The sequence below is a fragment of the Hylobates moloch genome, unplaced genomic scaffold, assembly GCF_009828535.3.
Source record: "Hylobates moloch isolate HMO894 unplaced genomic scaffold, HMol_V3 SCAFFOLD_14, whole genome shotgun sequence".
In the NCBI taxonomy this organism is placed as follows: Eukaryota; Metazoa; Chordata; class Mammalia; order Primates; family Hylobatidae; genus Hylobates; species Hylobates moloch.
The window spans coordinates 11,361,270-11,433,358 of NW_026652289.1; the positions used below are offsets into that span (position 1 = coordinate 11,361,270).

The 72,089-nt window shown below is 44.9% G+C and overlaps 1 protein-coding gene across 3 annotated transcripts; it reads right to left on the minus strand.

The window, feature by feature from the left end:
- Window positions 1-2,854: 2,854 nt before the first annotated feature.
- On the minus strand, window positions 2,855-50,970 carry CLIC6 (chloride intracellular channel 6). Of its 3 annotated transcripts, XM_032175479.2 has the most exons (7): window positions 49,710-50,970; window positions 15,164-15,207; window positions 13,818-13,927; window positions 13,152-13,277; window positions 12,417-12,523; window positions 11,681-11,862; window positions 2,855-5,000 (listed from the first exon to the last, which is right to left on the minus strand). In XM_032175479.2, exons 1-7 carry the CDS (start codon window positions 50,968-50,970, stop codon window positions 4,839-4,841), a joined length of 1,992 nt encoding a protein of 663 aa, XP_032031370.1. In that variant the 3' UTR covers window positions 2,855-4,838. The 3 variants fall into 3 exon arrangements, with proteins under 3 accessions (XP_032031370.1, XP_032031371.1, XP_058283508.1); XM_032175480.2 differs by lacking the exon at window positions 15,164-15,207 and having other exon boundaries at window positions 49,720-50,970; XM_058427525.1 differs by lacking the exons at window positions 15,164-15,207; window positions 49,710-50,970 and adding an exon at window positions 49,583-49,645.
- Window positions 50,971-72,089: the final 21,119 nt, after the last annotated feature.

Consider the following 72,089-nt stretch of genomic DNA (forward strand, 5'->3'; position numbering starts at 1 on the left):
AGCTTACACAGCCAGGGGCCATGGGAGCCAGAACAATAGGGTAGGACTGAACAATAGGGTAGGCAGTCCCACGAAAGGGTAAAATGAATGCAGGTTGGATAAGATCCCATTGGTGGTCCGATCCCAGGCCTTATAACCTAAGTAAATGGCTTCCTCCTCCCAAACACGCAGCTCCATGCTGCTGAACACAATTCCCTCTGGACCACGACTTGACCCGCCACTTCCCCAGGCAGCTTTTGACTCTGCCTGCCTAAATGGCCTCCTTCAAGGCAAGGCTCATAGAGGACTCCACCAGAACCTTCTGCAATGGGAGCAATGACCGTGTCAATCCACCAGCTGCAATGGCAGGTGCCACCCCTGCTGGGTCCCTGAGATCACAGAAGCAGAAAGGGCTTCCTGACGCCCAAGACCTGCAAAGGCTCTGAGGAACAGTGTAGTCAGTCCCTCTGTGACCAGGGGCCACACACATCCCTTACAAAGTCGCCATGCCCTGAAATGTATGTAATTTATTAAACCAAAATACCAATGTGTGAAGGGAAATTGGCCACAGGATAAATTTAGACTTACACCCGTATATGGAAAGAGAAGTTGTTTTGTCATGTGAATATGACATGTGAATGCATCCATTTCATGTGTGTAGGGTTTTGTTATTTATGTGTGCTTAGAATGAAGGACATCTTGGTTCTCTTAACTATAAAATAAAAGAAGGGTTGAGATTTTCTTGTAAAAAATGTTTTTTAAAAAAGCCTGTTGGACATGGTGGCTCATGCCTGTAATCCCAGCACTTTGGGAGGCCACGGTGCACGGATTGCTTGAGCTCAGGAGTTTGAGACCAGCCTGGGCAACATGGTGAACCCCCCCCCACAAAAAAAATACAAAAAAAAAAAAAAAAAAAAAAAATAGCTAGCGTGGTGGTGTGTGTCTGTAGTCCCAGTTACTCGGGAGTCTGAGGTGGGAGGATTGCTTGAGCCTGCGGTGGGGGGTACTGGGGACGGGTTGCAGAGATGCAGTGATGCAGTGAGCCGAAATCACGCCACTGCACTCCAGTCTGGGTGACAGAGTGAGACCCTGTCTCAAAAAAAAAAAAAAAATTAAAAAAAAGCCATTAATCTAAAATTCTTCCAAAGCCTAATTATGAACCACTGGAAGGGGAACTTGAGGGCTGGGTGGGTTGTGCTAAGAGTGAGTTATTGCTTACGACTGGGGGAGGGTGAGAGGGGATGGAGCTCATCCTGCATGCGGGGTGGGGGTGGAGAGTGTGTGTGAATGTCTGTCTGTGGGAGTGTGCTTGTGAGTATGTGAGAGTGTGTGACAATGGTGTCACAAATTGGTATATACACGTATGTGTGTCTAGTGTGTGTGTGTGTCTGTCTGTCTGCCTATCTTGGGGGTGAAGGGCTTGAACGTATATTCAGTTCCTAGAGATAGACTTATAGAATGGAAATGATTGAGACCTCTGGTCTCTGAAAGTCCTCTTCTGGGCGGATTCTGTCATTGCATTTCCGTGTGCTGCAGTATCCACAAAGTAGAACCTTGTGATGCTCTTATGTTCCCTTCCAGCCTGCTTTAGGACATTCTGTGTTCATAAGGAAAGTTTGGAGGCTAGGCGTGGTGGCTCACGCCTGTAATCCCAGCACTTTGGGAGGCGAGGCAAGTACATCGCCTGAGCTCAGGAGTTTGAGACCAGCCTTGGCAGCACGGTGAAACCCCATCTCTACTAAAAACAAAAAAATTAGCACGATGTGTTGGCACACCCCTGTAATCCCAGCTACTTGGGAGGCTGAGGCAGGAAAATCGCTTGAACCCTGGAGGCAGAGGTTGCAGTGAGCCAAGATCGAGTCACTGCACTCCAGCTTGGGCGACAAAGCGAGACTCTGCCTCAATTAAAAAAAAAAAAGGTAAAGTTTGGGTTTTCATGAACTAATTTTCAGGCCTCTCGGACAACTAGAATTGAGAATGGAATCCTCTCCATCCAGAAAAACTTCCACACAGCCTGAAAAGAAGAATTTGTTCACTATTTGTCCATGTTTACATTTTGTATGGTATGTCTTGAAGAACAAATGCATTTTGTTTTTTAAAACACACTGTAATGAAGATTTTGGTCCAGCAGAACAGCCCTGGAATATTTCTCACCTCCTTACACACAAGTAGGTTTTTAGGGGAATCAAGAGGTATGGGCTGGGGGCGGAGCTGAAGGCAGAGTTGGGACAGGGCTGGGGAAGACCACCCAGAACCAGCTCCTTTCCTACAACTCCACATAAAAGTAGAACACCAGCAGAGTGTCTATGCCAGTCACCTGGACAAGGACGGTTCATGGGTGTCTTTGCAGGCCTCTTTAAGGCTCCTTTAAAATGTCTTTGTGATTCACAACTGAAGTACTGATTATCTCTCATTCAAATGCCCATAATCTCAGGTTCAAACTTGCTCTCACCATTTTATTTTATTATTTTATTTTATTTTGAGACAGGGTGTCACTCTGTTGCCCAGGCTAGAGTGCAGTGGCATGATCTCAGCTCACTGCAACCTCCACCTCCCAGGCTCGAGTGATCCTCCTACCTCAGCCTCCCTAGTAGCTAGGACTACAGGCGCCCACCACCATGCCCAGCTAATTTTTGTATTTTTAGTAGAGATGGGGTTTTACCAGGTTGGCCAGGCTGGTCTTGAACTCCTGATCTCAAGTGATCTGCCTGTCTCAGCCTCCCAAAGTGCTGGGATTACAGACATGAGCCACTATGCCTGTATGCCAGGCCTGTCCTCACCATTTTAAAAGAAGCCCATACCATTCATTTTATTTCTTGAAACCTAAATGGAGAATGGGAAATGCAAAAAAAAAAAAAAAAAAAAAAAAAAGAAATTGGTTCCATTTAAACATTTTTATAATTTGTTTCATTTTCAAGGCACAAAGAGTTTATGTCAATCATTTTAATGTCTAAGAATACAAAGTTAGCACTAGTAACATCTGGTAGTCTAATCATTTATCATGTTTAAATGTAACGTTACAAAACTACATTTTAAAATCTGCTCCCTAACCAGACATGAAACAACGTGGACAAGGGTGACACGTGCTAGACACAACCTCCAAAAACGTATGGTTGACAAAGACAGCCGACTGCTGGGGTAAAACTGCAGCAGTCATAATCGAGGAGAGAAAGAGGCCACTCTATTAAAGACTGTGTTTCTTTTGCTAGACATTTTCACCTAATCCCAGGATAGTTTCTGTTAATGCATCTTACTCTCTTTCAAACGAATTGCCCCTAGAGCAGGTGTACACATTAAAAATGAGCTTTATAGCATCAAACACATACCACAATCAACTCTACAAGGAGGGTTTTCTGTAAGATGTGTGCGACTGTCCCAGGAACACATTCTGGCTGATAAGGCTCAGCTCCTGTGAGGTCTTGATGAATATCTAAACAACCTCACATTTTCTCTTCCATGCCTGGGGTTAAGGCCAGCACTCAGCCCACACACAAAGCTGTGATGAGAGGTTGGTTAGGGATGGTGGAGGCAAAGCCACAGATCAGCCAGAAACTCTTTTGAGTCAATAGTTTCTACTTCCTCCCTAGCTGGACCATTTACCAGAACTGCCCAGGACTTGTCACCATGAATTTAATCTCCCTGGATTTTCCCTGCTTAATGTCTAGATGAGACAACGAAGGGCAGAGAAGCATCAGTGACCGTGCTAGCCCCACACGATACCACCAGCACTGAGGGACTACAGAGTTGGGTCTCAGAGAGAGCCACCAGGAGAAGGAACCAAGGTGTGCTTGGTTCACGTTTCAGGGCAGGGAGGTTCTCCAAGTTGCAGCAGATATTAAGAGTCCTGCTGAAGGCACAGTCTCCAAGAGAGGGGAGGGAGCAAGGACAGGAAGCCGGAACCAGAGGCACTGATAAGCACCCTCCTCCTTGCCTTTCCTGGAAGCAGAGGCAGTGGCATCCTGGAGGCAGAAATGAGGCAGAGTGGGGTGACCCAGGGCTTCCGGTTCCTGCTGGTCCTTGCGTGCACATCTGTGGGCTCCACAATTCCCCACTCCTTAAAATCTAACCTCAAGCATCTTCTCTGGCGCTGCAGTGCCCAATCTTTTTGTATAGTGTAAGTCCTCTGTGTACGATCATCCAGGCATTACCAAGAGGTCCCCTCACCAGTGCTTTAAAATAAAATAACGCAATACCATATATGAATGAAATTGTGTCTGTGTGTGTGTGTGTGTGTGTGTGAGAGAGAGAGAGAGAGAGAGAGAGAGACAGAGAGAGAGAGAGCAAGCAAGACACTGAAGACTTGGAAGATGTTCTCCAGTAAGTTTTCAGTAATTAAGTGGAGTAAAATTTTAGGTGATTTTTTAAATGTCCTTCTTTACACCCTCTGATATTGCTTTAAAATATCAAGACTGGTGTGTCTCACTTTGTAATTACAAAGCAATATTTTCATTTTGAAGAAAATTAAACTAATGTTTTAGAGAAGAAAAACAGGCTCTCAATGATTTAAAAAACTCTCAAAGACCAGTTCTTAAAAATTGAAGGAACTGAACACAAACCTAATTTGTTTTCAAACTTAAAGGAAAAACACATGCCCTAAATATCATAGATTCCAATGTCAGTGAATGTCACAGATATAAATTAACATAAACTGGACAATTCGTGTGTCTAGCAACAGATACTGGTATATTCAGATACACAAGGGAGTTGACAATTTACAAGGCCATGTATCATTTGGGGTTGAGTGGATCCCACTACGGGTGTTATTTTGTGAAGGACTTATTTGGGGGAAATGCATAGAACACACTCTTTTCGTATCCTCGCTCACTCAACTGAGAAATAAGACAGAAAACAGCCCAGCTTCATTTCATTCTTTTTGCAACATCTGAATATGCGTGTTCAATCTCTTGATCAGCTGGACACGTATTTGTGAACTCATCTCTAGCATAAGCATTATTCAAGTATCTCCAGATGCCAGTCATTTCAGAAGGAAATTCAAAATCTCTGTACTTCTTGGCCACAATCTGAAAATGAAGAGAAAAATGATCAGTAAAGGGAAAACTTGCTAAGGTAGGCTCCCAAGTCAGACAGTCCGTTCTTTTGAGGCATGTAATACATTTTTTCCCAGCTCCCCATGTCATCCTATAGTCATCCGGGCTACCCACCATGGCGTCTTGACTTGCATAGGGCCATCTTGGGTGTGTGGAGGGCTATAAAGGTCCTGGACCCACTACAGTGGCTGCACATAGTTCTGCCCACCAATTTGTCACAGACTGGCCTTGGGATCCGCTGGCACGAGTATGCTCTGGATTCTGGTGGACTTCTCCTTGTGTTGCCTGTTATTTCTTTCTATATGTTGTGCCACTGTGTCATTTGGTGCTATGTGAATAAAGACGCATGGTGGATCTGCCGTTTAAATGATACCCTCTCTTCTTCCTACTTGCTGAACCTCACTTCCTCCAGTCCCAAACATCTGTGCCTGTTATTCCTCCTGAATGCCATCATGCTGCCACTAAGAGCATCATCTGATCCTGGGGCCTGCCTGTGTGGAGGAGAGATTCACGAACAAAGCAGATGCAAATACCTACCCTGGTGGGGACAGTGGGTGTAAGGAAAAAGCAGTTGAGAGACAGCACCATGAGGAACACAGTGGTGTGAGATGCTTCCTCTAGCAAGAGGAGTACAGTTGGGGAATTAGTCACAAAGATGTGCAGAACACTGGGGACTGTACCAGTTTGCTAGGGTTGCCATAATAAAGTAACACATGCTGGGAGGCTTAGAACAGGAGAAGGTTACTGATTCCTAGTTCTGGGGGCCAGAAGTCCAAGATCAGGGTATCAGCAGGGTCATGCATCCTCTGAAGGCATTAGGGAAGGCTCTCTCTCCACTTCTGGCAGTGCCTTGGCTGTGCAAGCATAACTCCATCTTCACACAGCCTTCTCCCTGTGTCTCTGTTTCCAAATTTCCCCAGTTTGCAAGGATACTGGCCGTCCTGGATTAGGTCCATCTCACTCCAATATGACTTTATTTTAACTAATTACATCTGCAAAGACCCTATTTTTAAATAAGGTCACATTCTGAGCTACTGGGGGTTAGGATCTCAACACAGGAATTGGGAGGAGGGCACAATTCAACCTGAAATGGAGACCCAGAGCCACAAAGGCCAGTTGGGCTTCACTGCCTCCCATCCCACTGGTTCCCAGGATGTCTGCATGATGCAGGCATGGGGTTAATGAGAAGATCTTTGGGACTTACTGCGCAGACTTCGGAGGCCAGCAGTCATTGATGGAATGTGACAGCGAAGAAGGACCATATAATTTTCAAAGAGCCTCCTAAATTGTTTGACACTTCTTCCTTGAATGCCAACTTCTTGATGCTCACGTTAAGAAGTCCGTTTTTCTTTTGTTTGTATGTACCTGGTTTTTCTTTGCCCATCTTTTTATTTTAACTTTCCTGAGTACATTGTTTACGGCCATGTCTATGAACGTGACACTGAACTTGGTTTTCTGTCTTTCTTCTGTATGCATGTGTGTCCCCCCCTTTCTGGTCATTTAAAAGGTGTATGGTCATGTTAACTCTCCAGTGGTTTCCTATATAACTTTAAATATATAGGAATTCTGTATTTTTTGATTTATCGAGTTTTGTTTTTTTTTTTTTTGAGACAGTCTCACTCTATCACCCAGGCTGGAGTACAGTGGAGGATCTTGGCTCACTGCAACCTCCACCTCCCAGGTTCAAGCGATTCTCCTGCCTCAGCCTCCCGAGTAGCTGGGATTACAGGCTTGCACCACCATACCTAGCTAATTTTTGTCTTTTTAGTAGAGACAGGGTTTCACCATTTTGCCCAGGCTGATCTCGAACTCCTGGCCTCAAGTGATCCACCCGCCTCAGCCACCCAAAGTGCTGGAATTACAGGTGTGAGCCACTGTGCCTGGCCTTGATTTACTAATTTTAGATGCTGTCTGTTAACTCCTGATGATGACTAATGAGGGAATTTACGTATCTATGCTTCTTTCCATTTCTTCTCTCTTATCCTCCTTCCAATGGTGGTAACGACATAGTTTATTATCTTCTGACTCTATTCTGTCCGTATTAATTCCCACTGCTGTTTGGTCTTAGGACTAGTTTCAGATTTAAAGGGGTTCTCTGTTTAGGCCTGTTGTTTTATTTCACACACCTTCTCTGTTTCTGGATTCTTACTTTGATTATGATTTTATTATTTCATCATAGAACAATTTTATGTTTTTTAAAAAAGAGACCAGAGATCTAGGTGAAAACGGTAATTGCCTAGATATAAAATTCTTACCTCACACATCATTTTCTTTAATTCTCTGTAGATGTTAAACCACAATTTTCTGATTTTTAATGGGTTCATGAAGACATCTGGGGCCAGTCTGAATTTCTCCCGTTTCAGTGGCTTTACTCTATTTCATTATTTTTATTATTATTACTGTTGTTGTTATTACAGTATTATTATTGTCTAGGTGCCAAAAAGGGTTGTTTTTTATTCTCAAAGCTCAGTAATGTATCAAGTATGTCTCAGTGTATTGATCTTTCTGGGGGCAATGTTTAACATGGCATGTCATTTAAACTAAAGATTCAGGTCATCCTTTAGTTGAAAGTAATTTCCCCATTGAACATTCTCTCTCTCTCTCTTTTTTCCTTTCCTTTTCCTTTTCTGTTCTCTTGTTCCTGGTCATGTATATCTGGGATCTCTCTAATCACCTTTTTTGCTCTTCCCCATTTGATTTTAGATGATTTTCTCAGGCTTGTCTTCCAAATCACTGACAGCAAGGCTACAAACACATTCCACATACCACAACCAACTCTACAAGATGTGTGTGAATGTCAGAGGAAATCAATTTCAGCAATGTCTTCGTCTGTGTCTTACTACTTCTAACAGGACTTTTATTTCTTTACTTTTCTTCTTGAGCTCTTCCAGCCTGATTTCCATCCCCTTTGTGATAATATATTTTTGAGTATCTTGTGTCTTGTCTTTGAGATTTTTCTCAAAAAACCCATATTCTCTTTCATTTCTTTGAGGCTGTAGAAAAATGTCTGTATGAAACATTCTTTAATGTGCTGGAGGAGCAGTTCTTGATCATATATGTATTTCCCATCTGCCTTTTTTCTGTTTTTGTTTCTTGTCTTTATCATTCCTCCCCCTACCCCCTCCTTTTCAATCAACTCTGCCTACACCAAGGTCTCACTGGCATTCTCTCTGGTATTGGCCATCTTTGAATGAGGCAGACCTACTGGACCTATCATTTGCTTAAAAGCAGTGGGGAGGGCAAAGGGAGGGAGACAGGGCAGGTGGCCAACCAACTGGAATATGTGCTCCCAAGCACCTTGTCACCAACCACTGCTCTGCCCCAGAGAGACACATTAGAGTTGGGGTTAGGGTTAGGGTTAGGGTTAGGGTTAGGGTTAGGGTTAGGGCATCCTCCACTCTGAGGCTCACAGATTAGGCAGAAAGCCACTATGGCTAAAAACGAAGTTTGGGCAATTCATAGTCTCTCTCTTGACTGGTTGGGGCCTAGATTCTTTTCTCTGCTCAGCAGTCACAGTGCAAAATGCCACTTCCCTCCTTTCCTCCCTCTTTACTTCCCCTCCAGACTGTTCCTCTGGATTAGGTGCTGGGTCACAGCCTAGAAAGATGGCATCTCTGTGTGGCTCCTCCTTCAATTCTGCCTCCTTAGAGATCTCAGCTCAACAACGGTCTCTATAGGGAAGTTCCCCGATTCCCTCCTGGCCCACCTCATGCTCTAGGCCTCAAGCAAAGAAGTTTGAGTTGGGCATTTCAGGACTGTGTTCTTTACCTTTTGAGAAATCTGAACTTTGCTAAAGATACGGAGAAACATGTAATGGTTCTGTGGCTCCTCCCACTGAAAGAAGCTTCCTACTCTTTCAGTCGGTGATCTGTCATCCCTTTGTAGTTTTACAAAAGATGAAGCTAATACCCTGTTTTTATATTGTTTTTGCTGGGTTTCTGGCAGGGGAATAAATTATAAATCCCTTCACACTCTCATCTTTTACCATAATTCCCTTAGATTGATTCTCATTTCCTTTCAGAAGTACTCCATCCTGGAAGATCATTAAGCTATTGGGTATTGTGAGTGCTAAATGGCTTTGTAGATTTTGCTGCTGGGTCTTATAGTGGAGCCATGAACTGCAATCTCACTCTAAAGCTTACCCTTTCTACTGAAATTTAAAATCGTCTTTTCTCATGGGAGCTAAACAAGGGGCCACGAATGCTCTGTGGCTGGGATATTTCTCCCCCTCTTCCTCAACTTTCATGTATTTCTGCAATGTTACGCTGGTCACAGTAGGGACTAAAAAGCATTTACCCAAAGGGACTCAATCAAAACACAACTACATAAATATCCTGTTAGAAGGCAGCTCCCAAATTTAGCAGGTTTTGAGAGGTGGAGACGCTTTCATTAAATTTTGTATGTCCGTGGACTGGCAAAGCTATTGAAAAGACATCTGCCTAAGGGATCAGCAACCTCCTGAAGGCCTGCATTTCAAGTCAGTATCCTCAAGCACAAAAAGGAAGGGAGAAGAAGGGAGCAACAGGGCCAGCACTGAGAGCGGAAGAGGATAGAAAGAAGAAATGCAGGAAGACAAAGGCAAAAGAATGAAGCAGAGTCACCAGGGGTGGCCGGGAGCCCACAGGAGCCTCAGCACCATAGACTGTGTGAAGCTAACATGCAATTTATTTATTATTTATAATTTTCTTGACAGAATCTTGCTCTGTTGCCCAGGCTGGAGTGAGTGCTCACTGCAACCTCTGCCTCCTGGGTTCAAGTAATTCTCGTGCCTCAGCCTCCCGAATGCATGGGACTTCAGGCGCACACCACCACACCTGGCTAATTTTTTTATTTTTTGTAGAGATGGAGTTTTGCCATGTTGGCCAGGCTGGTCTCAAACTCCTGGCCTCAAGTGATCTGCCCATCTTGGCCTCCCAAAGTGCTGGGATTACAGGCATGAGCCACTGCGCCTGGCCACTAACTTGTAATTTCTAAATGCTAACTAAATGTGTTATTAGAACAAACAGTCCATGACTTATTTTTCCCGGTGTTTCTCCCATCTCCCCTACACTTATACCAACCACCTGGCTCTGGCCCTGGCAGGATTTTAATCATAAAAATGCCCCAGAGCCAGGCATGGGCTTCTTCCTGAGGTATCTGGAGCTGCTAAGGGCCAAGGACGTAGCAATCTCATCACAGCAATCACATTCAACTCCTGTAAGTGATAGTGCAGCTGGGAGCGCTGCTGTGCTGAGAAACAGCAACAGCTACGGAGTCCGAGTGTGGGGATATCCGCTTGCAGCTCCAGGGGTCACTCTTGGAAGCTCTGATTTACTAGCTCAGGCAGTGGATTGGGGACTTACATTTCTTTTTTGGGGGGGGTTTGTTTGTTTGTTTGTTTGAGACGGAGTCTTGCTCTGTCACCCAGGCTGGAGTTCAGTGGCGCCATCTTGGCTCACCGCAATGTCTGCCTCCCAGATTCAAGTGATTCTCCTGCCTCAGCCCCCCAGGTAGCTAGGAGTACAGGTACCCGCCACCACCCCTGGCTAATTTTTTGTATTTTTAGTAGAGATGGAATTTCACTATGTTAGCCAGGATGGTCTCGATCTCCTGACCTTGTCATCCACCCACCTCAGCCTCCCAAAGTGCTGGGATTACAGGCATGAGCCGCCACGCCGGGCCTGGGGACTCGCATTTCTAAAAAGCTCCCCAGACAGTTTGTATGCCTACTAACGTTGGAGAACCACTGGTCTGGGAAGTCTTTAAGCCCTAATAATACATGACTCATGGCTCTTAAATCATGGTCAGCTACTATATGGGAAGCCAGGGCACCAAATATTGCAGAGACTCAGCTGAAAGCTGCCAGCTGTTCCCTGGATGTTGAGGGTCCATTTTTAAAAAATAAATAAATAATTAATAACCTAATTGTTTTTTAGAGATGGGGTCCTGCTCTGTCACCCAGGCCGGAGTGCAGTGCCACCTCCTTAACTCGCTGCAGCCTTAAGTTCCTGGGCTCAAGTGATCCTCCGTTCTCAGCCTCCCATGTAGCTGGGACTACAGGCACACACCACCATGCCTGGCTAATTTTTGTTTTATTTTTTGTATAGATGGGGTCTCGCTATGTTGCCCAGGCTAGTCTTGAATTCCTGGCCTCAAGCAATCCTCCCACCTCAGCCTCCCAAATCATTGGGATTACAGGCATGAGCCACTGCACCTGGCCAAGGGTGACTGTTAAGAGCTAACAGGACACTCCTCTGTCATCTCTAGAAAGGGCCATGTGGGGAGCCCTACAATCACCAACAGTTGACTGAGTTCACATTTGAATAGCCCCAGATTCCACACGCCTCATCTCCAATTCTCAATTGCTAATGCCAGGTATAATCTATGAAATTCCTCAGGCTCTTTTCACATAACCTCTCTTTAGGCTGTGTGAGTCAGGCTGAGAGAGAAGCAGAAGGTGGGGCCAGGTTCCCAGGCACTTCCCAAGAACACCCGAAGCCCATCTTCTGTGTGTGTGAAAGCTGGGGCTTGGCTGCCCGGAACAGAACTAGTGTTTTTAATCCCAGTGTCCACATTTCAGACTGTTTAAGTGTCTGGCCCAAACACAAGTAAAAACAAAACAAAACAAAGCCCCGTTCATGTACTCAGCACACATGTCAGGAGGGAAGATGAACCTTAATAATATGGAGCTTGGGTAAGAGGTTGCAGTCAGCCAGCGTCAGCTCGTCCCCATCCAGAAACTTCCTTCTAGAAACAGTGACATCCTCGGTGCTGTAGGCATCTATTTCATCAGGCAGAGGGCTATTTAAGTAATTATCCAGCTTCCTCAGGGCCTTCAGCAGGTTCTTTTCATAAACTAAAACAGAAAGGCAAGAAATCACAAAGAGAGGTCTTGCAAGTGCGTGTTACTTTTCACCAGCTGTGATGGAGTTTGCTTCCCTTCCTCGCTGAGACGTGGCCAGCCAGCAACGGGTGCTGGGAAGGCAAGAGGTGGATGCAGAATATCTGAATAAAGGGCTCACTCCTCCCCGGAAAATCACACTGCTGTCTACACAATATTGCTACTTCTAGAAGTGATTTATTTATTCAAAAATACTTATGGAAAGCCTGTGGGGAGACATGGACTGGCAGAAACATCATTGAACACGATTCCCACGGTGTGTCCGGAACACCTGGGTGATGACTATTTTCCCTAAAAATGTCGTTTTCTGAGTTCCCAGCCTCAAAAGAAGCATTCCATCTCTTGAAGCCCATGCGCAGATTCAAAGTTGGAGGCACTTTTTCTGTAGCTCCAGACTCACTTCTCTACCCACTGGGAAATAGATGGGAATGCCCCAGGAGCATATGAGCCGCCATGCTAAGGCTTGAGTCTGTGTTGAAACGGAAAACAAGAGGATGGGAGGTACTCACTCTCGTTTGCATCCTTCTTCGTGTTTTTTATAAACGCTGAGAATTTGGCAAACACGTCGTTTCCTGCGGAATTAGATTCGGGATGTTGGGTCCCCAGCTTGGGACACCTTGAAAAGTTCAAAATTGGAGAATCACAGACTAGCAATGTTTTAGTTAAGATAATATTATACAATGGAGAAAAACAGCTTTCTCTGGGTATAAAAATGAAAAGCTTTCCTTCAACGTTTTCCTGACCCTTTTCCTCTCAAAGGTTGGGAAGTAACACCATCTAGGACAATGGCACTGGACGGAGAGGTTTGGATTGTTGTTGTGTCCTGGCAGTGGCCAGTCCTGGGACACAGGACCCCACCTGACCTTGCTGGTCTCAGGTCCCTCCCTAGTAAAACGAAGGGGATGGAGTAGAAATAGGTCCCCCGAGGTCCAAAAATCCATGATACTTCTTCCTAACACATACTCCATAGCTTCCAGCAGGGTGTCTAGGATACAGCCAACCACCCACCCTGGACCCATCTCCTCCCACTTCCGGCCATCAAACCCTGATTGCCAAGCTGCAGGTGCAGCACAATGAAACCCAGGCCCCCGAACTCTAATGTGGTTACACCAGGGGTATGATTAAGGAAGTGAGCACCGTGGGCTGCAGAAAACCACACACACACACTGCCCAGAGCTTTAGAATTGACTACTAGTGGGGGAAAGTGACAATCAAGTTATGAACACTGGTTTTCTGAGGCCTACCTCGGGGGGGCTAATTTCTCCTCTAAGAACTCCTCGATCTTATTCACATCCGTCTTGACTTCACCATCAAAAGTCATAAAAGGAGGGTTTGTTCCGGGAGCCAGGTTCTGCAGGTCTGCGGGTTTCCTAGGTGGGAGGAGACAGCAGTGTTTATGGGCCGCTGCAAGAATCTGGACTCATTTCCAGGGCTTAGCCGTGTCCTCAACAGTTTAACAGAAGCAGCTCTTGAGAACTGCAAAGTAGATGGTGGGTTTACGAAAATGTCTTGCTGGCGATGAAAGTAAAGGCATTCATTAACAAATGATGGGCTTGTTGATGTGCCCCTTTGTGAATACGGAGCACAAAGGGGCACATCCACAAACGGAGGTGAAAGAGTTAACTCTCCCCAGTGTTACCAGCCAGGGATGGTGCTCAGACAGGCTTGGGAGAGTCATAGCTGACCAGCAACTGGGGGAGCAGGTTCTTCACGGCACCCCCAGCTCCTACTCCTTCCTGACTCCAGCCCAGCCGACCCTGTCATGACTGCTTGGCCCACACGTGGGCCTCAGTTCAGACTCTGACTGAGGATGGACAAGCTCATGCAGCACCGTGGGCCTCAGGTCTGTGTGTGTGTGTGTGCAGGGAACTAGGTACAGTTATTTCAGTAAGGCAGATGCCTTGTCTTACCTTTTCAGGTCCACTGTGGTCACATTAAATATAACGCCTTTCAGCCAGAGAATCATAAAGAGACGCTGAGAAAACGGGCAATTTCCGATACTCTCACCATCATAACCAGCCTACAAGTGGAGAAGGAGATTTCTATCTGAGCCAGTCTCACAATTATAAATGCCGACACCACAACATGCACATGCAGAATCATTGCAGGTTGATATGAATGGTCATGACACTGTGAATATCCTCCTGAGGCCATTTTACCAGCCTCAACGTGGAGTTGGCGGTGGATGTAGGGGATGGGAGAGAGAACACCACACACACACACACACACACACACACACACACACACACACATATGCACATGCACATGTATGCACTGCACTGAGCATTTTCTTTCTTCCTTCCCCACCACCTCACCACTGCCTGCCACGCTGGGCCTCTGAGCAGCAGCTCACAGATGGAAGGAGCAGCAATGGGAACTCCCTTTATCACCAAAGGTGAAAAAGAAAGACATGCCCTTTCCCTCCCTCTATCTCTCGATCCTCTCCAAGGATCAAATATTCTTAGCAGCTTTGGTATAATAGCTAAAACCCGGAAACAACCCAGATACTATCAAGAGTGGAATACATGTGTCAGTTTAGTATTTCCATGCCTTGAGATACTACACCACAATGGAAAAGAACTAGCTATTATACAAACAGCAGTGTGGGTGCATCTCACACACACAATATTGAGAGAAAGACACCAGACTCAAAGCGTCCTGCATGATTCAGGGTAGGTAAAGGGCAAACTTGTCTATGATGGTGGAAGTCAGAACAGCAGATGTCCCTGGAAGATACTAGTGTCTCGGAAGGACAGAAGGAAGCCTTCTGGGTGGTGGCAATGTTGTTCTATGTCTTGATCTGCATGGTGGCTAAACGGGTGTATTTGAGTGATAAAAGTCTTAAGGTTTGGGTACTTTACTGAATATAAGTGATATGGTTTGTATATCTGTCCCAGCCCTAATGTCATGTTGAATTGTAATCCCCATTATTGGAGGTGGGGCCTGGTGGGAGGTGATTGGGTCAGGGGGTGGATTTCTCATGAATGGTTTAGCACCATCCCCTTGCTGCTCCCCTTTCGATAGTGAGTGATTTCTTGCAAGACTGACAGGATTGAGCTGTTGAAAAGTACGTGGCACTTCCCTCTCTCTTGCTCCTGCTCTGGCCATGTGACGTGCCTGCTCCCCCTTTGCCCTCCTCCATGACTGTGAGCTTTGTGAGGCTGCCCCAGAAGCTCAGCAGATGCCAGCACCATGCTTCCTAGAAAGCCTGCAGCATTTGAGCCAACTCATCCTCTTTTCTTTATAAATTACCCACTCTCCGGTATTTCTTTATAGCAATGCGAGAACAGCCTAAAGCAATGTTTTACCTAAATACAAAAGAAAAGAATGCTAAAATAGTAATTTAAAAAATATACAGAGTTCGATTCAGTGGGTACTGCTGCATGGGGCCCAGGAATGTGAATTTTTAACATGTTCCTCCGAAGTGATATAATGCCAGTGGTCGGAAACCATGCTGTGAGAATTTCAGCCTTAGTCCAATCTTGGGCAAGAGACAAGGCTGGGGCCACCAGCATTATTGTCAATGTGTAAGACAAAACAATGTGAACCCCCAAATGGATGATCCATTGATAAGAAGACTTGCAGGGCTTTCCAGGTGATAAATACAGCTCCATAAACGCAGAGTTAATAGGTGACCTTACTGCATATGAAGAGGCACCAATAGACCCAGATTACGGAATTCAGAGTCCCTAAGCTCTGAGCCTGTGCGTCACACCCTCTCCCACTCTCCCCTCCCCAAGCCAGCATTAATTTCCTCTCCGTCTATTAGAGGGGAGGGTCTGAGAATCTCCCCAGGTGTCTTGAAGTTGCTGGGAGCCTGAAGCGTGGAAGGTGGACAGTTATGACACATACATCCAAGTGGTCACAACAACTCCCTGCAGATGGGTTCTGAAAAGCATCCCCTCGTCAACCTGAGGCTGTTCCCCACCTTGGGGTCCCACCACCCTATGGCCATTTCGAAGGCCACCCCCATCTCCTCCTCACTCCGTGTTCTGGAGCAAGGGGAAGTGCAGAGCTGAGTTAGAGAAAACTCCCAGTGACTGATGACCCGGGAACCCTCTTAAACCGTGGAACTTTCTTAACTACTGCAGGTCTGAGCACGGTCAAGCCAAGCAAAGGCGGAGCGGGGAGAAGAAAGTGCAAGGACACATGTTTTGGCCAGTCCTGACTTGCTGCGCAGCTTGTAAACCTCTTAATTTTATAGTAGTTACACGAAGCACAGCAAAGTCTAAAATAAGTTCTGCGAAGTGGGGCAACTGTGTTCGTTTTTTCTCCCGTCTCTCTAACCTTTGGAATCCTCTTATAACTCACTGTGTATGTGGCAAATCTCTCCCGAGTGTGTGGGTCCCGTTCCAGTGAGGGGCATCTTGTTCAAGCGCCCCTCGACAAAGCTCTGCCTCTGGAATGGGCCCTTCTCGCGGTGGCCTCTTTCCACCGTGGCATCTGCAGAATGAGTATATTGCACGGGGCTCTCCGCCTGCTCGGTCTCTGGTCTCAAACTCAAGTTAGTGATTTCCCTTGAAATTGTTTTTCTTGCTATTTCCTGAACCCCTGGCAGCTACTTCTTTAGGGGGAATAAAGCCGGTAGGAGCAATAAATTTTTCAAAAAATAAAAACTGCCTTAGTCATCCAACTCAGTAAAAACTTAAACTTCTTAACAGGCCCCTTCTCGGATCTGCTACTGGGACAGAACATCTGGCCAGAAAAAGGATGGGACAATATCTGTTCAGCCACCGCTTAAGACACGGAAGAAAGTTGCAATTATACATTTTCCCCCTTTGTGGCCTTAAAACCGAATTGTCCCGACCCAGCATGGCTAGTGAACCGAAGGCTGTTAGGCATTTCAGAATTAGCCAGCAGCGGTGACTGCCAATAAAACAGAATTTACATATCCAGTGTTGCCTCATCGCAAATTGCTCTAAAAAATTCCTTTCTGTCTCAGTCTGTTGTAAATGAGGGGGTTACGGGAACGTGGTGGGAGTGACTGGGATGCCTTGCTGCCTAATTTTATTACTTTAATGTGCTTCAGTGCCTGGATGTGCCAGCAAAAATAAAGGCGAAGATACGCCATCTCCATTGCCCATTATTGAGCAATAATGGGAGAGGATGGCCTTGGTCATATTCATTAGCCAGACAAGATGACGGGATAAAGACATATATTCCGAGGGAATAACTGACACTGTCGCCATAATTGGGACATTTTATCATACACAGTTTTCATTTTCCCCCAGTGCTGATTATTCTCTCAGGCTAAGTGCACTCTGGCCTAAAATTTCTCAGCAGGATTCTCAGCTTACGAAGGAAATTTTTGTACATATACATTTCTGATTAAATCAAATTAAGCAGTTTGAGAACATAGAGTGTCTTTTGTTTCCAGCGAAGACTTAGGTGCTTGGATAACCCAGAATTGCATGTTTGCCTTTCAAATTCAACTTTGTTGAGTTTCTCCAAAGGTAATTCTCAAAAGAAAGAAACGGTGCCTGCAACGCCTCTGATGCCACATTCCGGAAAACTCTGTTGGCCCGGGATACCAGCCTCAGCATCTGAGAACTTGGGGGTTCTGCTGGGTCCTGGCCTTGCAAACCTCCCTGTCTCAGGGCTCCCCACCAAGGTCCGAGTTTGCGGGTCCAAATGGCACCACAAGGTCACCAGTTCCTCCTCACCACACGCCCTCTCTAAATTACAGACTCTCCTGCTGGCTCCTTTTCATACTTACTCTACCCAAATTTAGATAAAAGGCCTTTTTCTTAATTCCCTCTTTTTGTTCAGGCAAATGGCCTCTCCAGTGGTCTGGAGTTACATGTACAGGGCACCACTCACACAGCCACCTTCCACTAGACAGCTCCCTGCCCCACTGCTGCCTTCAAAGGACCAAACAAACACCTGGCATCCTGGCGCAGACCTGACGGGGCGATGACTCCCCAAGACATTCTTGGCTGCTCCTCAACACCCCACACTCTCCTTCTCACCAGAGCAGGCCACCCCCTACCACCTTCTTGATTCTACCATCTTTCTCGGAAATTCTGTGTGGGCTTACATGGTAAACATGTTCCATCAAGTAAGCACTTTTCTCTACTCTGCCCAAACATAATGAAAAAAATTTGGAGGTGGTGGAGAGAAGATAAAGGGGCCACAAAGCGGTAATATTTTAATTGGTTATTTTCTGATAACTGGCTTTCAACCAAGGAGGCAGGACATGCATCCTGTGTGCAGGGAAGGATGCCGGTCCCTGCAGAAAACCAGGAGAAAGACGTGGCATCTGGTGGAGGGATCTGGGAGCAAGCAGCTGATTTGGATCCATCGCAGGATGTGGAGAGTGAGTGAGTGATAATGGGCCGCCCCGTTCCAGCTTGCCAGGGGGCCTTCAGGCTGAATAAAAACAGTAGGTGACCAGAGGAGGCCAGAGGAGGCCAGAGTCAGAGACAGAGTGAGGTGTGGGAGGCCAGAGAGTCGTCCTCAGAGGGGAACAAAGGGGCCAGAAGACCCAGCCAGGGCTCTCTCTGTCGGCAGCTGAACCGAACTGATGAAAAGCCAGAGAGAAAGAGTTAAGGCAGATCAGACGGGAGGTGACTCCCTCCTCCCAGTCCCACCCACACACTTCCCTGAATCCCTTCCCGGCCCTTTGCTGGATGCCCAGTGGCCTCACACGCTTTGGACACTGGCAGTCAAACATGCACTTCGTGGCCAAGCAGGAAGATCTTGGCCTTCAAGCCACACAGCCAGCCCTCCCCGCCTCCCCTGTGCCTGCCCTGCCCATGGAGGCTGGGTGTCAGTCCCTGAAGCACGGGAAATTTCACTGCATGTACAACTGACGCTAGGGGGTTGACGTGCGGGGTTGATGAACACCCCTCGTGGAATGTGTGAGTTGTAAACTCAACCCAGGAGGGCTGAGGGATATTACTGTCAGCATCTGGCATGTGCAATGGCGGGTGCTTGTGAAAGAGACACGCGGGAGCCCTGGCTGCTCGCCACGCCCCCAGCCTGCGCCCCCACACCCCTGCATGGAGGCCTGATATTTGGATAAGGACAGGACCCAGAGATTGTCCCGTCCCCTGCAGATGGTCCTGGGACACGGGCAGGGTTCAGCCCTATTGGGTCTTCTATTGCTTCCACGAGGAAAAGGTGGGGGAGCTGGGGTCTCTCTGCCCCTTTCTATGAGGGTTTCTGGAGTCAACTGCCCCCCATCTTCGGTCATCAGGGTGTTCCTAGTGCACAGGAAACGCTCACAAAATGACGGGGCCTGAATCCAGTGGCTCCCATGTGCCTGGGGCCGGGTCCCCCATAGAAAGTGCCTCACAGCTCCTCCCTGCTCATTCTTTCCTGGGCCAAAGTCCATGAACTTTTTCCCTTCCAGAAGTTCACAAATACTCACTACTAAGAGATCACCCACTGAGAGTCACATCTATGGGAGGAGGAGAAGAGGAGGTGGGAGAGAAAGTGAGAGGGCCCGAATCACCGGCAGCAAGTCCGCCAGGCTGCCTTCTGTGCCCAGCCCCCAGTCTGATGGTTTTAACTTAAAATGCAATATTTAAATTGATCTGAGACTTCTTGATTTTGAATAGTTCTGTAAATTAAAAAAAAATTATGAGTCTCTCCATTTGCCTGATGAGTTGAAATTTCCCTTTTCAGGCGACATCTGGTTTCTCCAAGGCAACATGGTGGACGGGAATGGGTGCTGGCGTTGGAGCCAGGGAGAGCTGTGTGAACCTTGGCCCTCTACTTACTAATTGTGTGGCCTCGGGCGAGTCAGTTGTTCTCCCTGAGCCTCAGTTTCTCCCTTTTAAAAAAAAATAGGGATACATGCACCTACATTGTGCAAGATCTGTGTGCGATACACTGGAATCCCTGGGCACCCAATAAAGGTAGCTATTATTGTCATTATCATCATCAACATCATCATCACTACTCTTCCAAACCTGAACACACCAGAGCAGACAATTATGGAGTGCAGGGTGCCTTTTAACGAGCCTCAACTAGCGAGATTTTTATGCCAAATTGTGCAGTCCTTGAAGAACCACTGATTTTTTTTCTCCTAAAAAGTAACACATCCTATACCTAATCCAAGTGAAAATTAAAAACTTAAGTCCCTTTCTAAATTGCAAAGCAAACAGATCCTCAGCCAGGAGACAAAAAGGCAAAAATCCCTGGCCAGGCATTCGTGTCTGGGAGCCAGACAAACCTCTTGTAAAAGGTCCAGAGAAGGGCGCACCTGGACGGCTGGGCGCACCTGGACGGCTGGGCGCACCTTGACCCGTGGCGGAGGTGGCAAGCTCCCAGAGAACTGCTTCCTTTTCCAGAAATGACACCACAGCCCTCCCTAGCTGTGAAGCGGCTCACACCGCAGCCCTCCCTAGCTGTGAAGCGGCTCACACCGCAGTCCTCTGTAGCGGTGAAAAGGCTAAGGTTCTTTCTGACTTTTGGGGTTGGTGCTAAGAAAGCCTCAGCAGTGGGCGGCTGACTTTTTTCTACCCCCCCCCCCCAAAGAGAGGGAATTCCATGGAATGGGAGGAGAACACAGCCACTCCCCATCACAGCTTGAAGTTCAACACCATGGGAATGCAGAAGCACGTGAAGAAGGGTTATAATGATACAGGAGTTAAAAAGAAATTATTTAGGCAGATAGTGAGGTAAGAAAGTCCTCACTAAGGTTTCCCTTTCAATAAAAAGCAGCCTCCAAATAATTTCCTTTATTCTTTTCTTTCTTTTTTTTTTTTTTTTTGAGACGGAGTCTCCCTCTGTCGCCCAGGCTGGAGTGCAGTGGCGCGATCTTGGCTCACTGCAAGCTCCGCCTCCCGGGTTCGCCCCATTCTCCTACCTCAGCCTCCGGAGTAGCTGGGACCACAGGCACCCGGCACCAAGCAAGGCTAATTTTTTGTATTTTTAGTACAGACGGGGTTTCACCGTGTTAGCCAGGATGGTCTCAATCTCCTGACCTCGTGATCCGCCCTCCTCGGCCAAATCATTTCTTTTCTAACAAAAAGCAGCCTATAAAATCGAGCTGCAAACATGGATAAGCAAGCGGGAAGCTTGCACGGGTGAATGCCGGCAGCTGTGACAACAGGCAAAGGCCACCAGGGGGCCAGGCATGTTCAACATGGCGGCTCCATCTTCCCTTTGCTTTATCAACCACGTATACAGTAAAGGAACAGGCAACGTGGCTGCAGCCGGCTTAAAAAAAGATTAGGGTGGGGTGGTAGCCAGCTTCTTCCTGCGCTATGTAAACATCATGCCCGGTCCTACCAATCTTTGGGCTCTATTTAAATCAAACAACCACCTCCTCAAGCCAGTCTATAAAACCCCATGCACTTCACCACAGGAACAGAAGACCCACTGGGGCGCCCCTGTCTCTCTGCAGGAGGGAGAGCTATTCTTTTTTCTCTTTCTTTTGCCTGTTAAACCTCCGTTCTTAACCTCACTTCACCTGTGTCTGTGTCCTTGATTTCCTTGGCATGAGGCAACGAACCTCTAGTACTACCCCAGACGAACGATGCTGCTTCAATAACAAGATGCAGGAGGAACAAACTAGCTCATTCCTTGGCAGAACAGGAATTAAAGAGAATATCCTCCAAAAAGCAACAATTTCTAAGGTGATTTTAAAAACAGATAATAGGCCAGGTGTGGTGGCTCACACCTGTAATCTCAGCACTTTGGGGAGGCCGAGGTGGGCAGATTGCTTGAGTTCAAGTTCAAGACCACCCTGGGCAACATGGTGAAACCCTGTCTCTACCAAAAATTAAAAAAAAAAAATAGCCGGGTATGGTGGCATGCGTCTGTAGTCCCAGCTCCTTGTGAGGCTGAGGTGTGAGAATCGCTTGAGCCCAGGAGGTCGAAGCTACAGTGAGCTGAGATTTCCCCACTGCACTCCAGCCTGGGTGTCAGAGGGAGACCCTGTCTCAAAAACAAAACAAAACAAAACAAAACGTCACAGCTACCATTCACTGACTATCTACTCTGACTTCAGGTAAGGTTCTAAATCATTTGTGAATGTTGTTGAATTTAATCCTCTTAAAATCGTGTAAGACATGTCCTATTATTCCTCCCATTTTATAAACAAGGAAACTGAAATTCAGAGATGCTAAATAACCTGGCCAAAGATGCAAACAGACTTCAAAGAGTAAAGTGGGCTCTCTCTCTCGCTCTCCTCTCTCCAATCAATGGCCCCACTGTCTTTCCTGGTGCCCAAGATGGAAACTGGACTCTTCCCTACCCTTTACCTGATCATCAGTCTCTCGCCCAGCACAGCGTTTCTGCTTTTGAAGCCGCTCTTGCCGGGTCTCAGAGCCTCGCGCCTGGGGGGTCTCTCTGGCTGGAATTCCTAACCTGTATTCTGGACAAGGTTAACCCTGATAAGATGCCATTTTCCTTAGGTCATTCTGCTGGAATGTTATTAAAATGAAAATTGGAATCACAGTGCTCCCAGGCAGTGTGACCACTGGCAAGTCACCTGACCTTCTAGTGTCTGTCTTTCTTCGTGTACAGTGAAAGCATAATAGTACCTACCTCTTAGTGCTGGATAAGAATTAAATGAGATGGTACACATACAACGCCTAGAACAATGCCTGACACAACCCTTAGGAACCTTGGATAATCTGCTCTCCTTCCTTCCATCCTCCCTTCCGTCTGTCTTTCTCTTTCCTTCCTTGCTTCCTTCCTTCCTCTTTCCTTCCTTCCTCCCTTCTATCTTTCTCTTTCCTTTCTTCCTTCCATCCCTTTCCTTCCCTCCCTCCCTTCCTTCCTTCCTTCTTCATTCCTTTTGTCTCTTTCCTTCCTTCCTTCTGTCCTTCCTTTAGCACCCAATTGGTTACTAATTGTTTCCTGTAGGTGACATTCCTTCAGAGCAGGACAGTGTCAACCTCCCTACAGAACAAGTGCTAATGCCTCCTTGAGGCCTGGCCCATGTGAATTTTCTTCCCATTCCCCATGGAAGCACATGGCCAGGATCACAGAAGGTACCCCATGAAAAGTCACATCGTGGAGCAAATGACCACTGTCCTCACAGGTCTATGAGGCGCCTCATCACAGGCAGCTCCTACAGAGACAATGAAACCCTGTCCTCACAGGCCTATGAGATTCCTCATCACAGTGAGCTCCTATAGAGACAGCAAAACCCTGTCCTCACACAGGCCTATGAGATTCCTCATCACAGGCAGCCAGAGACAGCGAAATCACTCCTCCTGAAGGAGAGCCTCAGCAGGCCCTGCAGTTCTCCTGGCCTCAACTATCCCCAAATGTCTCCCCAGCCTGCCTGTCAGGGGCTCCTTTCCCCACCCACCCAAAATGACAATCACTGCGTGACCAACTCACCCTGGTTTGCCCAGGACTGTCCTGATTTTAAAACTGAAAATCCCACCATCTCCCCCTAAGTCCTGGGCAAGCTGGGATTATTGGTCACCCTATTGTCTGCCCAGATAAAAGACTTATTTTTAGATGGGGAAACACCATTGTTGATGTTTTCTTCACCAAGAAGCAGGCCTTTGCTCCTCGCTAATGAAAACACCAGCATAGATGCATCCATCAGACACTTTGAATGCTGAGGAGGTGGGACCCAAGATAGGGAAATACCAGCTGCTGGGAAGAGAAGGGAAGGGAAGGGGAAGGGGAGGGGAGGGGAGGGGAGGGGATGGGAGGGGAGAGGAGGGGAGGGGAGGGGAGGGGAAAGGACCAGATAAACAGGGCTGAGGTCTGTCAGTGTTCAGGGAGGAGATGGGAATTTAAGACAAGCCTAACAAACTCCCCAAGTCTATGGAGAACCAGCTAATACAGGGATGGCCTTTCCCCTCCTGGCTTTGGCCACCTTTGGAAAAGTCTGCTGCTCAGCTCAACTAGAGATGCAGTTAAAATCACTGATGTAGCTCAGGTGCCAAACCTACCCCAGAATTGTGACAGACACTCCAGACCAAAGGGCACCACCCAAATGGACCAGACACCAGGCCCTCCTCATTTCTGAATCTCTAAATCACTCTCAACAAAGGCTGCAATTTCTCTTTGATCCTCTATACTGTCCCTGGATTAAAGAGAAAAGCAAGAATTTCTGTCCAAGTCCAATCAGGAGACCCTGCAGGCATCCCCAACCCATCAGCAGCTGGTGAGAAACGAGTGCCCTGTGCACCTGAACGGGTGCCACATCCCAGGAATTTAGAGATCAAAAGATCAGTATCGATTCATACATGCCACCTTGGAACTTAGCCCCCAATTCTCATTCTAAAAAGGAGATACATAATTACACGCATTTCTCAAAATAATACACCTGAGGCCTTAAGAAGATCGCAGATTCCAGTTCTGTCTTTTACAAATGTGATTATGAGCAAAATGGCTATGTTGCAAAATAATAATGGTAATGATGAAAGTGATAATGATAGCAACTAACACATATGGAGCATGTGCTCTGTACTACTCATGGTTCTGAGCACTTGTATCAACTCAGATTTAATCCTAGCAACAACCCTATCAGGTGTAGGTACTACTACTATGTCCATTTAAGAAAACCAAGACACAAGGAGATAGAGAAACTTGTCCAAGGTCACAAAGCAGGATTTGAACCCAGACAGTCAGCTAGGATTCATTCTCTCATTCCCACCCTGGACAAATGGAGGGGACCCCAGGGCCAGCAGGGTCCTTCCTCAGAGTGATGGGAGTTGGCTTGTTTGTTTTACCCAGCTCTGCTCTGTAAGGTTTGGAATCCATGGTGTTGAGAGAACACATATCAGAAGCAGGTGGAGAGTGCAAAGTACAAACAGTGGTTAGGACAGAAAATGGAGCTGGGTTGAGGCTGTAAAACATGCATGCCCTGTGTGCTTGGGGCATTGGAGAGAAAACATTCGGCAGCCCTGGTGGACAACTTTGGTGGCCAGGTAGGCCAGGTATGGGGAGGCCTCTAGTCATGTGTGCATATTCTGTCCCCTCTGTAGGAAACCCTTGCTACAACTCCAGATGACAATGGGTTTGACGTTGCATTCCCCCACACCAACACCTAGAGTGCAAAATGTCCTTCTGCCTGACTAACAACAGGCCTCATCCTCCATTCCCATGCCCTTGGCTAACCTAGTGGGGCGGACATCCACCTGCAGAAACCAGGAAGTCCGGCAAAGCCTGCACCTGGGCAAACAATTCCACCCTTTCTTCCAACAGGGCAGGTAGGGCCATGGATCTCCTTGGAAAATCTCATCAAATCTGCTTTAATCCAGGCCATCATGGCCCCAGGTAGCACATTTCATGTTGTTTAGCCAAAAGAATTTGGGTCTGGAATTTTTTAAAGCAGGTAAAACCAATGTCTGCCTTGGCTATGCATAGCTTTCAATAAAAGCACCCAGAGAGCACAGCACACCAAGTAAGGCCACTTCCTAATGTAGGAAAGGGACTTTTCAGACTTGCTGTTCTCATTTCAGAGTCTGAGAAGACACTGGTTAGGGTCAATAGGGCAATCCCCAACACAGCCAAGCAAATAACCACAAACTGACTTTCCAAATAGGTCAACCCTTGACCACACTCTCTCTGGCCATGGCCTGGAATGACCATGACAGAATGTGAGAGAACAAGCTCTAGGGCATTTACTGGTGCAGTAGGAAGAATAGTGGCCCCTCAAAGATGTCCATGTGCTAGTTCACAGCATCTTTGAATGCATTACCTTGCATGGCAAAAATGACTTTGCAAATGATATCAAGGTTATGGGTTTTGAGATGGGGAGATCATCCTGGAATATTAGGTAAACCCAATCTCATCACATGAGCCCTTGAAAATGAGAACCTTTCCCAGCTGTGGTCAGGACAGGTTTGATTAGGGAAGAAGGGTCGGAGCAATGAAATATGGCTGGAGTAAAGACGGAGGATGGGCCATGAGCCAAGACAGGCAAGCAGCCTCTAGAAGCTGGGGAGGTGAGGACCCGGATTATCTCCTAGAGCCTCCAGAAAGAAATGCAGCCCTGCTAGTGCCTTGATTTTAGTTCAGTGAGACCCATGTCAAGTTTCTGCTCAACAGAACTGTGAGTTAATAAATTGGAGTTATTCAAAGCCACCAAGCTTGTGGTGTAATTTGTTATGGCAATGATAGGAAGCGAATACAGCTGAATTTCCACATGGGAATCCTCAACTTTTCCCCAGGACAGTTCAGCAGGTCAACTACTCATCAACATGCAGAGGGAGGAAACCCTGAAGCAGGTAGTACTTAGCCTATTTCAGAAACTTCCTGCATCGAGCCACTCTGCTCATTTTCCAAAGACTTGCATGATGGCCATGGATACCATGGAGAAAATGTGAGAATCCCTGCACTGAACCTCTAACAACCAAGGTGTATTAGTCCATTCTCACATTACTACAAAGAACTACCCGAGATTGGGTAATTTATAAAGAAAGATGTTTAATTGGCTCATGACTCTGCAGGCTGTACAGGAAGCATGGCTAGGGAGGCCTCAGGAAACTTACAATCATGGCAGAAGGTGAAGGGGAAGCAGGCACGTCCTACATGGCTGGAGAAGGAGGAAGAGAGCAAAGGAGGAGACGCCACACAGTTTTAAACAACCAGATCGCAGCCTGGGCAACATGGTGAAACCTTGTCTCTACAAAAAAATACAAACAAAAAATAGCTGGGCATGGTGGCATGCACCTGTGGTCTCAGCTACTTGGGAAGCTGAGACTGGAGGATTGCTTGAGCCCAGGAGGTCAAGGCGGCAGTGAGCGCAGATCACACTGCTCCACTACTGCACTTCAGCCTCGGCAACACAGTGAGACCCTGTCTCAAAAATAAAAAAGAGAAACAAAAAAAAAACCAGATCTCGGCCGGGTGCAGTAGCTCACACCTATAGTCCCAACACTTTGGGAGGCCGAGGCAGGAGGATCACGAGGTAATGAGATAAAGACCATCCTGGCTAACACAGTGAAACCCCGCCTCTACTAAAAATACAAAAAAAAAAAAAAAGAAAGAAAAAATTAGCCGGGCATGGTGGTGCCTGTAGTCCGCAGCTACTTGGGAGGCTGAGGCAGGAGAATGATGTGAACCCAGGAGGTGGAGCTTGCAGTGAGTCGAGATAGTGCCACTGCACTCCAGCCTGGGTGACAGAGCAAGACTCCGTCAACAACAACAACAAAAAAAACCGATCTCATAAGAACTCATTATGAAGAGAACAGCAAGGGGGAAGTTCTCCCCTTGATCCAATCACCTGCCATCAGGCCCCTCCTCCAGCACTGGGGATCACAATTCGCTGTCAGATTTGGGCAGGGACACAGATCCAAACCCTGTCACAAGGCAAGACCACAACTCCTCTACGTCGACTTGTGAACTACAGTAACTGTTTCGACCTGAACTGTGGGGAGGCCTGCTTGTTCCTTCACATCACCTTTGGGGCCACAGCTTCTAACGGACAAGCTCCAAACGGAACTTTCTATTTGGATTCACATGGTTATCTTTCGCCAATTTTTCAACTTGGCAAGAATGATTTGAGGTCCCTCTAGCCAAAAATCTAACAAGGCACAGACCTGGATCATCACCACAAGAGGATGAAGGGTCTACCCATGACATTTTGCCTTTTTAAATCTTGGTTCCTTACTGTGGTTTTTAGAACCTACCCTCAAACGTCAAGGTAGGGAAGCAACTTCGGGAGGCCATTGGTGCCCCCTAGTGGTCAAGAGATGCACTCATTTATCACCTTCCCTTTTACTGTCTCCATTCCTAATTAGGTTTTGTGGGAAAATGTTACAAGTTAGTTTTTAGCCCCTAGGGGGAACTAAATCATCTAGATTTCCCTGGGACTCAGTGATTCCCTGCTACACAGGATTTTCAGTTTTAAAACCAGGAAAGTCCTGGAAAAACTAGGACAACCTGGTCTTTCTAACCCCTGACAGACCTCCTAGACTTCACAAAAGAATTACCGGAAGAAGGCAACGTCTTTTTGTCCAGGCACCTCAAACAGAATTAGGACCTGAACAGTGTGCTTTTAAAAATGCATCTTGATTTGAGGTCAGCAGCTAGATGGTGCACACTTTGCCTTATGTTAGGAAAACAGCAATTTAAGATTGGTAAATTATTTCTCGACTCTCATTAAAGAACAAAGGGTGGGGCTGGGGAGGAAGTCCAGTGGTGGGAGAGTAGGGTCACCCCATATGCTGGCAGAGCGGACCAAGAAAAAGAAATTCTAATTATCTCTAAAAGTGTTCAGACTCAGCTTTCTCAGTTGGTTCAGAATTCCCCAGCTCTTCTGCAAAGTTCTTTAGAAACACATAGCTCCCTGGAGGTGGGGGTCCAGGGAGGCACCTGCCTTCTCTTCATCTTTCCTTACAATGTTTGTAAGTTTTAAAAAGGCCAAAGGCCTAGAGCAATCTATTAACAAAGAAAAAAAAGTCCAGTCCTTCAAACATACTCAGGTCAGTTTCAATGACCAATATATGAAAGTTCTCTGCAACTGGGAGCTGGGAATTGTATAGTACTTTTTGTTTACACTGAAACTAGTGAGTAAACAGAAATATCTTAAGGGTTCTTAAGGAAATTATTATGAGATCAGGTTTAGAGCCAATATGGATTTTAGAATGCTTCCTTTTAAAAGATGCCAGAAATCAGAGGCTTTGCAGTCAGGTAGAAAGCGGGTGATCATCTATGTGGTATGATTTGTGAGATCTGGGAGAATCCACCTATCTACAAATGCCCCCACCAGCCTTTCATGAAAGCCTGAATCACAGAGGATTGTCTAGAAAAAAGCCACAGTCTGTCAAGGTACATATGTGGTCGTCTTCCCTCAGGCCGAACTAAAAGGGGGCACCAGCTCCAGTGACCTCTAACCTCCCCATGAGTTGACACTATCTGTCCATTTCCTTATACACAAAGTGAAGGTGTTCGTTTTCATAACTTTTCTATACCTTCTCAACGGTGACACCTTCCCAGAGGTGGCTGAAGAAGTGGCAAAGCTAGATGAGCACTCTTGTCTTAATAAATTACATTTTGTAAAGACATGCCTGTCAGATCTCTTTCTAAAAAGTTTGAGACAGTTTTGAGAAACTGTCTTAATGACTACAGCTGGTCAAATATTAAAATTAAATCACCTGGAATACTGAAAAAATAGCAACCTAAGATACTAAGAAGATTTGGATTGCTAAATTAAAGTTCTCAATAGATCTCACGGATGACACGTTCATTGAAAAGTTTTGCTTCATTTTAAAGGGCAAACAGAACAAGAGCCACCTGTAGTCAATTACATCATCAGTTTCTCCTGCAGTTGCCTTCCTTAATGGAACAATTTCAACAAAAAAAGCAAACAAATGAATGGCTCTCAGCACAAACAAAATTCCTTGTAAAGGAGTGAGGCAATTGCACAATGTGCTATAGGACGAAACGCCAGATCAACGGTGAAGTGGGATGGTATTTTTCATTTAAATGCGAATTTGGTAAACCTTGCCCTATATCCTCATGTTTAAGAAACCTAATCTGTATCAACCTGCTAATTTTCCCCCTGACACTCCCTTTTTTTTTTCCTGGCCACAGACATTGAAAGGAAAGCCTGTATTACTAAACCAAAACTTCGGGTTTCACAAGCTTTACACTTAAGCCAGCCTGACATTTTGCATTGGTGAAAGGAGACAAAAGAATCAACCAGGAGTGCATCAAAATCATCTTATGTATTAAATCAGAAAACTTGGCTTTAAGCTTCAAGAGCAGGAAAATCAAAGAATCAAAAAAAAGTGTGGCATTTAGGGAAATCGCAAAATTTTATTAGAACTATTAATATGTTCAGAGGAGTGACTTCTCCAGTTTTAACTGTTAGATTTCAGTTTTGCATTTTCTCGTAGTCTCTGAATCTTTACAAGTTAAAGGGTTCCTAGTTCATGGAAAATTTATTTGCTAAACTTGAAAGTTCTTTGTCAGTGAGCAAGGACATACAATACCTCCCTGTAGAAGTTAGCAATTTAGAGAGAGAGCTTTAGGATACCTCAGACATTATGGAATTATCTGGAAACTTTACCTTCCCCCATTTTCCACTGTGAGCGACTACAACTGTATTTTATGGCCTGGTTTGACCCACACAAGAGGAAGGCCATGGCCCAACACCAAAGGGGATCAGCTGCTCTCCAAACAAGGAGAAACACCAGCCTAACTGGCCAAGTCTGGGCTTTATTATGAGGAATTCTTTTCTGTGCCACATGCTTTTTTTTTTTTTTGGCATATATTATAACTCCCTTCCCACTCTCACCCTGGGGAAAAGAAAGGGAGGGGGCACCCATACTATTTCAGGATTCACTAACCCTGACCCAGCCTGAAATCAGCTTCATGTAATTGTCCACAAACCAGTTGAGGAGCAGATATTCAAAGGCTCCTGTTTTCAAAGAGGGCAGTTATGCTCAGTGAGCAGCAAACCAACGTCCCTAACTGGCTGCAAATCATAGGGTGAACACACCAACCCAGTGTCAGGGTAGTGAGTCACTTCATCTGCCACATGCAGATGAACAAACACACCTACACCACACAAAGGAGAGGCTGGGATTTTCCAAATAAGCTCATGTGTTACCCTAAATCCAATCTAGGCAAGTCCAGTGACTTAAGAAACTGCCATATTTCAGTCCTGTGTTAAGGGGTAAAGCAAAGTAAGGCTTTAGAAAACTGGAATTCGAAAAGGAGGCAATAAAATATATTCTCTACAGAGAATAACTTGCAAATATTTTACAAGAAGGTGCCAGCAGGCAATTAAATAGGAAAAGATACGTGCTGTCTATTTCGAGAAGAAAATGTCATGTGATGATAACTTGGCTGGGCTGTGGGGTGACAGCACCGGCCTAGAGGCTGATCCTGCACACCTGGATATCCAGGCAACGCTGTGCCCTCACCCCCTCTGAGCTGTGAGCCGGACCAGAGAAAGATCCCCACTCACCCCACCCTCACCCATCAAGAGGTCTGTCCTTTGTCAGGGAATATACAAGGGTCTGGACATTCCTGCCGGAAGCTCCAAACAAGTTCCTGTGATCCAACTATGGGAAACAGACTCAGAAAATAATGAAAGTCTTTTCCAAGAATAAAGGAGAAGAAACTTGTCTAGCCTCAAGACTAGAGAGCTAGAGTCAGAATGGCTCCTAAAAGGAAAGAGAAGCATCTGTTCAGATAAGACAGTGTGGAGCAAGAAGCATGATTTCACGCTGTGTTGGGGTGAATGAAAAATAATAAAGCGTTCAAGGAAATATCAGAGAGCCAACAAAGACATGGAGTTGTCCGAAAGCTTCTGCCAAACCTAAGAAAGTGGATTGAAAAGAAAAATCTTCAGCAGCCCTAGTCCCCAGAGAAGGCCCCAGCCTGACATTGCACAGCATCTCAGGGCGCATTTGTATTCCAGTCTGCACTGGGGAGTTTAGTGCCCCTGGAGCTGTGTCAAGCAGTATCAACGGACACCAAGTCCATCCAGCCCCAGATGATTCTCAGGAAAAAAAAAAAAAGCTTCAAATCCCTTAACTCACCAAATGAGACACTTGTTAGAGCATCTTCTATATAAGAAAGTGGACTTGCAATGAGAATGAGCAGGACATAATAATAAACAATAATACTCCGAATGGTAGTGAGATGCAAGGCACGTGGTTTGAAACACAGACCGTGGAAGCCATCTCTGGTGTTGTTCTACACGCACCTCCCAATCCCCAAAGGAAAAACATCATTCTTCATCCAAGTACCTTCCAACACCAGTTCACCTGGGTTTCTCCAATGTCAACACGCACCTGTGGGGTTGTGCTGAGCACTGACAACGTCTTCCTAAGAGTGGGTCTCACCACGACTGCTGGAGGTGTGGCAAACCAAAGGGGAGGTGCAGTGGCCAGAAATCCATCTCCTTCTCTGCTCCACCCTCTCCCTGCATCTGGAACTGCAGTTCATGAGGAAGAAACCAGAGGGCTGTTGGCTTCAAAGATGTAGGTGTGGGCAGGGTCCTCCTCAGGCAAGGGAAGAATAAAGAAGGAGCCCTTTGCTCTCTCTTTGAAGCGCGCGAGAGCTGGCTCGCCTCATTCCCTCACCCCACACTGACAGCAGCTTCATGAAAGTGCCCTGAGAGATTAGAAAGGAAGATCCTGGCTGGACAAGTGGCTCACACCACCACGCCCGACGTATTTCACAATTTCTAGAAGGGACTTGGACACCTTCGAAAAAGTCATAGAATACAAGCAGGCTTCTTTGGGGGAAATTCTGACATTGCGGCCGTCAGAATTTGCTACTTCAGCTCAAATTCTGGAATTTCTCTTTCCCCTTAGAAATAAGTCAAGTCTCCCTTAGAGAAGGAGGAAAACCAGTCTCATTGCATCCCAGTCATGAGACCCACCACTGAGGTCAGCTCAGCTGTCTCCCTGAACCATCTGCCCAAGCCTTTCTCAGCTCAGTCACCTTCTTCTCCCTTCTTCCTCTACAGTCTATATTAGCAAACTAGAGACCCTCGCTGGTCTTATCCCCCACCTCTAGGTTAGGTGCAAGATGGAGCTACCTGAGGTGGGGCAGGCGTCAGGCCACCCTGCAATGAAAGGGTCAAGGGCAGAGCAGATGGGGCATATGGGGCGTCTGTGCAGACTATCTGTAAGGCGTCTCTCTTCTTAGCCTCTCTGTAAGGCCAGGGGAACACTAGCCGCAGAGACCACCCGGGTGGCCCATTATTCTCCGTCTTTTGTCTTCCCTCGCCTGCCCTCTAGTGGGGAGAAAAAATAGCCAGCGAGGACAGCAACAGCCAATAAAACCCAGCAGCAGAAACAAGGCTCCGAACCGAGTAAGAGTCAAAGCAATGGCGGGTGGCGGCCACACTGATGAGAAATGAGGGGAAAGACTATTGTGTCCCCTCGTTTTCACATCTTTGCTAGTATTGTCCATTGTTATTATACCAGCTCAAACTATGACACAAATAGTGGGCATCACACTTCTTGTAACTCTACAAAGGAAACATGTATCATCATTGCAGCAAGGCCTATTTTAGAAAAGACATTTTTTTGTAAATAAATAAAAGTCCACACTTTCTAGACTGACTTTGTTTGCATGCTCAACCAATAGTTTAGACTGCATACCCCCAGTGGAGCAGACAGCTGCATCCCAATGCTCATTGTCTGCAATTATCAGTAAAATTTGTTGCCAGATTCCTCACTCCAGGCCATAAAAGGAGCTAGGCTTTCCCTTAAAACAGACTTCTCACTCTTCATTAAAACTTAGAAATTAACTGTATTCACTCCTACATTTAGATGCTAAGAAATATATTTTAGGTCTTAACACTTTCAAACATAGGTCTAAACATTTCAAAAAAACTACTAATCCTAAACATATTCCCAAGTATGTATAGTATTTTTTCTTTTCAGCTGTTGTAACAATTAATTTATTATTCAATGGATTAAGTGGGTGACTACCCTTGACTCACATTGATTAATTACTGAACCACATTGCTCCTAGCTTTCAATTCTAGCAAAAGGCTTAATTATGTTAGTGTTCATTGTAACAGCAGGTGGGATCAAGGCATAAGAAGTCCTTGAGCAAACAAACTGGTATTTGCCATCTATTCTTATATATGAATTATGCTTTGAAAACTCCAGGGCTATTTTTAATCCATATTTAATAATATGGCCTGATACCAACTGAAGCTTTTACATGGAGATGAAAAGCTTATTTCCTTGTGAAATTCTCACAAGGAATTATTGCAACAAAGGAACATCTTGTTCTAGAAAGCCTGCTTAATAATGCAGCCTGTTTTTATATACCCCAGTGGTTTAGGTTCTTGAATAACAGAGTAGTCCAATCCCTACAGTGACTCAAAAGGGAAAAAATGCAGGCACCAAATGGAAGAACTGGCTGCACGGAGCCTCCTTCCTTTCCTCTGATTGCTCCCTCCCCCTTGGAACTGCTTTCAACTGTTACTCCACACCTCCCATCAGGCCCTGTCTTTTCACCCACTCAGATTTCACTAGCTTAGAGGAGATATCAATCATGGCATAACCCAGTCACCAATTGCCATGTAACAAATTACCCACAATTTATCAGCCTAGAGTACCTGGTTTAGAGTATCTCATGATTTTGTGAGTGAAGGATTTGAGCGAGGTTTGCCTGGGTGATCCTTCTGTTCTGTGTGGCACTGACGAAGGTTACTCAGCAGTGTTCAGCTGGAAGATGGGCTGCTCTGAGGGGCCAAGACAGTTTCATACACATGCCCAGCATCTTGTGGATGGTCTGGTCTGAGGGGGCCAACACAGCTTCACACACGTGCCCAGTGTCTTGCGGATGGGCTGGTCTGAGGGGGCCAAGACAGCTTCACACACATGCCCAGCATCTTGCAGAGATGGCTGGAAGGCTGGGCTCAGCTAGGATTGTCAAATGGAGCACCCACAGGTAGCCCCACCAGCATGGTGACCTCAGGATGGTCAGTGAATAAGGCAGAAGCCACACAGTCTTGCATGACAAAAATCACCCAGCATCACATCCACTATATTCTACTGGTTACCAAGTAGTCACTAAGGTCAGGCCAGATTCAGAGGGAGGAGGATCAAACCTCACTTCTTAATAGGAGTAGTAAAGAAATGGCAGCCATCTTTAATCCACCACACTATATGATTCCAGGCTGTGCTAAAATGCTCAAAGCATATGTTTTTGGTTTTGGGGTTTTGTTTTGTTTTGTTTGACATGGAGTCTCACTCTGTCACCCAGGCTGGAGCGCAGTGGCGTGATCTCAGCTCATGGCAACCTCCGCCTCTTGAGTTCAAGTGATTCTCCTGCCTCAGCCTCCCAAGTAGCTGAGACTACAGGCGCATGCCACCACGCCCTGCTAACTTTGTATTTTTAGTAGAGACAGGGTTTCACCCTGTTAGCCAGGCTGGTCTTGAACTCTTGACCTCGTGATCTGCCCACCTCAGCCTCCCAAAGTGCTGGGATTATAGGCGTGAGCCACCACGCCCAGCCAAAGCATATGTTCTTAATCATATTAATAAATGCTTTGAGCATTTTAGTTATTTACTAACTTGAACTGGCTTAACCCATTTATGCCTGAGGTTGCAAATTTTTTGTGTGAAAAAGCAGACCTTGGCGATGACCTTGAGCAGTAGGATATAAGTAACTTCCACAAGCTTAGCGGTCCAATAATGGAATACTAGGCATAAATGGGTTAAGAAAACCTTAGTAGTGTCTAAAAGCAATGGAGTTGTTGTTTTGTACTCAGCCATGGGTGGAGCTACATATGTGCAGGACTTCCCGTAGCAAGAGCCTTAATACCTGGAGAGTGACAGAACATTCTTGCTTTATTGCTGTTATTTATGATTCAAAGCATCATAATATATTAGTAAAAAGGGCAGCTAACAAAAAAATGTCCCCCTCCATGTCTGATGTGTTAATGCCTCTGTGTTTCTTTAAGCACTAGATTCTCTGTTTGGAGAGTTACAAATGACACAGAGAAGCCGCTGAGTGCAACCCAAAACTTCATCCAGTTTGATCATTTATGGGAAAAGAGTTGAAGGTATCCAACCCGGAGTTAAAACAGAGAACAAAGCTGGGGGAGAGAGTTAAGTCTTTCCAAGGTTCTCTGAACTCACCTCCAAGGCTCTCACACCAAAGGCACCAAAAAAGTGTGTTGATTTTTCTTATTTAGGGAGAAAGGGTATCACTGGATCTCCAGACCAATAACACCTTTAGTTTGTGTGGCCTTCAAAGCAGATGATGGCTATGATGTGCCAACGTCTTGGACAGGCCATATGGCCTTCATCCTAAGGACCCCATCAGAATATCATTGTGTGTTCCAGCCAGGGAATAAAACAGTGTCCTCCTTGCTCTGATGCATCACCCCCATGTCCCTAGGTGGCTAGAGGAGGACCAGGGTCACCGCTTGGGGGACTGCTGGAGTGCCTATCAGCTTCTTCCTACTGGACTGCAGCATCCTACACACCGCCCCCTACCCCACCACCCCACCAAATCTAGGAAAATAAAAGCCTAAAGCCTTGAGAACAATGGGTCCAGGATTTCTTCTCTCTCAGCAGCCAGCCACCCTCTCCAGTGGAGAGTCTCCCTAGCTGGAAGCCAAAATCTAGGTTTATGGAAAAGGACCCAACTGCCTGGCTTCTCCAGGACAGTTTTGAACTCTCACACCTGGAAACCAAAAGGGAGCCCTGGAACTGACAGCTACTTCATCAGCACTGTGTTGCCCCTCCTTTGTAAAAATAAGTGCTGCTCCTTAAAGAAATAACTGCAGAAAGGGGACATGGAATGACCTAGGTCACATTTCCAGGTCCTCCTTGCTTGTGTACTATAATTGCAGTGATTTATTTTCCCCTCCCTCATTTTGACCTTCACTTACACTCCTCACTGTAGTCTCCTACCATAGAAAGAGAAGGAAGGAAATAATCTTTCATGTGCCATAGAGCTTTAATAGTTGTTAAGTTACTGTGCTCAAAGTCAAGGTCTGTAAACACAGTCTGGCTGCTGAGACATCACTTGCTTAGGTGAAAAGAAGTTATGGATAGTAATATAAAATTACATTCTACAAAATATATAATTAAAAACGGAACACCTGACAGAGTAGCTATTTCTACATGGCTGTCATTCATACATCCATCTGTTGTGCAGATAGATGGATAAATTGATTCATCTTCCAAATAGACGGGCATATGGCAGGGGGCCAGGCCTCATGGTCAGAGATCTAGAATCTAACTTTCCCCTAGACTGTTGTCACTGCCCAGCCTGCCAGCCTGCTCTTCCCACCCGGCCCAGCAATCTCCTGTGGTCCTCGTCTTCATGTTGCATGGTAGTTGTTTCTTTCTGGATCACTGTCTAGGCTGAAGTTCTCCAGAAAAGCAGGGGCTGTGTTTGTTCTAATCACTGTTACACCCCCAGCCCCAAGCACAATGTCTGCTACTTGGCAGGTAATCAATAAATATTTGTTTTAAATATACATTTGGGTGCAAAACAGCACTTGGTAGTGTGAAGGACAAAAAAAAAAGCAGCTTTTACTTCTCGCTACTTACTTTTATGTGAACAGCCATATGCTATTAAAAGAAGAGAAACAGTGAGTTGAGGGATAAAATCCACAAACCTAGTAAAAATCTGGAATATGTCAACAGAGTCTGTGTTTTCCACAAAAGCTTCAAAATTATTTTTTCAAACAACTTTTGATATTTGAGCATTTCAGTTCTCCCTCTGTATTAGTCCATTTTCACACTACTATAAAAACTACCAGAGACTGGATAATTTATAAAGAAAAGAGGTTTAATTGACTCACAGTTCCACATGGCTGGGGAGGCCTCAGGAAACTTACAATCATGGTGGAAGGTGAAGAGGAAGCAAGGCACATCTTACATGGCAGCAGGGTGGGGATAGGGGGAGTGCCACACTTTTAAACCATCAGATCTCATAAGAACTCAGTCACTATCATGAGAACAACATGGAGGAAACTGCTTCCATGATCCAATCACTTCCCACCACATCCCTCCCTCAATATGTGGAGATTACAATTCGAGATGAGATTTGGGCGGGGACAAAGAGCCAAACCCTATCACCCTCCCACTCCTTAAACATAAGCTATAGGTAGGCTTCACTGTCCTCCACAATTCTCTGGATCTCCTCATTCTCTATAAATTTTGGTCAATTCTTTCAACAGACTGGAGCACAAATAGAATATCTGGCCAAGAGACACAACCTCAGAGACAATATTTTTATATCACTGCATCACAGGTAATATTTTCACAATGGTTTTGATTTGTGGGAATCAAATAAATTTCAGTAGATATTATACAAAGATCAAAGTGATATATCTTACATCTGAAGATGGGGTGATATAGGCATGAAGTGATCCTGCTATCTGTACAGTTTAAACTTTGTTTTGAAAAGGGATTCTTACCATGTCACATGGAGTTTCATTCTAAAAGGGCATATGCTTGATAAAATGTACCTGTTAATTAAAAATAGAGGGAAAGGGGTAGGACTGGAAATACCTGATTCTTCAGGATTTAAGAAGTTAAAGAGTATAAAGTAAAGCAACATTTAAAGATGTCAATGAATGAAGTTGGAGATTCTAAGAGTGCCATCATCATCCACACTTTGCTTTCCCATGCATCAATTACAAGAAATTACTAAGACTAAAAGGATAAATTTTCAAGTGAAAACAGTCAGCACACTCCTATAAAAACATATGGGACACGTATGACAGACAAAAGTCTAACTTCTTTAACATCAAAATCAGAAAGAATAGATCAAAAGCCCATATGAAAAATGCAGAGAACATAAGCAGCCATCTCACAGAAAAACAAATACCAATATATAAAAGAATACTTATATACTTTTTAAATATATAAAAGTATACTCAACCTCACACATAATAAAAGAAATGCAAATTACATGACAATGGACATCATTTTCACCTCTCAGATTCAAAATATTTAGTAATACCTCAGCAGAGAAGTTTGGGGAAATAAGCATGGCACTGATATAGTGTCAGAGGAGCATTACATGGTATCACCTCTTTGAAGAGGAAATTTGGTAATCATTAGCAAAATCTTAAATATGCACACCCTTTCCCCTAGCAATGCCATTTCTAAGAATTTAGCTCCCATATATTATCATACATCTGTGGAGGGATTTTCACTACACGAAGCTACCTAAACAACTACCTATGAGAAAATGATTATAGAGTATACACATCACCAGAATACTACGATATTTTTCACAAGAATGTGACAGAGCTAGAGGCACTGATAAGGAGTGATTTCCAAGACATATTGTTAAAGGAAGAAAGCAAGATGTAAACCAATGTATTTCCAGTGTACTATTTTTTGTGGAAAAAAAATAGATGTGGCGTTTTAAAGATTTGTCCACAAATTCTTTGCCTTTTCTTTTAAATGGTGGAGCCTAATTCCACTTTTCTTGAGGACTGGACTTAGTGATCATATTTCTAATGAATAAAATTAGGCAGAAGTTACAGCATGTGACTTCTGAGACAAAGTCATAAAAGGCATTATGGCTTCTTCATTGGTCTCTCTTAGATCCCTGCTCTGGAAAAAGCCAGATGTCATGTTGTGGGGACACTAAAGAAGTCCTATGAAGAGTCCCAAGTGGTAAAAAACTAACTGCACCTCCTGCCAAACAACATGTGAGCCAGCCATCTTGGAAGTGGATTATCCAGCCCTAATAAGTCCTTCAGATGAGACCAGGGCCCTAGCCTCAATCAATCCTTCTGATGAAACCACAGCCCTAGCCCCAATTAATCCTTCAAATGAGATCACAGCTCTGACTGACATCCTCACTGCTACCATATGAGCCAGAACTACCCAACTGATAAGGTTTGGCTCTGTGTTCCCACCTAAATCTCACCTCGAATTATAATAATCACCATGTGTCAAGGGCAGGATCAAATAGAGATAATTGAATCATGGAGGCAGTTTCCCCCATGCTGTTCTTGTGATAGTGAGTGAGTTCTTATGAGATCTGATGGTTTTATAAGGGGCTTCCCCCTTCACTCAGCACTTCTCCTTCCCGCCACCATGTGAAAAAGGGCATGATTTCTTCCCCTTCTGCCATGATTGCAAGTTTCCTGAGGCCTCCCCAGCCATGTAGAACTGTCAGTCAATTAAACTTCTTTCCTTTATAAATAACCCAGTCTCAGGCAGTTCTTTATTGCAGTATGAGAATGGACTAATACAGTAAATTGGTACTGAAGAGAGTGGGATGCTGCTATAAGGATACCTGAAAATGTTAAAGTTACTTTGGAACCGGAAAACAGACAGAGGTTGGAACATTTTGGAGGGCTCAGAAGAAGACAGGAAAATGTGGGAAAATTTGGAACTTCCTAGAGATTTGGAGGGTTCAGAAGACAGGAAGCTATGGGAAAGTTTAGAACTTCCTACAGACTTGTTGAATGGATTTGACCAAAATGCTGGTAGTGATATGGACAATGAAGTCCAGACTGAGTTGGTCTCAAATGGGGGTGGGGAGTTTATTGGGAGTTGAAATAAAGGTGACTCTTGCTTTGCTTTAGCAAAGAGACTGGCAGCATTTTGCCCCTGTCCTAGAGATCTGTGGAACTTTGAATGTGAGAGACATAATTTAGGGTATCTGGTGGAAGAAATTTCTAAGTGGCAAAACATTCAAGAAGAAACAGAGCATAAAAGTTAGGAAAATTTGCAGCCTGATGATGTGATAGAAAAAGAAAAACCAATTTTCTGAGGAAAAATTCAAGCCTGCTGCAGAAATTTGCTTAAGTAACAAGGAGCTGAATGTTAATGACCAAGACAATGGGGAAAATATCTCCAGGGCATGTCAGCGACCTTTGTGGCGACCCCTCCCATCACAGGCCTGGAAGCCTTCTAGGGAAAAATGGTTTAATGGACCACAGGCCCCTCTGCTGTGTGCAGCCTAGGGACTTAGTGCCCTGCATTCCAGGGGCTCCAGCCATGGCTAAAAGGGGCCAAGGTACAACTCAGGCCATTGCTTCAGAGGGTGCAAGCCCCAGGCCTTGGCAGCTTCCAAGGGGTGTTGGGCCTGCTGGTGCACAGAAGTCAATAATTGAGGTTTAGGAACCTCTGCCTAGATTTCAGAGGATATACAGAAATGCCAAGATGTCCAAGAAGAAGTTTGCCGCAGGGGCAGAGCCCTCATGGAGAACCTCTGCTAGGGCAGTACAGAAGGGAAATGTAGGGTCAGAGCCCCCCACAGAGTCCCCACTGGGGCACTGGCTAGTAGGGCTATGAGAATAGGGCAACCATCCTCCAGCCCCCAGAATGGTGGATCCACCAATAGCTTGCACTGTGCACCTGGAAAAGCCACAGACACTCAATACCAGTCCGTGAAAGCAGCCAAGAGGGATGCTGTACCCTACAAAGCCACAGGGGTGGAGCTGCCCAAGGCCATGGGAGCCCACCTCTTGCATCAGTGTGACTTGGATTGAGACATGGAATCAAAGGAGATCATTTTGGAACTTGAAGGCTTAATGACTGCCCTATTGAATTTCAGACTTACATGGGACCTGCAGCCCCTCTGTTTTGGCCAACTTCTCCCATTTGGAATGGGTGTATTTATCCAATGCCTGTACCCCCATTGTATCTGGGAAGTAACTAACTTGCTTTTGACTTTACAGGATCATAGGTGGAGGAGACTTGCCTTGTCTCAAATGAGACTTTGGACTTGGACTTTTAGGTTAATGCTGGAATGAGTTAAGACTTTGGGGAGACTGTTGGAGGGGCATGATTGTGTTTTAAAATGTGAGGACATGAGGTTTGGGAGGGGACTGGGTGGAATGATATGGTTTGGCTATGTCTCCACCCAAATCTCACCTTGAATTGTAATAATCCCCATGTGTCAAGCGTGAGACCAGGTAGAGATAATTGAACCATGGGAGAAGTTTCCCCCATGCTGTTCTCGTGATAGTGAATGAATTCTCACCAGATCTGATGGCTTATAAGGAGCTTCCCCTTTCACTTGGCACTTTTCCTTCCTGTCGCCATGCGAAGAAGTACATGTTTGCTTCCCCTTCTGCCATGATTGTGAGTTTCCTGAGGCCTCCCAAGCCATGCAGAACTGTGAGTCAATTAAACCTCTTTCCTTTATAAATTATCCAGTCTTGAGCAGTTCTTTATAAGAGCGTGAGAATAGATTAAGCAACTCACAAATCCCATCTAAGCAACTCACAAATTCCCGACCCAGGAAAACTATGAATAATATAAAATATTTGTTGCTTTAAGGTTCTAGGTCTTGGGACAATTTGTTGCACAGCAATAGATAATACAGTTAGGATATGTTTGAATTTGCATAGACTGTCTCTGGAAAAATATTTGGTTATTATCTCTAGGGAGAAAAATTGGGAGGTTGGGCTTCATGGGTGAAAGAAGACTTAATTCTCATTATATTGTATCTTTTTATATTTCTAAATTTTACTATTCCAATGTATTATCTTTTCCAAAAAAATGGTAAGTAAATTTTGCAAAATAATCCCATGGACTACATAAATATGTTATACTAAAATTTGTATAAATATATTTAACCTACATTTTATGTTGACTTCATATAAATCAAAATTTTTATGGTTTTTTAGGCAAAAAACAACCATTTCTAACAATATATAGATGTTTAGTGTCTTAAATATTTCTTACTCACTGTGAAAGAAACTGCCAGTTCTTTCTTTTACAACTGTTCTTCTTTTTCCTTCTAAATTGAACTCCAATTTTGTATGAATGGCATTGTATCTAGCCCCAGATGATGAATAAAAGTAGGTATAAGCTAGGAATCAGTAAACTTTTTCTTTTTTTTTTTTAGATGGAGTCTCACTCTGTTACCCAGGCTGGAGTGCAGTGGTGCAATCTCGGCTCACTGCAAGCTCTGCCTCCTGGGTTCACGCCATTCTCCTGCCTCAGGCTCCTGAGTAGCTGGGACTACAGGCGCCCACCACCATGCCCGGCTAATTTTTTTGTGTATTTTTAGTAGAGACGGGGTTTCACTGTGTTGGCCAGGATGGTCTCCATCTCCTGACCTTGTGATCTGCCTGCTTCAGCCTCCCAAAGTGCTGGGATTACAGCCGTGAGCCACGGCGCCCGGCCAGTAAACTTTTTCTTAAAGGGCCCAGTAATAAATATTTTGGGCTTTGCCGTCCTCAGAATCTCTGTTGCAACTGCTCAACTGCTGTTTAAAGTGAAAGGAGTCATACAGGATACATCAAAGAACAAGCATGGCTGGGTTCCAAAAAAAGTTTGTTTATGGGCCCTGAAATTTGAATTTCATATATTTTTCATGAGTCATGAATTATTCTTCTTTTAATGTTTTCCAACCATTTAAAAACATAAGTCATTCTTAGGTTGTAGGTGTACAAAAACAGGTGGCAGGCTAGATCTGACCTTCATGCCACAGTTTGCTAAGCCCTGGTATATATACGCCAATCTCATACCCTTGTGCTTGTAAAAGGTCTGGAGGGGGTTGGGGCACAGAATCCAGTTCTAGCCATTAGACACAGGAAAAGTCTGCTGCAAGAGTTATCAGGAGCATTTCTCCTCCCTGATGAAGGAGAAATGGGAATAAGAAGAAAACTCCTGACCCTTCCCTCTAGCTTCCTACTTGAGATATTGCTGGTCAGGATTTGGTGCTTAAGGCTAAGACAGCCATCTTTTGATGATACAGGGCGACAGAACACAATGAACTAATCTGTGCCCTTGATGACATGGGTAAGACGCTTTATCCATCTATCTCTGGATTTCTTGTTGTATGAGAAAAATAAACTTCTGATTAAAGGCACTTGTTAATGGATAGTTTATTAATTGCAGCTGAACACACACTCTTAATGATGTTGTCTTCAACATTAAGTATCATACTATAGTACCAGTGGGGGCAAAAGTATTATTTATAACAAGCTCTTAACATATACCAAATTGTTAGCCCATTTGCCACCTAACTTGAGAGCAAAGTTTTGAAAGCTTGGCAGAGCAGATGGCCCCCCATGCAAGAGCATGAAAAAACAATAAGAGACTATCTTAAATTCAAGACTGGGAAATTTTCATAGCAGGATTAAATGAAATAGATTTTATACCTCAGCACCAACAGCTCCAAATTAAAATGCTGCTTTCAGAAGGAGGAAGTGGGGCTGTCAATACAAGCATGGATTTTAGCCGAAGACGGACTTGGATACCGTCTCCCTGTGGGGAGGAGAATGGGCTGACAGAAAGCATGGGGGTGGTCTTTTGGAAACTGTCTATATTGTGAAGAAAATGTCTCCCCCAACTATGCCCAGATGTAGGGCCCAGTTTATAAATCAACACTCAGGCAGAAAAAAAAACAACAACAAAATTAATGCTGGAAAATTTTAGATGTGAATACCTTTATAACTCTCACAAAACCTTTTTCTTTACTAATATGACAGGAGTTCAGAGAATGATAGACCAAAGATCACCTATCTTAGAAAATCTTGAAGAATCTATACCAGGCGTTATCAGAGGATCCCACACTCTGTGGACTGGAAAGGAAAATGGTTGTGTCTCCCCAAATATAATTAAATCAACAACTACTTAGTGATTACCACTGTCTCTGCAGTTCCTCCTGCTGCATGCTCCTGTAGCCTGCTGCTCATCCTCCATCCCCCTTCCCTTCATACCAGCACTAACTGGCTGGCTGTTATGTGTCAAACAGCATGCAAAGGGCTGAAAGAACAATGATGGGAAAAGCTACATGGTCTTTGCAGTGCAGGCTTCCAGCCCAGTGGAGACGCTACAGACATAATGTATTACATTGCCCAACGTCTGTCTTCTGTGCTAGATGGTAAACTCTGGGAGGGCAAGAAGCTTGTCAGTCTTGCTTACCAATGTGTCCCCAGAAGCTAGCACAGAGTCCAACACACAGTAGGTAATATATCCATACGTATTGAATTAATATATGGACCCATAGCATGAGGATCCCCCTGAGCCTCAAGCATGGATCGGAGTGTTGGCTCTTACATACTCCTTCCACTTCTAGGTTTCATCTAGGTGTCTGAAAGGACACAATACATTCACATGCCTAAAGGACCCAGTGTAATATTTCTGAAGGTTTTCTGTGGGTCTTTAGATATTCAAGGAAATGGGATATCTGAGTCGGCCCGACAAAGGCTGGCTGTGTGAAACCAAGGACACAAAGGAAACCCCATGTGAGGGGAAGAACTCGTGCTGAAGGTAAAGAAACACAATTGCTCTCATGAAGCACATGGCCCGTCAGCCCAGACAGGGATGGGAGCTGTGATGTGTGCACATGGCAGGAAAGAGCTGCAAATTCCCAAAGCCACCAGCATCCTGTAATCCTGCTGCCAAGACATCTTCATGGAAAAAGGTGGCTCTGTTTCTGTCACAAGGGACACTGGGCTGGGACAGTGGAGAACTGGGCTTGTGTCTTACCAGTTAGCCCTCCACCCGACCCACTATTTATCTGCACCAAAAAGCACAGTGGAGGGCCTGCCAGGAGCCCACTGCAGTGGTAGGTGGTGAGAACAGAGAGGCAATGACGATAGGGCTCTGAGTGTGGCAGGGGTATCCCCACCCCCAGCATGCATGTGCACACCCACACCTGTTTGTATGTAAGAGGTTACCCAAAGTATCATGCTCCACCTATTTCCACCCCAAGTAACCTGGTACTGATTTCATATATGTAATTTGTAGGCAGGCTTTCTAAGACAATAAAAAAAATTACAAAAAATTATTGTTTTTAGGGGAGAATTAAAGTCTCAGAAATGCATCTTTGCTCACTTTCCTTCAGAACACACAGTTGTGAAAATAACATCTCCCTTTCAAGCTCCCTGGAGACCAAGCCCCATAGAACAAGTCCCAACATGCTCTCTCCCAGTGACATGTCCACAGAGAGCCACAGCTTACCGGTCTACCAGGAGTCCATCAGATGCTGGTCCTGGCTCATCCTCGCCCAGCCGTGTGGTGTGGCAATGCTTGGAAGGCTCTTTTTTTTTTGGAGGGGCGGGGGCTCATTTCTGGGTGACAGTGCTTATTCAAAGGCCATGTCCTTCTTGAGTTTTACTGTGTTTCATCAGGTCAGTTTCACCTCTTTGGAGAACCCAAATGTGAATACAAATGCAAGTTTTTCTAGCTCAGCAATAACTGCATGTTTACAGGTAAACAGGTGGTGTCCAAATCCTGGGTGGCCCAGGATTAATCACTGGTCAACACTGAAGTTTTTTAAGTCATGTCAAATTTGCCAGGAAAGCCATAGCTCAGGCTGTCCCACCCAAAGACCCTGACTCAAAGCTTACACTCCGGATTAGGGGAATGAAAGCTGTAAGCAAGACATTTTTGGTGACTAAATCTCCACTACCGCTGAACTCCTTACTTAAATGAAGTTCTTACTTAACTCTTTGCTGCTAGTGTTTTGCCTGTTGTTATTATGTTGTTGTGTGATTATGTGATTATGTTGTTACCCTTTGTTATTATGAGGAAAGAAAAAGAACCTTTCTTACTAAATATATTGCAGTTACCCTATAATTTGATGACAAATAATTAACACTTCTTGGAGAAAACAAAACTAAAAATTAGCATAATCAGCAATTAATTTACCACAAAATAATTTAAGGCCTTTCTTGGCTGGTTCTATATGTTCCTGGCTTTTGTACAAGAATGCATCCTTGCATGCTTGTAAAATAAAACAAACTGACAAATTAATAACATGACAATTCTCATAAAGATGGAGAATATATTAGATGGCTAATTAGAAGCAAATGTGGGACAATTATTATTACATGTTACTACATAGTTAGCCATGACTTTCTGGTATATTTGTAACCAATATATTTATTTTTAACAAAATAGGAAGAGAGGCCAGGCATGGTGGCTTGTGCCTATAATCCCAGCACTTTGAGAGGCCAAAGTGGGAGGGTCACTTGAGCCCAGAAGTTCGAGACCCTCTGGAGCAAAAAAGTGAGACCTCCATCTCTCTAATTTTTTTTTTTTTAAAAACTAGCTGGGTGTAGTGGTGCGTGCCTATGGTCCCAGCTACTCAGCAGGCTGAGACAGGAGGACTGCTTGAGCCTAGGAGTTGGAGACCAGCCTGGGCAACATAGTGAGACCCTGTCTCAGAAAAAAACATTGGAAGAAATGTGAAAGCTAGGAGTTCCCAAATAGAATATGGGCTAACTAATTTTAAAATGTGTTTGCTCAGCTGTCATATGAAGGCTAGGAAAATGTCTGAGAGAATACTGCAGTACTTTCCTTTAAACCCAGCTGTGAATTCCACACTCCAGCTATGCCATAGAAAACCCACCATGAGGATGCAGCTAGGCATGTTCGCAAAAGCCAGCTCAGGTGTCCACTGTAGAATAGAACCCAGACAAAACCGAGCCCAAAGAAGGAGCTTAGAAAAGGCTAATTCTGGCAAAGAAATCCTATTCTGAACTAATTTACAGATTTTACATTAAGTATTTCAAACTCAGAAAATATGAGTCTAAAGGGTGTTTTTTTGTTTGTTTTGTTTTGTTTTTTGCTTTGATGTCTGTCTTTTTTGTTTTGTTTCATTTTGTTTTCAAAGAGCATAATTGGTAGGATAAGAAGAAACTGAGACACAGTATCAATACTGTGAGGCTCATAATAAGTGACCCCTCAGAGGTTAACCAATCTCAGCCGGGTGTGGTGGCTCAAGCCCGTAATCCCAGCACTTTGGAAGGCCAAGGTGGGTGGATCACCTGAGGTCAGGAGTTCAAGACCAGGCTGGCCAACATGGCGAAACCCCTTCTCTACCAAAAACACAAAAAAATTAGCCAGGCGTGGTGGCGCATGCCTGTAGTCTCAGCGACTCAGGAAGCTGAGACACAAGAATCACTTGAACCCAGTCTGCAGAGGTTGCAGTGAGCCGAGATGGCACCACTGCACTCCTGTCGAGGTGACAGAGCAAGAACCTGTCTCAATTAAAAAAAATAAAAAAGTTAACCAATCTCATCATTCGGAGATCTATTTGTTTCCTTAAGAAAAAAAAAAGTTAACAACTGAGCACCAAGTAAGTCATCAGAATAAAGCACTGTGGATACGCTGCTCGTGCTCTGCCACTGTGGTGCTAGGCCACATGCTTCTGCCTACACAAACTCCTCCCAAGCAGTATTTGAGAAAGCAAGTTGTTTTTACTTTTCATAATATTCCTATCCCTAGAGATTGGAGGTAATTAGGTACCTAGAGGGATTTTCCCTAAAAATAAATAAAATAAATAATGGCAGGGATAACTGTTTCCGTGCAAAATCAATGCAAGTGTATGGGAGCAGCACAGGTGTAACAATAGGAACTCACATGTGTACTATGCTTATTTCCAGCCAGACACTTTTCTAAGTGCTTTCCGTAATCTAATTCTCGATTCCTCACGGTAACCTCAAAGGCTAGGTACTATTACTGTCCCCATTTTATCAGTGAGACCACAATGATACCAAAAGATTAAGTAACTTGCCCAAGGTCATACGGCAAGAAATTAGCAAAGCCAAGATTTGATCCCAGACCCACTGGCTCTAAAATCCTTGTTCTTGATCACCACACTATCCAGCAGCCAGCCACTCATTCAAGCCTTCACCGCATCCCACACCTGTGTCCTGCACTGGAGATAGAATGATGAATTTCACACAGCTAAGGAAAGAGACATAGCAGGCTGAGGGCAATGCCTTAACAGGGACATCCGACTGGGACTGGAAGATATGACGTGCATGCTGACTCTTGGACTTGTGGCAGATAACTAGGCAGGAGGGCAGACAGGCGCGAGGAGGAGAAACTCCATTCAGACAGAGGGTACATAATGTACAAAGTTTCAAGGCAGGAAAGAACATGGCTCCCTCAAGGAACAGTAAGTAGTTTAATCCAGGTGGCATAGCGAGACCACAGGTAACAAAGGATGGGGACACCCAGCAATGCCAAGCCAGAGAGAAAGGAGGCAGAAATAACATCACAAAGGGCCTGTGGGCTGCCTAAGGAGTGGGGATTTACCTGAAATTCTGCAGTAAACAACTAAAGAATTTTATACAAAGAAATAAAATGATCAGATCTTGTCCACAGCTCACTGGCTATTACAAAGAGACTAGATTGGAGAGGACAGAGAACTGAAACAGGGAGACTAGCCAGAAACTGTTACTGTGCATCAAAACTGTGCTAAGAGGCCGTGTGCCAGAATCATGTATCCCTACAACCAGAGCAACGGGAAATTCCTTCCAAGGTGATGGAGAGGAGCAGATGTGGGGCCACACAGCAGCACTGCACTCCAGCTCTTCCCAGCAGCCTCCCAGGGGCTGGCGTCCTGAGGTTATGTCCCAGGGTCTTGAAAAAAGCCGGAAACAGCACCTTCTCACTAGGGAAGAAACACACACCCCTTCTTTCCCAAGTCCCTCGCCACCCAAACAATTCTTAAGATTCTGATGCTAATCACGCCGGGAGCATTTCCTTTTACTTATTAAAATGTGCTTGCATTTCAGCCAGAGAGGTTTAGATGGTAACTGGTGTCTATAAGCCTGAAAGTATTTCTGAAGGATTATGATTCAACATGAAATGCACATTCTTGACCTTATTATCTCCAGCTTTCCTGGGTCTGGCCAAAGGTCCTCAGAAAAGGCTTTTTAAACAAAGATCCTGGTGTGAACTGCTGCTGAGCTTTGTTCTTTCATTTTTCACGCCTTGTAAATAATTCCTGTTTAAATTCAAAACTTCCTCAGTTGTGTCTCTACAGATTCCTTCACAGAATCCTTGCTCTCTTCCCATGTGTACTGAGGTTAAAAACATGACATACAAGCAGATGATGTTCAAGACACCGGCATCTTGTATTCTTCCAAATTAAATGTTAAAACGTTCAGTAAACATTATGTCAATAAGGCTTCACTTTCCGCCCCAAACGTACATTTGTTGATTCTACCAAAATGGAATACCTTTTTGGAGTTGAAAACATTGACCAGCTCTGGGTCTCTGAGATTGAGTCTGGAAGGCACCTCCCACATTGAACCTGCCTGTTTGCGTTTTTTGGCTTCAAGTATTAAAGCTTCCTTTGGCAGAAATCCCTTTGAACACCAATAGGATGTGTTGCTTTTTTTTTTTTTTTTTAACTTTTTAGTTAATTCGTTAATAACCTCCTGACTAAGAGGGCTAGTTAGGATTTTCAGGACAAAGGACAGTGGGATGCTGAACCCACAACCCCACATCCTCATTGCCCCCCATCGCACTCCCCGTCGCCCCACCCCCAAAGTCTTTGCTTCCAAACCATTGAGTCCTCCCGCAAATGCCCTGGAAACTCTTCTCCAGGAAATCCCGGCTGTCCCGCCTACCTCCCGCGCATGGAAGCCCCTGATGACAATCAGGACACCACCAAGGGTTCCTCTCTGCGCGTCCCTCTGGGATCTGAGATGACCAAGACCTCGAATGGAAGGGGGTCGTCCTAAGAATTGAGGGAAGCGAGCTTTACCTTGACGAAGAGGGTGATGTCGTGCTCCTGCCCCAGGACCCGCTGCTCGGACGCCTCTCCGTCCTCCCGGCGGCCGTTCACGCGCGCGGCCTCGTCGCCACCCTCGGCGGGGCCCTCCTCGGCCAGGTGGTTGCTGAGCTGGGCCTCAGGCTCCGCGGCGCCCCTGGAGGCCTCCCCATGTGGGCTGCTGTCGGGGGACTCCTCCTTGCCCCCCGCTGCGGCCTCCTCCCTTGGCCCCTCCGGGCTCCGCTCTCGTCTCTCTTCGTCCTCCCCCGACTCCTGCTGTGGCCTATCCCCTACCCCGTCTTCGCCAGGGTCTGCCCTTGCGTCCCCGGGGGCCGCTTTCTCGGACCCCTTTCCCCCCGGGACTTGCGCCTCCTCCGGTGCGTCCCAGGCGAGCTCACCTGGGCTGCGCCCCGCGCTGTCCCCGACCGCGACCTCAATTGCCTCGGCCTGGGGCGAGAGGCTGCGGTCCCCTGCTTCCTGCGGCTCACCCGAGACCCGGCGCGCCCTTCCTGCCGGACCCTCGGCGTCCATGCTGTCCCCCGCCGGGCCTTCGGCTTCTACGCTGTTCCCCGCCGGGACCCCCGCTTCTACGCTGTCCCCCGCCGGGCCCTCCGCGTCTACGCTGTCGCCCGCCGGGCCCTCGGCTTCCATGTTGTCCCCCACCCGGCCCTCCGCGTCTACGCCGTCCCCCACCCGGCCCTCCGCGTCTACGCTGTCGCCCGCCGGGCCCTCGGCTTCTATGTTGTCCCCCAGCGGGCCCCCCTCGTCTACGCTGTCCCCCGCCGCCCCGGGCGCGCTGCCTTCCGGGGCCTCAGGCCTCTGCTCCGCCTCCTCCTGCCTCTCGGGGGCCGCAGAGTCCTCGGGCTCCCTCTGAGCCTCCCCGCGGGTCTCGCCCTGCGCGCCGCGCCCCGGGCTCGCCCCCTCCACCTGCTGCGCGCCGCCTGTCTCCTCCCCTCCCTGGGGCACCTCGGCACCCTCTGGGGCTCCCTCGGCCTCAGTCTCGCCATGCGCCCCCCTCGTGCCCCGCGACTCGGCCTCCGGGCCCCTGTCCGGCCCGCCGCCTCCCGCCTCCTTCACCGCGGCGGCGCCCCTTGGCGCCTCCTCTGCGCCCTCGCTCTCCTCCGGCCCTTCTGCCTCCCCGCCCGCGGCTCCTGGCTCTCCGGCTCTCTCAGCCAGAGGCGCGGGGACCTCCGGCGGCCCCTGGAGACCTGGGGCAACCCCCTCCGGCTCCGCGGCCTCGGCCATGGCCGCAGATTCCTGTCCTTGATCTGGACTCCTTCCTTGACGCTGCTTAGGGGTCGGTGGCGCTGGGCAAGGGGCGTGCTGCGGGGCCCTTTGTGCTCCTTGAAGGACGCCGGCTCCGGGATCCTGAGATAAAGGTTTAGCCGGGGTACTGGGGCCTTGCGCAGGACCCGCAGGGCAAACCCCGCTTGGCCCCAAGCCTCTGCGCCCCTTCTGCCCAGCTGAAGCTCTCTGGACTCTTCCTCCACCGCTGGAGCTTCTCCCCGATTGTGCGTCTGCTTCCCACCCGGACCCCAATCTCGCCCGCGGGCCGCGGAGGTGCAGTGCACGGCTGGAGAGGGCTGCTTCACTCCTGCACCTTTGGAAGTGCCCGGCCCGCTGTCCGCTGTCCTGGGGTTGACCAGAAGTCCTTGGTGCCAACTCCATCCCCTGGGGCTTGGGCGGGGTTTGTCTCTCCCCCCCCGCCCCCTCGTTTGGGTGGCCTAGGAGCTTGGCCAATGACAGCCTTTCTCGTGACCCTTGTGGATGTTGATGAAAAGATTCTGGTTCTCCTGGCCGCTTGGGTGTTGTTCTCTAGAATGGCTTCAAGTTCCAGAGTCATTTAAATCACCCCCTCCAAACACACCCAAACACCTAATCCCCACTTACCCCAGGAGTGAAGCATCAAGCTCCCCCGGTACCCAACTGAAGATGTCCACATTGTGCCTGGTGTCCAAGAGCAAGGGTGTAAATCCTGGAGAGAAGACGCAGGGGAGGCTACGCTGGCCACCTTGCCATGTCTGCAGGGCCCCCGGGAGAGGTTCCAGAGGCCCCTCATATAGACGCACAAGGAGCCAGTCGAGTTCTCTGACCAGAGATGGGCGCTGTTGTCCATGAGAGGCCGCTTCTCCGGGCCTGTCTGGAGGATCGTGGGAGCCCTGCGCTGGAAAAAGGTTACACCCTCATCTCCCGGGTCTCTTAAGACTGTAAGAGTCTGTGTATCTTGCTGATTCTCCTAGATTTCTAAACTCGAGACCAGTGCTTCTGCCTCCAAGTTAAGAGCTTGGGGATCTGGAGGTGGAGAAAAGAAAATCCAAGATGTGAAAGAGGGGAGCTATGGAATTCCCTGAGTGAGGGTTCTCCCAGGATCACAGACCCAATGCCTTCTTTAAAAAGGAAGTTATTACGGTGAAAACTATGTCATAAGCTTATTATAAGCCAGGCTACTTCTAGTGGGTTACCAAGAAAGTGGGTTACCCAAGTTGGCACTATGTAAATGTGGTGGAATGGGAACAGCTCAAGATTGACTTGATTCGTCAGATTTTATATGGCTTTGATATTGGCCTAAGATACATGAGCCTCTCATGCCCGCAGAAGGTTGTTTTCATTGAAACAGCTGGGGGTGTCTTTGATGTGGCTTCGGATCACACCTTTGGCCATGAACATAATGTGTGTCCTTCTACTTCCCAGAACATAATGTGTGTCCTTCTACTTCCCAGAACATAATGTGTGTCCTTCTACTTCCCATTGCTCATCACTGATGGATGACAGGACAGGATCCCAGAGACACCCAGCTTCATGCCACCTTTCTCCAAGGCTGTGCTTTGTCTGGGTAGGTACAGGCCAGAAGCTTCATCACCACAAAGTGGCATCTACTCAAAGCATGACACTCACACAGGTGAGCCAGAGATGCACATGAGCTGTAAAAGCTCTAGGCACCTAGAAAAGGAATCCTGCTGCATTCACCAGGGCAAGATAGCAGCCATCACCCTTATCTTGTAAAGAAAGATGAAGCCAGCACGTTCAGTCCCGAGCAGCAAACACAGTACAGGTTTACAGTGCTTTATGCAAATCCCATGAGCCCAGATGTGTTTCAGAAAACAGAATTGTTAGAAAGATGATTGAGTGATTTTACTGTATATTACATAACACAGCACATCACTTTGTGATCAAACACATTAATATTTCTGCAGTAAGACAGATAGGCATCACATTTGGTGAGATAAGGTAAAATCATACATAGCTTCAGGCCCCCCACCCCCAGTTTAAGTTCACCTCCAACTGAGTTCAAGCCATTCTGATTCTGATTCTAGATGAGTTCCCAAAAAGCTTTCAGTATTCAGAGCCTTTTAGGATTTCAGAATGTATATAAAAGGATTGTGGACCTGTGAACCATTGAAGGGCTCTGGGTTTATTTGCACTACTTAGAAAAATGTGAGATTAGTTAGATGCATAACTTTTTCCTTAATAACAAATCGACTGTCTTCAATGCTCGACATTTACAAAGAACCAAATTAAAGACACTTACGTGAGTAATAATATTTAGCAAATTCTTTTAGCAAATACCTCATGTGTAAAAGGAAACCAAGAGCCTGCAATTCTCAAGCATAACATTATGCCCTCAGAGAAGTGGGTGGGAAGATTCCAGGGACTCGCTCATTTTACAAACATTTATGGTAGATTGATTTGGGGTCCGAGAAAGGAGAATGAAACTCTCTTTTCTCCATCCTCCCCTTTCGGCCCTCTCTTCCCAGGACTCATGAACGTCTCTGGACACCTAATCACCATTCATCAATCTCACTACTATAAGAAAAACACATTTCAAGTACCTACCCTCCAGCTTGTCAACAAATTCATTAAAAAAGAAGGGAACGTCAGTTATATAAAGCCATGGTGTTTTTGCCTTACTATCGAGCTTTTGGATGAAATGGAAAAGTTAAATCTGCCCGGGAGGCATTTCTAACTCTCCACATTTAGCCACGGAATAGTTAGACTAATACCTGCATTCTCCATTTACATTTTCAGCTTGCATTCACAGATCTGGAGTCATAGAGAAATTACTGGTTGGTGTCAAGTCTAAGTTTCAATGCCTTGAGGGGAAGCAGCTTCACGATTCTGAGTAAGGTTATCATGAGTGGAGGAGGAGCATTCTCCTGGTTCCTGAGCCGGAGTTCACGAGCTCACACTTTGGCAGATCTCATCCCTGATCATTTGAGCTCACACAGCTCCAAATACAATGGAAACCACTGGGTTATCTGGCAGCCGTTGAGTTCATTTGGTTGTTTAAACAATGCAATCATGCCGGTGGAAGGGGGGGCAGGCAGACAGCAAACACTGGCTCTGTGCAAACCTGTGCTCCGTGCCCCAAACAAGGCAAGGGCAATGCTGGCCTGACGTAAGGGTTCTGCTGGTCACCTGCTGTCTCAGACACCTGGGTTGAACTCCTAGCTCTGCTGCTTTCCAGAGTTATTTGATGCTGCAGAACGTCAGTCTTCTTATCTGTAAAATGGGCATAGTGATTTTAATTACCTCACAGAGGCTTAAAAGGCAGGAGTGATATAATCCACAGGAAGAGTTCAGCATATTAAATAATCATGACCCACTAGCTATGACTGCTACTGTCTCTGGGGGTTCAAGAGCAGACAGTAGAATTATACCAGGGGAGAGAACTGACTAGTATGAGCCCCTTGTTGGGCTTTTGGACTTTGGAACAGGGTGAGGAATGAAGCAGAGACAGGGTTGGTAAATTGCTTTGTACAATAAGTGAAGAGGGATTTTGGGGTTGCGAGTGGGCAAGCTGAGGGAGGATTCAGGATGAGGTGGGCAGGGACCAGACCCCAACCCACTGCCCATCACTGGCCCTAAACCTTGAGTGAGCATCTCCCATAGAAAAGAGCTATGGATCCTAGTTTTCTAGGATAGCCTCATGGTTTGCACCTGTGGCCCCAGTGTAATCACTTTCATGCTCAAAAGTGTTTGGGTTTGGCTATAAATTATGTCCTAACTATGCCCGGCTGCCTTCTGGGAGGTGGTATGTTAGAAAAACCACAGAAAAGAGGCTGCATTCACTTGGGCTGAGACAAGGAGGAGCGAAGAGAGTAGCAGGTGGAGGTGGGGTTGAGATGGGGCAGACGCAGGTGGTTAGAGCAGAGGGAGCCAGGTGAGACCGAGGGAGAGCTAGAAGATGAGGAATATTCAGGTAACTAGCATATGGATTACATTTAGAGTATTTTAAGGTACAATTTACATATATTGAAACACAAAAATTTTATAAGCCCCCAAAGTCCCCTGTCCCTCTTTGTTGGCAATCCTTGTTCCCCGCTTTCTACCCTCAGCCAACCAAGGATGGTTTAGACTTGGAAATAGTGTCTTATAAGTGGAATCATATGGTATGCAGCCTTTTGAGTCTGGCTTTTTCTACTTTTCATAAATGCGCTTGTAGTTGATCTGTCTTGTTGCAAGTATCTGTAGCTTATTTTTTTTTTTAATACTGAAACATCTGTTTATCCATTCCCCAGTTCTAAGACTTTTAGGTTGTTTTCATTAATTGTCTTATTTTGACAAATCAGTTCACCTATGCAGTCCTCTCAAGAGAAATGTAGGTTTCACGTAATGTACCACAGAGAAACAAATTCTAGTTTAAGGGTTCTTAACTTCATCTGATCTATGAGCCCTTTGCTAGTCTGGGAAACCCTTCTTGAATAATGTTTTCAATGCAAAAATCAAAATGTATAGGATCTCAAGGGAAGCCAATTATATTGATATATAGTTATCAAATATTAAGAAATATGTGATACAGACATATAAGGTGTTTCTTCATGATTACAATAAATAAGATCAAGAGGCACGTCTAATAACTGCAGACATTTCCAAGTAGTGATGAGTGTAAATAATATTTTGAGATGACTCACATCTGTAATAAGTCATAAAAAATCTGTGATTCTTCTCGGGGACAAAGTCACAAGTACAATTATTATTATTACCATTTGTTTTCTATATTCATAAAGAAAGGAAATGCTAAATTTCAGTTTGAGGTTGGTAAATATAAAAATATGATTTTTCCTTATAAACTTCTTGAATTCTGTTTATGTATCTTTGGGGGACTTTGATCATGCCACCTTAGAATTAGATGATCCAGCTCATTTTGTTGCTACAACTTTAGAGGGAAGCGGGGGGACTCCTTTTTGCTAACTCCCATTCTGCAGACATAGAAGTATTTTCTCTGCAGACTCGCGTCTGTGGATTAGTGCATAACCCACCTATTTCAAGCAGCTACATAGTCTCTACTTGTTTCTGTGACTCCAGAAACTTCTCAGTTTACAACAGTTTAACAATTATGCCTTCAAATCTGATGAAAGATAACTTGAACAAAGCCCCCAAAGTCCTCTGATAGGTGAAACGTCCAATCTTATCTCTACTGAGACCTGCCACTTGAATTTATAGCAGTGTACACTCACTTAAAGCAAAAGTGAAAAAAATACAAAGAAGAGTTTAGCTAGGCATAGAAAAAATGCAATGGGTATTTCGTGAGTTCTGAGTTTCTCTTGAAATGTGAGCCAATTTGATTATGGGAAAATTCAACTTCCTTGTTTGAAGACAACTTATAAAATGGCTTTTGAGTTTTATGTATACCAAACGCCTCTGCACTCACCCAACAGGATTTTTTCAGGTGTGATGAATACACATGCACCAGAGAGTTACAGACTAGCAATGCCCTAAAACCACTTATAAGGATAAATACATCCAAAAAAATCAAATCTTCACAAAATATGGTTATTTTGAAGTATATCTCATCTCCCATTTTCTCACTCCACAAAAAAACCAGAACCTTCCTCACTTCCTACCATGTGCCCAAATTGCTTTTAGACCTACCAACTTCCATATGGTCAGAATGTACCTAAATTACATTCACTCACCAGAGCTCTCACATGAGGTAACTTCAAATAACTGTCAAAGATTCTCTACAAGAAAAATAGATTTGCCACTTGGTCTTAGATGCCTTAAAATTTTTAATGAGTGCAAAGCTTTTATTTCTCAAAGACAGATAGGATTTAAAGTACAAATACTTTTTGGGGTGGTTGCTCACTGACCTAGGTTCACTTTAAGGTATAGATGTTTGGTCCGTAGAGCAGTATTCCCAAACCCAAAAGAACAGGAGGCATTACTACAGAACCTACAGAACAGACAACAGTGTCCTGCATTTGAGCAACTGGATAAATCATTTCTGAAAATAAGGCCTAGGAATCTTTCATTCAGACACACTTTCCTATCAATTCTGATGCACAACTGTTTGGGCACCACTGCCTTTGAGCACTAAAAATCTAATGAAAAATATCTTACCTTTGTGTGTTCACAGTGTATGAATTTTGTTCACACAGATTCTTACTTGGTCCCAAATAAACTTGTAAGGTGTGTAGGGAAGAGATCACTTTCCAATAGTACAGGGAAACCAAGAATTAGAGGTGTTAAGAGACTCATCCAAAGACACCTAGAGACTGAAAACAAAGAAAAGAGGGAGAAAAAAGTGCTGGTCTGCCCTTGACTTACTTTTTTCTGTGTATGTGTGAGGCAGATCTCTCTCTGTCTTCCAGGCTGGAGTGCAGTGGTACAATCTTGGCTCACTGCAACCTCCACTTCATGGGTTCACGTGATCCTTCCACTTCAGCCTCCTGAGTAGCGGAGACTACAGGTGCCTGTCATCAAGTCCAGCTAATTTTTGTACATTTTATAGAGACGAGGTTTTGCCATGTTAACCAGGCTGGTCTTGACCTCCTGGGCTCCAACAATCCTCCTGTCTTGGCCTCCCAAACTGCTGGGATTACAGGCGTGAGTCACCACTGGCTCCTTGGTTTATCTTAAAATTTCATATAAAGGCAATCCCGTATGTTAATAAGAGATTGTTAATAAATGCCACAAGTGTCATCTGTGAAATTCAAGGACTTAAATAAAAAGTAGAGTTGTTTAAAAACCTGTTTTTTAATTTACAAATGTAGTCAAGAACCTTCCAAAGAGGTGTTATACTGGATGGTAAGCAAGTATTTCTTTCTGTTTTTTCCTTTGGTGAAAGGAGCTACCATCTACGACTCAGCAGAGGAAGGGCTGGTTGGCCCTCTTCTGAGGCTATCTTGGGCTCACTGAGAGACAGGCACACAAATGGGGTTTCCCTAGGGTACTGGGTCAGGATAGAATAGGAGTGTTTTTGTTCTGAGGGTTAAAGAGAAGCTAGCCCACATCTAGGAGTGGCAATGGGGTGTGGTGCTGCTGGACTGTACCCTAATGTCAGGCTCTTGGGGCCAGCTTGGGCCCCAGGAAGGGATGGGTGTGTAAACCCGTGGAAGGATTCCATGAGAACTGTGATGTTGGGGACACCTGGAGGGAACCTGGAGTCAAAGAAAGAGTCATTTCCCCTGTAAGTTTTAGCCTCTGTGGGACTGACAGCAGGTCTCTCTGTTGAGGGGAGAATTGTCCCCACTTTTGAGTATCAGCATTGGGTGGAGGTGGGAAACCAGAGCAGATTCTCCCCAAGGAAACTCCTGGGGTTCGGGCAAATCAAAAGAAGGGAGACCCAAGAGGAAGATATGCAAATGCATCCTTTGAAAGGAAAAGGAGGTGGTTGCATTTAATTCTTGACTTTATAGATAGTTCACAAGCTAAGTTTCTAGCTCACCTCCACTTGGGTGTGAATTATAGAAGAACTTGCCAGTAAATACATACGTGATGGCTGGCTAAGAAATTGCACTGGCTGTGCAAACAATCCTAAAACATCTGGTCAGTTTAGACAGAAAATCAACTCAACTCAGTCAAAATATTATTCATTCATATAACAGATGATTATTGAGAGCTTCCTATTTGCCCAGCACTGACTCAGGTGCTGAGGAGACAGCAGTGAACAAAAGCCAGTTTCCCTGCCATCCTGGAGCTTCCTGTCTTGTGAGGGAGACAGTCAACAAATAGAACCTTGAGCAGGATGAGAGGATGGAGAGCGAGGGGAGTGCTTCACATAGTACATCAGGGAGGGCAGCCTTGAGGAGGTGACCTTAGCAAGGGAGCTAGGTGAAATCATAACGTGAGTTCTGCAGAGACGGGTAGAGCACTCCAGGCAGGAGCTGGTTCAGATCGAGCGCAGCACAGTGATGGGGAAAAATGAGGCAGGAGTCAAAGATCAGAGAGGGGAGGGAGATGATGCCCAGTTATGGAGACTTTCAGAGCCCTGGGAGATTTTCAGATTTGGTTCTAAGTGTAAATTGAAGCCATTGGAGGATTTCAGCAGAGCAGGGACATTATCCATTATCCATCCTATTATTACGATAGCTCAGGTTGCTGGGTTGAGAACAGGCCCTAGAAACAAGCATGGAACAGGGAGAAGAGCTAAGATGCCATTGCAGTGGTCCAGGCCACAGATGAAGGTGGTCCAGGCCAGAGATGAAGGTGGACCAGGCCAGAGCTGAAGCTTGGACCACCATTGACAAAAGTGAATCCAACTCCTTCCTTTAGCTGGTGTGTAGACAATAAAGTCCCATGAGGGATCAGGCACGGTGACTCATGCCTGTAATCCCAGCACTTTGGGAGTCCGAGGTGGGAAGATCACTTGAGGTCAGGAGTTTGAGATCAGCCTGGCCAACATGAGGAAACCCCGTCTCTACTAAAAATACAAAAATTAGTCGGGTGTGGTGGTGTGCACCTGTAATCCCAGGTACTCGGGAGGCTGAGGCAGGAGAATTGCTTGAACCTGGGAGGCGGAGGTTGCAGTGAGCTGAATCGCACCACTGCACTTTGAGGCCTATTCAAAAGAACAAAATTTAGCCCAGTGTTTGGTAGGCTGGCAGGGGCGGGGTGAGCCTGCTGGATGGTGCCGTGGCACAGAGAGGCAGGTGGCTTCCCAAAATACAGTCCTACGTGGAAGTGGAGCGCAAAGTCTTACTTCATGACTATAAGGAATTATTACTATGATTGTTATTTTACTCAAGGCCCGAAAGTGATCAAGCTGCCCTCGTGGGAAACATTTTAGAAAATGTTGTATTAAAGAGTCAGTTTTTCACAATTCGTTTGTAACTTAATCCAGTTCCACTTCTGTCATTTCACTCTGTGGCAACCCCTGTCCCCACTCCAGGACAAAAACTACCTCCCAGGGTTGTGAAGAGTGTTAAATCACTTAAAATAAGATCTGATGTGTAAAGAGCCCTCTTTATATAGGTAAAATGCAAGACACTTTATTTACAAGAGGGAGCTAGACGGAATGATCTTCGAAGTCTTTCAAGATTTAATACTCTAAGAGAATGCAATATATTTACTGAGGATTTGCTGTATGGATGGCATGTGCTTGTCTGGCAGACCACATCTGGTTGGCAGGTGAAGAGTGAAAGTTCAAATGCTATCTCTGGGGACAAGGGATCTGGGAACAATCCCAGCACTTGGATGCACAGCTGCTCCCTCTGGTTCGCTTTCTCCCGTCTTTGCATCTATTCATTGCCTTTTCTTCAGCTGGACTCCGTTAACAAGGATTCAGCTTCCTGCCATTCCCCTAGAAACCAACTTTAAAGGAAAAAAAAAACTTAAATCTTGTTTTTGGCAATAATGCTTGAAACAGAGAAATGAAAAATAATTAAAATCCTAATTTAAACTGCAGTAAAGGGAATATGAAGAGATGTGCTATGTAAGTTTCTTTCCTTCCCTTCTTTCTTTCTTTCTTTCTTTCTTTCTTTCTTTCTTTCTTTCTTTCTTTCTTTCTTTCTTTCTTTCTTCTTTCTTTCTTTCTTCCTTTCTTTCTTTCTTTCTTTCTTAGGTGGAGTTTCACTCTGTTGCCAGGCTGGAGTGCAATGGCATGATCTCGGCTCACTGCAAACTTCACCTCCCAGGTTCAAGTGATTCTCCTGCTTCAGCCTCCCAAGTAGCCGGGATTACAGGTGTGCACCACTATGCCTGGCTAATTTCTGTATTTTTAGTAAAGACGGGATTTCACCATGTTGGCCAGGATGGTCTCGAACTCCTGACCTCAAGTGATCCACCCACCTTGGCCTCCCAAAGTGCTGGGATTAGAGGTGTAAGCCACCACACCCAGTGTAAATTTCTAATTGACATATAATTTTTTTTGCAAGATTGATAATTATATAATAAATAGTTACATATAGTTTATTTAAATTAAGTTATTCTACTTGAAGTATTCACATTTTGGGGTTTTGTCCCAATAATATGATGCCAACTTATTAATATAATAAAATAAACCAAATATCTACGTTGTTTTTCCCCAACATGCACAATCATCAATTTGCTTTTGAAATTTTCCTTCATTGTTATCGACTACGTGCCAAGCACATCAGGCTTTTTCTTTCCTTCCCTCCCTCTTTCCCTCTCTCTTTTTCTTCCTCACTTCCTTTTTTCTTTCTTTCAATCAATAAGTCATTTTTTTGTTCATTTGAAATGAGAAAATAAACCTTATTGATAACTAAAACTTAAGACTTCAAGTATTATTTTTGCTTTCCATTTAAGCATTTTGTTTTTACGAAGACAGCTGTTTCAGCTCCTCTATCTCACTGTTTCTAATGTATTCTGGATTAAGAAACCAGATAACAGGTTAGAATGAATTTAGAATAAAGTTATAGACTCCGAATGAGAGTCCAGGTTGTTCATCTTTGAAGAAAACATTCACACTTTTATTTCAAAGGGAAACTCTATTACATAGTTTTTGCTTTGGGACATCTTTTTTGCTCGATCTTTGATTCTGGGCTTTATTCCGCTCTCATTAGTGACTTCTAAATATGTGAGATGTTAGGTCATAGAATGCAGAATTCAAGTGATAAAAGAACCCCAAGACCAACTGATCCAAGGTCTGCATCCAGAGTGGTACCCCATCAAGTGAAACGGATTATTCAAAAGCACAGAACTCGTGGAGTCAAACACATATGTCTCCAGTTGGAATATGCAGCAAAGCCAAGTCTCTCCCTACTGGCAGACCACACTTCTTAGCCCTTATCTCTTTCTTGTCCACCTAGATTGAACTCAACCAAATTAAAAAGAAAACCTCAAATGTTAGTAAGATACTCTACAATAAAATCATAAGCTAAATGATTTCATTTTATGTGTGCCACATAGATACATTTTCAAACACTCAATTCCAAGTTTTTAAGAAATATAGTTCAAATTATGAGTAGTAAAAATAATTTTACAAAGTGTGGTCTTGACATATTTGGGCTTATAGGGTATAGTCAGGGAACTTCAAAATAAATCTGTAATTTAAACTATTGATGAAGCATGGCATGAGACACCAGCATGAAACTACCAGAAACTCAACAGTTTAGTCAGCTTTTTCCATCCTGCAGAGTTACACAATAGGGTAGGAACCTTGGATTGTTATGATTATTTCTCCAACCCCAGCTGAGTCTGTGTCACAAGAAAGGTCCTCAGAAAAAGTTCATGAAATGATAAATGGATGTATGGGTGGATGGATGGATGGATGGATGGGTGAATATGTGGATGGATGATGGATGGATGATGGATGAATGGATGATGGATGAATGGTTGGGTGGCTAGGTAGATGGATGGGTGGATAATGGATGGATAGCTCTTCTCAATTCTGTGAATAGTATAGAAATTGTCTTTCTAGATCACAATTTTATGGCTACATCATATAGACATGCTGACTTAATTTTGAGATATGCTACACGTCTTTTTCATGGATCTGTAGTCACAGGTAGAATGGTAAAAACAAAAGATTGTAAAGTATCACAATGGCCAGATTGCACATCTCTTGGCCATTCACAACTTACCTATCTCCTGGCAGATGAGGGATGTTTTCTGGATATATGAGAACAAGACACGCTCTAGTGACATCCTTTCTCTTTAGCCTTATTTATCTGTTTTTTTCGCTAGTGTTTCCTGTAAGACATTGAAGTTTAGGAAATCGAATTATCTAAACTGTTATATGTCAGTAGGTGCTCAGGGCCGTGAATGTTGGCTTTTTGACAAAAGTCAATCAAAGGATAAATATTTCATATTAATGTCTTGTATTATAGAAGGATGAGGTCAATTTCAGTATCTGGCAGTGAAAAACAATAGGATCAGCCATCACCTTCAGGCAAATTCATAATTTTACTTGGAAATTGTGCAGAAATTTCATGGCTGGCAAACCACTTTCACATCTTATATGTTTCAATGCTCAGAAGACCCCAATGCAGTAGGCTTATAACCAACAAGTAGCTTGCCCAAAATAACACAGCTGGTAAGCAGCATAACTAGGATTTAAACCCAGATTTCTAGATGCAAATCTCATAATCTCTCCATCATCCCAAGGGGTCTCTCATCAGGATTCATTGGTAATCGTAGGAAGATGTTGTAGGGATGATAGGTCCTCTTCACATAAACTATATTCCCTTATCTACAGCTTCAAAGTTCCTGGTAGAGTCAATACACAGGATTAAAGCTTTTTCCATGGAATACACTATAATAAGGGGGCTGGAGGGAGGCTGACCTTCCTCTAACACAGCGATTAACAATTTTGGTTGGTCGATTCTTTGTTGGGGGGCTGTCTTGGATTGTAGGATGTTTTACAACTTACCTGGCCTCTACCTACCAGATGCCAGTAGCATCCTCCGATCATGGAAACCAAAAAATGTGCCCAGACATTACCAGATGATCCATGGAGGGCAAAATCACCCCCTGTTGAAAGCCACTTCTCAAACCCATGACCACAGATCTGTTTCATCAGGTCAACATCCTTCATCATAAATTTCAGTGTTCTGGAGGAGTGGAGGGTGGAAATTATAAGCTTGAACTTTAAAATAGTTAATGAGACTTCAAATCTTAAAAACTTGTAGAGAGAAATACAGAGGATTGGACAGTTTTAGAAAAACACCACAATGCTAAGCAAATATCTTACAGATAGAGGTGAATGGTTTAAAATGGAATTCCTGTCTTAAATTTTAGTATTGTTTCTATCTCCAGTAGGATCATTACTTTTGCTCTGGTATCAGAAGTGAAAGTAATATGAGAATCAGAGGTTCAAACTGCAGTCTCCGGGAGTCCAGAAGCCAGCCTGATTCAAGGGTTACATACTCTTCCACACTTGCCTTGGGGCTGACTAGGAAGCCATATTATATCTGAGACCTAGGATACTCCTATGTCTTTCCCTTTCAGATTATAGTATACTTTTGTAGAAGGGCTTTTGGCAAGTGGTCAGTAATAAAATCATGGAGGAATCTCGTCTTTCTCTTCTTTCTCCTCTTCCTTTATTTTTTCAATAGTTGGACATTTGTTTGTTCAAAATCTAGTTTGTTTTGAGAACAGTGCAAGATCACGTGGAACATAAAACAAAAAATTCTTACTAACTAGATGAGTTCATGGTAAAGTGATTATATAATTCATCGTCCAAGCTAGAGTATTTTTGGAGTGATGGGGGCGCTCTTATAATCACACTGTTGAGACAACAGGCATGACTTCTGGGACTGTCACTGGCTAAGTTGGACAAAGTGTTCTCCCTAGTTCTCCATGACTCTTCCAGCTCTTATTGCACACTCCTGTCAAGATGTGATGACTCTGTTCTCTGGGACAATACTAATAATGGGGTCATAATGTTAGCAATAACAAACACTGTGCTAAGTTTGATACATATGTTATATCCAATTTAAAACTACAGAAGAGGAGCTTCAAGATAGCTCATGAGAGGCATCTGGTACTCACTCCCTCCACAAACTAGGACCAAAATAGCAAGTAGATAATCATATTTTAAATAGATCACCTAACAGAGAATGCTGGAATTCAGCAGAGAAGTGACAGGAAACATCTAAGGCAAGGAGGAAGAGAGAAGTAAGGCAGACAGCTCAGTTTTCATTGGCTAGCATCCTGGAGAGGCTCCCCAATGCAGGGAAAGGGTAAGTGAGTGACCTCCAGCAGCCAACATTTTCACTGCAGAATCCTGCAATCCTACCCATGGGAAAGTCCCTCAATCCGTACTGGCTCTGAGATTAGCATGAGCAGCTAACCAAAGACCATGCACTGGCACAGCATTGCTCCAGAGAGGGAGCTTGCACTGGGTACTACACACCCCCTGAGTCCTAAACAGCTACAGCAAGGTGCTATTTTGAGAGTCTACCCTCCACCAGAGTGCATCCTGCCCTGGGTCCCAACAGCCCCTGCATCTCCACATCCCTGGAGCCCCAATAACACCCCCTCCTTATAGCCAGGTGCCACTGCTGGCTGCTGCCACTAGAGCCAAAGAACGGGCCATTGGCAATGATCCTGCCACCCCCAGAAGCAGGGCTGCTATGCTCTTACAAGTGCCCTGCAAAAAGGCTATGCAGCTTCACCTAGGGCTGAAGAGCATGCTCCCCAGCCACCTGTTTAAAGATGTTGCCACTGAAAGCAACCCTGCCCTCCTCAGCAGCAGGGCTGCAGTGCAGCTCCTGCCAACTTAACCTGAGTATTTCTCCAGGGCCCTGGAAATCACTTCATCTCTGCCTAACACAGCCAGTGCTTATATGCAGCCCAGCTCCATCCTCCCTCCCCAGTGTCTGAGCATGCTGCCTGGGGACCTGGGGAGCACCCTGCCCCTGGAGATTGCCCTGCCCCATCATTGGCACCTGAGCACTCCTCCTGGGGTTCTGAGGATGGGCTGACCCAACCTGCTGCCACCACTACAGGTGGCACTCACTCGCACATGCCACCTGCAAGCCTGGGGACTGGCTTGTCCAGCCTGTCCCAGCCATTACCAACACCAGCATGGACCATGTGAGAGCCAGATGATTGTCCCACCACTGCTACTGCCACTGCCCACACCATGCCCACTGCTCAAGAACCTGAGGATCTGTCCACCTACCTGGCCTACTACTGCCATTTCTACCACCCAAACAAGCCTCCTAGAGGCTCAAGAATTGGTTCGCCTGGACCTGCTAACACCAGTGCTAGTGTACCCTGCCCTGAGGCTCAAGGACAAGCATGCTCAGTCCACTGCTGTCATCAATGCACTGGTACCCAAGGACTGGCTCATCTGATGTTCCTGTCCCGAGCAAAACACTTCACCATAGGCTTTACTAACACCACAGTCTAAGCCACTGAGGAAATCAAAGACAGCACGGATTCTGTTTACAACTGAAGAAATCATATGGAGAGTATACTACTGCATACACCAAGAATCAAAGACAAAGTGCTGTGTGCTACTCAACCAACACCACAGATAGATCTTTAGCAAAAAAAGAGTCCTCTCCTATTATAACAAGTTCAAAAAATTGAAAGAAACAACCATTACACCAGATGTGCAGATATCAATGTAAGGACATAAGAAACATGAAAAAACAAGAAAATATGGTAACTCCAGAGGAAGACATTAATACTCCTGTGGCAGATTCCAATGAAAAAGAAATATATGAAATCCCAGAGGAAGAGTTCAAAATAATGATATTAAAGAAGCTCAGTAAGATACAGGAGAACACAGAAAACCAATACAAGGAAATGAGAAAAAACAATTCAGGATATGAGTAAGAAACTTGCCAAAGAGATAGATATCATGAAAAAGAACCAAACAGAAATTCTGGAACTGAAGAATTTACTGAACAAAATATAAAATACAATCAAAACTTCAAGAATAGACTAGATCGAACAGGAAGAATTTTAGAACTTGAAAACAGGTGTTTCTAAATAACCCAGTCAGACAAAAATAAAGAAAAAGAATAAGAAAGAATAAACAAAGCCTATGTGACATATGGGACACCATAAAGTGATGAAATATTAAAATTTTTGGTGTCCCAGAACGTAATGAGACAATGAAAGGGACAGAAAATTTATCTAATGAAATTATACCTGAAAAATTCAAGAGGCTTAGACATCCAGATACAGAAAGCTCAGAGATTCCCAAATAGATACAATTCAAAAAGGTCTTCATAGCACATTATCATCAAACTGTCAAAAGGCAAAGACAAAGATAGAATTCTAAAGTCATCAAGAAAAATGTATAAAGTTACTTATAAGGGAATTCCCCTTAGACTAGCAGTGTATTTGTCAGCAAACCTTACGGGCCAGGAGTGAATGAGATGCTATATTCCAAGTGCTGATAACAAACAAACTACCCAATTTGCCAGCTAAGGATACTATTCCCAGCAAAGTTATCCTTCATAAATGAAGGAGAAATAAAGTCTTTCCCAGACAAGCAAAAGCTGAGGGAATTCATCACCACTAGACTGGTCCTACAAGAAATGCTTCAGGGAGCCCTATATCTGGAAATGAAAAGATAATATCTACCATCATGAAAACACATGAAAGTATAGAACCCACTGGTACAGCGGACACACAAATGGGAAGAAAAAGGACTCAAATGTTACCCCTACAGAACACCACCAAACCACAATGATGAATAATAAGAAATAAATAAAGGAACAAAGTATATACAAGACAACCAGAAATCAATTAATAAAGTGACAGCAATAAGCCTTCCCATATCAATAATAATATTAAATGTAAGTGGATTAACTTTCCACTTAAAAGATATAGACTGGCTGAATAAATAAAAAACAAACACAAGCCAACTATATGTCACCTACAAGAAACTCATCTCACCTGTAAAAACACAAACAGAATGAAAGTAATGTGATGGAAAAAGATATTCCATGCAAACAGAAACCAAAATCAAGCAGGAGTAGCTATACTTATATCAGATAAAACACACTTTAAGTCAAAAACATAAAAAGAGATGAAGAAGGTTGTTATATAATGATAAAGGGATAAATTCAGCAAGAGGATATACTAATTATAAACATATATGTACTAACACCAGAAAACCCACACATATAAAGCAAATATTATGAGATCTAAAGGGAGAGATAGACTTCAGTAAAGTAATAGTTGCAGACTTCAACACCCCACTCCCAGCATTATACAGATCATCTAGACAGAAAATTAGCTAAGAAACATTGGATTTAAACTGGCTAAGAACTCAAAAGCACAAACAACAAAACCAAAGACAAACGGGCTATATTAAACTAAAACGTTTCTGTACAGCAAGGGGAATAATCAACAGGGTGAAAAGACATTGTGTCAAATCAGAGAAAATATAAACTATCATTTGATAAGGGACTAATATCCAGAATATACAGGGAACTCAAACAACTCAATAGTATAAAACCAAATAATACAATAAAGAATAGTGGGCAAAGGACATGAATAGACATTTCTCAAAAGAAGACATACAAATGACCAACAGGTATATGAAAAAATGCTCAACGTCATTAATCATCAGGAAATTGCATATCAAAATGACAATGAGATACCATCTTACTCCAGTTAAAATAATGGCTATAACTAAAAAGACAAAAAAATCAGATGCTGATAAAGATGCAGTGAAAAGGGCACTGTTGGTGAGAATGTAAATTAGTACAGCCACTATAGAAAACAGAATGGAGATTTACCAAAAAACTAACAATAGAACTACTATATGATCTAGCAATCTCACTAACTGGTTATTTATCCAAAGGAAAAGAAATCAGTATAACAAAGGGATACCTGCACCCCCATGTTTATGGTGGCACTATTTACAGTAGCCAAGATATGGAATCAACCTAAGTATCCATCAACAGAGGAATGGATAAGGCAAGTGTGGTGTATATATATACACACAATGGAATATTATGTGGCTATAAAAAGAATGAAATTATGTCATTTGCAGCAACATGAATGGAACTGAAGGTCACTGTGAAGGTCATTATGTTAAGGTCAAAATGTTGTATGTTCTCACTCCCATGTGGGAGCTTAAATGGTTGGTCTCATGGAGGTAGAGAGTAGAATGATAGATACCAGAGGCTGCAAAGAGAGTGTGGGTGGGTAGGATGATGAAGAGAAGTAGGCTAATGGGTACAAACGTACAGTTAGATAGAAGGAATAAACTCTAATGTGTGATAGCAGAGTAGGGTGACTATAGTTAAGTTAACAACAATATATTGTCTATTTCAAAATAACGAAGAGAGAGGACCTGAACTAATCCCAACACATGGAAATGATAAACACTTTAGGTAATGGATACCTTAAATACCCTGATTTGATCATTACACATTCTGTGCATGTAACAAAATATCACATGTACTGCATAAATATGTAAAAATATGTATCAGTAAAACAACTCACAATGACAATGTTCCTTTTATAACCCTCACTGTTCCAGATGAAAAACTGAATCAAGATCATATAGTTATTACAAGATAGGACAGGGATTTAAATCAGGCCATTTAACCCAAAAAGCACCCATTTCACCATGATTGTCATGTGTGTCAGTTCCATGTAATGTTCTTACTGACTTGCGAGATGATTGTGTACATGCTTCAGGATCTACTGACTAGCAGGTTTTGAAATTCCTGCCTCCTAGTACAACCTATTCTGCAGTGACACTCTTTTTTTAAGTGAAATGTACCTTACCAAGTAACTGAAGAAAGTCAGCCAGATTAAGAAGCAGGTTTGGGGCCACTTGCAGGTAAGTGAGTGCAACTGTTGGAGGAGAATTCCAGAAAAGGAGAAACTTTACTCAGCTCTAAGTGTATCCTATGATCTAAATGTTACAGATACATTATAATCCCAAGGGCTCTTCTGAAAGGAGCAGATACCTGCTAGAGAAAGAGCAGATTTCTATGGAAATGAGGCCATTCCTTCTGGAAAAGCAACAAAAGCAACAAACCCTTACATTGTTTATAAGCCCTTAACGTTTTCTTGTAATCTCAGAGTTTACCTGCTTCATGATTCCTTGAAATACATGGCAGAAGAACTGTATAATTATTAAAAGTTACTTAAGTATCAATACTTTCATTTCTTGTCACCCACCTCTGAATTTGTCACCTCTGTTTAACCCTCCCTGGTATTTAAATAGCTAATCTAGTGTTAGAGGCCAGGTTAACAATGTGCAAGTCTCTAAGTGACTTCATAGTGACCTTCACAAGTCTATTTATTTGGTATTTCCTTTATGTTCCTTTATGTGAACTGACTGAGCCCTTGCTAATAATTAAAAGAATTTGCTAAAGTATTCTTTTGGCAAAGTCAGTAGATAAGAATTTCTGTGAGAGGCTCACCCCTGTAATCCCAGCACTTTGGGAGGCCGAGGCGGGTGGATCACAAGGTCAGGAGATCGAGACCATCCTGGCTAACACAGTGAAACCTCGTCTCTACTAAAAATACAAAAAATTAGCTGGGCGTGGTGGCTGGCGCCTGTAGTCCCAGCTACTAGGGAGGCTGAGGCAGGAGAATGGCATGAACCCGGGAGGCGGAGCTTGCAGTGAGCCGAGATAGTGCCCCTGCAGTCCAGCCTGGGCGAAAAAGCGAGAGTCCATCTCAAAAAAAAAAAAGAAAAAAAATACTTTTCTCAGTTAGTTTTATACTTTGGGGGGCAAGCTAATGTCACAAGACACACTATTCACAGAAATTTTTATCTACTGGTTTCCTTTTACACATGAGGAACTCCCAATCTGCCCTGTCTCCCTCCCTTCATCATCCGATCACCTACCATTCCTCCTGAAATCAAAACTCTTATCCTGTTACTGAGTATAAGTTCTATGGAGAGTTTTGAAGCTAGAACGATATGCCAAGCACTGCTATAAACACGTAACATACGTTAGCTCATATGATTAATATAATCCTTGACGTAAATGTTAACCATGTAACGATGTGGGATAGAGAGGGTAAGCAATTTGCCCAAGGGCACACCGTTGGGAAGCGGTAGAGCCCCACAGTGCACAGTGTACCCAGACAGCCTGTCTCCAGCGTCTGTGAACCTAACCCCAAGAATGTAACCCTTCCTAAGGCTGGGGAAGCATGTGCCTGGTTGCAAGCATTGTGCCATGTGTGCATGCATTTAGCAGTCATGCACTGGGACCTGCTGGTTGCCAGCCACTGTGCTGGGGCCAGCGACACAGGGGTCACAAGGCCATCTAGCCTATGTCCTTGTGCAGCCACATTCCTGGGGGGCTTCAGACAATTAGACAAGAAATGACAACATGAGGAAGTAAATGTGCTGCATATCTAGGAGTATTTAGGAGGAGTGCCCAACTGTGATACGGGGCCAAGCCAGGTAGATGTGGGGAGGGTTGGTCAGCTCTGAGGTACACCTGAAGGATGAATAGAGGTTTTGCTGGCCAGGAAAAAGGTGAGAGATGGCATTCCAGGCAAGAAAAGGTCATGGGAAAAACCCAGAGCAAGGAGTATGCCAGGGAGAAAAGTCGTCTCAGTGAGGATGGAGCCAAGTGTGAACAGGGACAGCAGGCAACTGAGAGGCCTGGAGAGGCAGGCAAGGACTGCACTTGGTTCTTACCTTTTTAATTTCTTTCATTTTTAGAGACAGGGTCTCACTCTCTTGCCCAGGTTGGAGGTGCAGTGGTGCAATCATGGCTCACTAAAGTCTTGCACTCCTGGGTTCAAGCAATCTTCCTGCCTTAGCCTCCCGAGTAGCTGAGACTGGAGGCACAAGCCACCACTCTTGGCTAATTTTTTTATTTTCTATTTTTTGTAGAAATTGGGTCTCACTATGTTGCCCAAGCTGGTCTTGAACTCCTGGCCTCAAATGATCCTCCCACCTCAGCCTCCCAAGCTATTGGGATTATAGGCATAAGCTACACACCCAGCCAAGGACTGCACTTTGAAGGGCCCCACAAGCCCCATCAGAAAGTCTGGGCTTTATCCAAAGAGCATTAAGGCACCCCAAGGGGCTGTCCACTGTGGGGTGGTATGGACCGCTGTGCATGTACAACATGCAGGAGATGAGTTAGGAGGATGCAGTAGCAGTCCCAGTGGATGAAGGTGGCCTGGATGATGCCTTGGCCACCACTCTCTACAAATCTAATGCAACCGCTTCCTGAAATCTAATGCAACCGCTTCCTGAAATCTAATGCAACCGCTTCCTGAAATCTAATGCAACCGCTTCCTGAAATCTAATGCAACCGCTTCCTGAAATCAATTGCAACCACTTCCTGAAAAGTGGAGGCTCCAACCTTGGGAGTCCAGGACCTGAAAATTGTGCTGGGTTCAACATCAAAGAGTAATGGAGTGGGGGCTGTTGTCTGAAAAGGGCCTGACCAACTGCGGGGCTGTGATTTTTTTCCACCAGCAATTCTCAACCAGGGGCAATGTGCCAATGTCTGGAGACATCTTTGGTTGGCACAGCATGTGGGGAGTACTACTGGTACCACGCAACCAGCCAGTGTTGCTCAAGGCATTCTCTTCTTTCCTTTCCCACATTCCCAGAAAGGCTACAGGGACCACTGGCCGGGGCTGGTTGGCGGCTCAATGCTGGGAAAATAACAAAAAAGAACTGCTTATATTTACTTAAAGAAGCACTGAAAGAGTAAACAAGAAATTGATCTAAATGGTTTTGTAGGGGAAAGTGTGAGGGTGGGAATGATTCAACTCTG

What these genes read in the sequence shown, in the direction of transcription:
- CLIC6 (XM_032175479.2), bottom strand. Translation starts at nt 50,970, where the DNA reads ATGGCCGAGGCCGCGGAGCCGGAGGGGGTTGCCCCAGGTCTCCAGGGG. An exon ending in CTTCGTCAAGGTAAAGCTCG is followed by an intron (nt 15,208 to 49,709) that starts CTTCCCTCAATT and finishes TTAGGTAAAACA; the next exon opens with TTGCTTTAGGCTGTTCTCGC. An exon ending in CTATAAAGAAATACCGGAGA is followed by an intron (nt 13,928 to 15,163) that starts GTGGGTAATTTA and finishes CTCCACTTGTAG; the next exon opens with GCTGGTTATGATGGTGAGAG.